This window comes from Ptychodera flava, chromosome 11 (genome assembly GCF_041260155.1).
Source record: "Ptychodera flava strain L36383 chromosome 11, AS_Pfla_20210202, whole genome shotgun sequence".
NCBI classification, from domain to species: Eukaryota; Metazoa; Hemichordata; class Enteropneusta; family Ptychoderidae; genus Ptychodera; species Ptychodera flava.
In genome coordinates, this window is record NC_091938.1 from 3,082,501 (window position 1) to 3,143,268 (window position 60,768).

The window sequence follows — 60,768 nt, forward strand, 5'->3', positions numbered from 1 at the left end:
AATATTATCATGATTATGTCGTTTATTTTTCTCGGCCGTCTTGGAAGACTTTGAGAATAAAAAACATTGACTGCATGTTCATCAACATGGACATATTTGTTTTCAAGTCGAGCATGCAAAATCTCGCAAGGAGAACAACAAACATATGCCTATAAGACACAAAAACCGAAACTAAAGATGTCACAATGGTTAGGCACGGAAAACTTGCCGCAGGCTTGTCCAGGAATTATCCTGGAATACATAAGATTCTAGAGAGACACGGGTTTGAGACTTTTCCTCAAACAATCAACTGATTCCCTACGATATAATTGAAATGGTCTTGCACTCAGTAGAGTCGATGTTGGTGACATGGAATGGAATCGACTCTCACTGCGTTATTTCAACGAATGTTGCACAGTACGTATTTTTTTCAGCGAGAATGTTGACCCCGTTCCTTTTGTGTCTTTTTGGATCGGTGGCTTTGAAGAGCGACGTAAACTGTAATCATCGTGTATTTCTGTCCAAACAATTTCTTGAAAGAAATTCAGCCGATTCCTTCGATTCTCATCAATTATGCAACAGACCTAGAAGAGTTAATATAGTTTGAAATATTTACCTTCGAGGTGAAAAAGTACTTTGTGAAAAGATAACTTTATCACGATTAGACATCAACATATCAAAGTTATGAAGCGACAGAATTCCACTCGTTCCTACCATGCTGAAAAAACTGAGATAATTCATTCAAATGTACACTGCGATAATGTCAACATAGGTAAAATGAAACTCCTGCAATATTTTCTCCACTGCCAACTATGTTTAGGCTTTGATGCCGATGTTACAATTTTTGTTACAAATGTAACTGTGGTGGTTGGTTATTGTATCGTTCAATCCTTGGTGGTGAATTTTACATTACAGGCAGAGTGAATAATCACATAACATATACTTTTATCCAAATTCTTCAGGCGTTCAATTTGCATTTAGTAATAACTGTAGCTCTTGTTTTTCTAAGGTATTAACGGCAATCTGTCTGCGACTGATAGGAGAGGACAATCGGTTTCTAAAAATGACGTCATAGATATACGTGGCATAAACCTTCATTCACGTACAATCGCCAGATTTAAGCGTGTTTCATTTCAGGTGGACATATCACAAATATTTTGGTTGTTGTAAAGAATAAAGAACAGACACTGCGGAACACGAATGTGGGAAATCTCAACGCACAAGCCTTGATGTCATATGCAGTGGGGTTTGTTTACTTCGAGAACACAATGCGTCAAGCATCTGCCCATTTTGACGAGCTTCATAACACCTATGCCATTAAACAGAGTGTTCTTCGAAACTAGCCTTTTACAAAGATTAGTTTTCAGAATAGGGAAATATATCTCACATGCAATGAATAATTTAAACTCTGAAGAAAAGTTTTAAAGTCAAGAGTTCAGATGTGTCACTGGCCAACAGTACTCCCTCAATATATGAGACGCGTCGACTATTCCGTACCGGTAGAGAAGCATTTATGAACATGAAAACATCTTCCTAACGCAGGTAAAAACAAACTGGAACGCTGTTCTTTACGTCCTTTAGAAATATCTCGGGAATGATTTTTCCATCATGATTCTAACGTGTATCGTATAAACACAAGGACGGTCTTTGAATCGCCGACAAAAGCTTTCCAAAGGAAGCATGACTGGATGAAAAGGCCCAACTCAAGGAACATGACAAAAATGACTTGGTCGTAAAGAATATCGACAGCGTAGCACGTTCTACGAGACATTGTTCATATAAAAAAAATGAGCGAAGGGGATTCCTACTCTGTGATATTGTAATCTAAAAGAAATGGGAACGCGTACAGACAAAACTCGGAAAAACTGAAGGAAATCTCGAATACGCACACACTGTTGAAACGTAGGGTAAAAAGTTCTATATACAAAGCTCAGATGTTTATTTAAAAGTTGTACGTATGAATAGAAAATGATTACTTGAAATTCAGTAAAAGCCTTTGTCAGCCAAATTTCTGACTAATTATAACGAAATCATGTTTCAAACAAACAGCTTTTGCATCGTCGTTATCATGATTGCAAACTTCCTTGAACCGATGCATCATGGGAAAATGTCAACATACAACGTCGGACCCATGAAGGTTCACCTCTTCATAGCACATTCCCCCTACAATCATCATCGATTTCAAAAGACGTTTCTATAATCTGGAACACTATTATTAGCGGTCACGGTCAATGGATGCTTTGCAAACTTCATTTCTCACTCTGAAGTCAAATTCTGTGAAGAGCATCGAGTCGCACCTTGGTTTACTCCGCTATGTATTTATACCCACGGAGAAATCTCACTGATGGTTGTCGCAATACCGCTGTAAAACAACTGATCGGATTTGCACAAAACATTTCCGTCTACAGCTCCCTCCATCAATGTTATCCTATCAACATATGGTTTGGTCGCTGTTTTCGTGCGTCGTGGGACAATCTGCGGCCCGCATAGTCTTTACAATATAAACATCTGCGCCATAGTTTTTCGCTCTCGGCTATAGTTTAAAGTATCTCATTTTGAGAGACGGATAACCATGTTTAGTGATTTTATCTTTTCGTGATATCGAAAAACCAAAATTAACAAACATGATCTCATGTGATTTTGATAACATACTAGTATGGTATAATTGTACTGATAAAACCTCTCTATATGACGCAGTAGTTATTGGTCACTTGCATATATTTCTGTAAGAAACAAGACACTAAGTCATCATACTTTTGATATTTTGTTTAGTTTAGTAACGTTGTAAATATTTTTATGTACTAAATTTTATTTCATACAACATGATTTTGTCCGATAAAAATGACTTCTCAAATAAAAATATAATGACAATAATGAGACCCGGAGACATTGGCTTTGTTTCACTAACTTATCATTCTTTGATACCGCCATGTTTGTCAGTATTTTTGTCGGTGTCAAATAGATTTATATGATTATATTTATATAACAAGTCGTAATAAAATGCTTACTTTAAATACATAGGAAGTTATTAATCGGTCCAATGGCGCCAAATGCACACGTTTCGCTGTTTTCAAGCCTTGCCGAAAGTAATCCAGTGAAATTGCTCTACACGTTTCTGTGTAATATTATTTACAAATCGATATTGGTGTCTTGTACCTAATTTTGTGTTGACTTTCATCCCTCGTCTTACAAAACCAACCTATGTTGAAGTGTGCTTTCGACTGCATAGTATGGCTGATATTTTTGAATGAAACTATTGATTCATGTGCGCGCATGCAACTGCACGTTTTGTGAAAGAACGGAATCTTGTTGGAAAAAAAACATTTGTACTTTAATCTCCAACAGATTGCATCCAGCCGTTTGCGGCTCTTTAAAGTTACTTTCATCAGCGCTCTGCTGCTCGTCGAAAAAAAATATGGTGACGTCAGCAGCAAATCCTTGTTGCTAGGTAGCGTTTTGTTCCGATAGATTCATGCGAAATCTGTTGTTTAAAAATATGTCGACAACCAGAAACATGCCTGACGATCTCACAAATCATTGGATTAAAGCTAGAAGACATGGGAGGGCTGATTCTGATCTAAATACAACTATACAACCTTTGAAACTCTGTTTCCTCCCGCAAAATGCATTGCTGTTCAAAATATCAAGTAGCATCACGACTATTAAATACTCCGAGGACATAACTTGTATTATCAAATGTGCTACTTTTGTTTTGCAATTACAATATAAATCTTGAGATCTAATGTTTTCTCGGCTTTCAACTTCATTTCATTAACTTTCATTTTGACCATACCTGCGTGTTCATGTGGCCATACAACAATGGCGAAACGAATGACACAGAAATGTGTAGACTTGTCGATATTCTATGCAAGTAAGTTTTAGCTCCATGAAACAAAAACGTTGTTACCACGAGTTTTCCAAGTAATGCAGTATTGGTCATCAGATATTGGAGTGGAACGATCAACTAATAATATATATTATAGCCCGGACACAGGACTACGTGCCCGAGGGTGGGTGACTATTTGCCCGACGTAAGGGGCAAATGGTCTCCTGCTTCGAGAGTACAGTCCCTTGTTTGGGCTATAATGTTTTTATTACATGCCTCTATTATATTTTTTTCACTCCAAATTTTTGGGTTGACATGCAATTTACAATTATATACTTTATTTCCATGTTAGACACAATCTGTTGAAAATATATAGAATGATTACCATTATCGAACAGCGCATTAATATATTTAAATCACCGTTATGCGGTTCATCGATTTTTTTCCGCATATTTTTGTAAAAGCAGTATTTCCTATGTAAAACATGTAATTTTATCATTCTTAAACCACGAAGTTGTCAAGGTGAAAATAGTTCCGGCTCACTTACAGTCAAATGATGACTATGCGGCCTGCGACGTCCATCAGCGAATTACCATTGAATCGATATACGAGACGTGAAGGAGACTGCATATCTACAAAATCTAATGCCATTGTTCTACCTTGTTGATTTCACGGTGGCACCACTCTCTTTGTTTAACTTGTATAAATCATGTTTCAAGAAATATTGGCATATTACGAAATTTTGACAAACTTGTCAAAACCGTGTGGTATAACCATATACTATTATATTATAACAGTATGATGAAATTCTGGAAAAGGATTTTTCTCTGATTGATAGCTCACTTGCGTAGCTCCCGTCGGGAATGTCACAGGATTATTTTCACGTCTTGTCCAGTAAGATCACTGTATTTCCATTGATAATATGCCGCTATGATATGCTATCTATGGCCGATGTAATAAATTCGCGAGATATGGATTAATTCCAACAGAGTTACAGTGCGTATAATAGGAACGGCAATTTTAACCCAGAGAGATGTTGGCAGATAGATGGTGTTGGAAGCTTTATGCTCGAGCTCGCGAAAAAAATTTCAGAAGCTGTTTGCTTGGCGACAATAATACAATTTTCCCCGAGATTCCTAGACTACAAAGCGCCATACAGAATGGTTAAATAAGAGATAGATGCATCTGAAGTACCTAAAGCTGACTATTAATTGAATCAATTACGGTGCAGGTAAACGCCGGAGGTTACATGTACAGACATTTTACATTTTGAAGATAATATACACACCCACGTGACTCTCGCTTTTCGCCACTGTTTGGTGAGTTGATTCAGAACGCTGACATTTTGTGATGTGGAGTCATTTTTTATGAATTTCAACATTTTCCATCGTGGATCCGCTTTTTTAAAAATTTCTGTTGCCATGACAGCTTGTCTCAACCTACACAAAAACCATTATCGCTCATTACAATGAAGTGCTTATTCTGAATTCGAACACCAGTCCTGCTCACATCAAAGTGTATCATTCTCTATTCACCGTACTTTTTTTATGATGAGAATCGTTAACATTCAGCCAACTGATTCGACCACATTATCCTCCCTCAATCCTTGCGTTAAACCACTCTTTCTTACCTTCTAGTCTTTATTTTTATTTCTTTACAGAGACAGTTCAGTTTATCTGACTCTCTAAATGGAATATTGCCTTTGCATCAGTGAATTCTCTTCTCTAAAACTTTAAACCAGATCGCTTGCCGTCATCTTTTTCAGATCCTACTTTGAAAATTTTGTAGCGATATGAAATTTGAGGGTTAAGAATCTTTCTAGATGTATTGAAAAAGATAACAGCTGTAACAACAACAACAACAACAACAACAACAACAACAACAACAACGTTGTTATATATTATTATTTTCATTATTGTTGTTGTTGTTTTTGTTGTTGTTGTTGTTCCTTAAAACACATTTTCTCCTTCAATTAATACGCTCAAATACAAAGACTTAGACCCGCTTAATTTATAAAGCAACACATTATGTAAATATGCAACGTTATTGTTGGCCAGTGAATTCTGGTTTGGATGAAAATTCAGTTGTCAAAAATAGCATTGTCAGGGCTCGAAATTAACTTTTTTCCCTGGTAGTCCCATTGGGCTACCATTTTCTGAAGTTGGTAGTCCAGTGACAAGGTCTGGTAGCCCATACATGAATGAAGAGGTTTTTTTTTGTAAAAGATATTTTTATTTATATCTAGATATTGAACGATTTATTTGCATGATTCTATCCAGTAAGTGAATTTTCTAGTTTAGATCAATACCTGCCAATAGCCTTAGGAGAACGGTATAGCATGTGCAGTGGACAACGTTGACGCCTCAAAGTTTGACGACCAATTCACACATACGCAGAGCTTATTATTATTATTTATTATTATTATTTCAACTTTATTTCAGACAAGTTAAAAAATAACTGTCCATAGCACAAAGAAAGTTAAAAGGACACTATAAAAACTATACAATTAAATACTGAGAGGAAATAAAGAGAAAATTAACAGAAACCATCAATCAATCAATCCACGATCACTTTAAAATCTGCTATAGAGAAGCTTTTGCCATTTGTCTTGCAGGCCAAAATAAGCGGCGTCAGAGTGTAATAGACTCTTAAGCAGTTCGTTTTCACTATATAGAAGTCTACGAACAAAACTGTACACAGCTTTCCTCCTCAAGATAGGAAAATTGTCAGTTTGGTTTACTACAAATGCAGATGAAATACTAGCATTTCGTGGTAAATCCAACAACCTACGTAAAGCATTATTGTGACACACGTGCAAACTACGGATTGATGACGCCTTGTAATCACACCACAATTGTATACAATAGAAATTATTACAAAATGCATTAAAAAGCCGAGTTTTAACACGGAAGCTACAGTTGCTGAATTTTCTCAAAAGTACATTTGATCTACCACATAACGCCCTTCGCTGAGAAGCAATATCAACATCATCCTTAAGGTCAAATCTAAAGACATGACCAAGATAAGTAAATTGTGTAACAAATTCTAAAGGTTGTCCTCCAAGTGACACTGATGGTACATTCTGAGTTTTGTTTCTTGATACAAAATTCATACATTTTGATTTTGAAACATTATAAACAATGTCGTTCTCAATAGCGTATTGTTCACATACATCAATAAGCTTTCTCAACCCTTTAATAGATGGTGAAAGCAAACACATGTCATCAGCATAAGATAAGTTATTTAACATAGTACCGCCTATTTCACAGCCGACTCCACAACTAGCCAGTGCTCTGTTAAGATCGTCAATATACAAATTAAAAAGAAGGGGGACATAATGCCCCCTTGACGGACTCCATTTGAAACTGTAAAAATTTGAGAAGTAGACTTTCCCCAACGTACGCAAAACTTTTGTGAGCAGTACCAAAAATAAATCAGTCTAATAATGTACAGAGGTACTTGCTTCTCAATTAACTTCTTTAAAAGTGTAAAATGATTTACTTTATCAAACGCTTTTTCTGCATCAAGGAAGCAGACGTAAACTGAGCTTCCATTTTTCTTGTAGTATCTAATCGTTTCTTTTAGAAGAAAAATACACATATCTGTACCATGTTTCTTTTTGAAACCAAATTGATAATCACTAGTTGTCAAATACCTTTCACAGCGGTTTAGTAAGACACTCTCAAGGACTTTAGAAATGACACTGGTTAAGGCAATTGGACGATAGTTATTCTTATTCGACAGATCAGCAGTTTTGTCTTTCACAAGAGGAACGAGGATGACATCTGTTAGATTTTCAGAGACAAACCCATGCAATAACATAGAAGATAAACACAGCGCAAGATGTACAACCAATTTACTACTTGCATAGCGTAAATGCTCTGCCCCAATACCATCAGCGCCTGGGGATGTCCCAACTGTAAGGTTGTCAATAATTTTACGAATCTCATGAACACTAACAGACATCTCTTCAGCGTAAGGCACAGAGATGAGTGTTGTCTGTACAAATCTACTGTGTTTACAATTATTAACAGAATTCATAAGTTTTTTGAAATGATCACCCCACAGGTTTGCGATATTTTGCTCGCCTTTTACCTTGTTTATACATGTTGCTAGCGGAACTTTATTGCTATTCACTTTGGTGACAGCTGCCCAAAAATTCCTATGGTCATTTACAAGTAAAGAATGTGCCATGCTATCAGCACGTTTACTGGCTTCATCTTTCCTACACCTTCTCAGAGAATATTTGAAAGTTGATCTTGTACGACGCATATATTCTGCAATATGGCCAAACCTTGGTTTATTGGCAGATTTCCAAAGGCTATAGGCATGGCGAGCTGCACTATGAGTTTCTTTAACCATTTCGTTCCAGCCTGGTATAGGATGATAACGTGTTGGTCTACGTGAACAGAATGTGTCATCACTTGCCTTTAACAAAGCATTACAAATGGAGTCGTAATACGATGTAATTTGACTTAGATGATTGTTATGACAACAATTACAATTTTTACATTGAATGGCTTCATGTGGAATTTGAACTTTTGATAAGTAAATGTGGACTGATTTGTATATGTACGAATACCCTCCTCATCCACAAGTGACCAATCAACTCCTTTCCAGTTGACTGCGTACAGGTGGTATTAGGATTTCTATCACTACAAAAAGCGGAAAGACTAAATGCAAATTGGCATATCAGTGGCAGGTGGTCAGATGAAAAGAACTCATCAATGATCTGAATATCTAATAATACCTGAGAGGCGGCTTGTGTACAAATACAATGATCAAGCCAAGCAGTTGAACCATGGGTTTCACTTGTGTATGTATAAACATTAGCATTATTACCAAAATGCAAGAGATCAGCAATAACATAGTGATAGTCATTACTAAAAGAAATTAACTCTTGACCAAACTTCTTGGTAGGGTCAGCATTCATGTCACCCATGACAATAGTATATGGTGTACCAGAATCTTGAATAATAGAATGAATTTTACCTAGATAATGGCTGTACTCGTCAAAATTATCATTACAATTCGTCGGTAAATAGACGCAAAGTATAAGGCATTTACCAACGTTTGTCAAAAGCTCAACGCCGACGATTCTCGGGTCATTATAAGATTTAGGTGTTATTAAACTTGACAGCGATTTTTTCCATAATATAGCTGTGCCGCCATATGGACGGCCAATTAAAATATCACTTTGTGTGTCAATAGCTGACACACCAAATGCTTGATAGCCATCATGGATTGATGAAAGCATACATAACTCATCCTTGTAGAGCCAATGCTCTTGCAAAAGGCAGATATCGGATTTTTCACACAGGAGTTTAACATCAGCAATCGAAGATTTGAGTGACCTGCAATTATATGAAGCTATTTTCAACATTATGTAGATATATTATTGGGACGACTACGATAAAATTTTCGCACTAAGACTCCCCGGGGCCATTTCTCAGAGCATACAATATCAGAGTAATTAACACCTTTGACAGATACCCTGAAAGATGAATAAGAACTATGTTTTGTAGTGTAGCTGTTCACAATCGATATCAGAGTAACACTTTATTGTCTTTTTAATATAGTCGATTAACTGTGACTTTGAGGTGTCGGGGTTCAGGCGACTTACAAAAACAGTTGTTACTGGTTCCTTGTTATATGCAACAAAGTCGACATGTCCTTTCTGTGTCCAGCTAGGTTGACTGTATGAGCGTCGGTCATCTCACAGCGATCAACATCATGTCGCCCACTAAGTAATTTCATATCCCAGGCTTTGGTAGTCCGTGTGGGCTACCATTTCATTCGTTTTGGTAGCCCCAGGGAAAAGTTGGTAGTCTGTGGACGCGGGATTGCCGCTAATTTCGAGCCCTGATTGTACATTACTCACGTACAGGCTGCATCAATATGCTGAACGCTGGGCAGTTCGGTTTTTGTTTGGGGAATGATTTCGGACATAATTTTTGGGAGTAGAACTGGAAACTTTGACCTGACCACAGTGCTGGAGCTCATGGTGATTTAAAAAAAAAATCGTTCCAGATGTAAACAATAACAGTGCATTTTACGCGTATAGACAATGTGTTGACATGCTAAATGGTTGGTATTTCAACATGCATTTGGGAGTTGAGCAAGAACTTGTAATTTTCATACAAAACAAAAATAGTTAAAAAAAACTATCAAAGGTTACATCTCCTGCCTAAAAGAATAACAATGCTGGATAAAGATCAAATACAGCTCTGAATTTTTTTTACCTACATTTTAAAGAATCCGAAACGAGCAGATATTTGTTTTCACAAATTCTGGTCGTATGCACACGAACGGCATCACTGACAAACGACAACTTTTACAAAGTGACCGTGAGTTTTCAATGTCACATGATCAAAATGATCCTTTACCTTTAAAACGCCCTTCGGTATTCGAATTATACAGTAGAAGCCACGGCGGCGACTTTTAATGTATCTACAGGTCTCCACTATAATCCCATGTTGGCATGACAACGACGCAGCAAGAAAATAGTGATTACGCACAACCCAGTATGGATAACAGACGTGTAACTCATTTAAAATATAAATCCGTACACGTCCACAGGCGCTTATGGTTTAAAGGCTTATACTTCCATTGAGAAATTTGCATGTCTCTGCCTAAAATTGAGATATCAAGCAATTTCTATCAGGCGTGACCAACTTTTGGTCATCGAACTTCGTGCATTGAAACACGTAATTTGCATACATATCGACCCGTTTTGAGGGAAGAGAAGTTCTTGAACTGCTTTGCGTGTTACTTGTCGGAAACACTGTCCTTCTACATTCACACTCTAATCAGACATATAAGTAAGGATATTTAAGATCAGAAATGATGATGTGAGTGCTGGAAGGTATGATTACAACTTGTAAACGTTATCGCTCTTTTCCATTGATGTATTTCAGTTCTAAGATTCTTATGTACCTAAGATTATTATCTACCTTTTTCTAAAGGTGTACATCGTCCTTGGGTAAATGTATTCATAGCTAACATTTCTTTTTATAGTTTGGTAGCATCGCCTTATTTTAAGGGAGCACTGCATCCAACACAGCGTATTTTGCTCAAAATCATTTTTTGCAAATATTCATTCTATTTTAATTAATTTGTTAACCCAAGATTAAAGTATTGGTTGGGTTTGCCTTTTAGTTTGTCAAGCAGTCGTATAAGTTGCGTGATAAAGAAGTGTTAATTTATGCAAATGTATGCAAATCACCCGATTTCCTGCCTTCTCTTTCTCCCAAATTCAAGATTTCCAAAGAATTTAACTCCACCCTGGCTGGGTCAAATTTTCTGAAATTTTCACCCTATATCCTTTAAATATTATATACCAAAACGACTATTTTGTTTGGCGATAAAAATATTACATTTTGACAAAGAGTTACGTTAATTTTGCTGATCATGTTTTTAATCACTTTTTTGAGTGTCAGTCTTTCAACCCAATGAGGATAGATAATGCAATTTAAAATAGTCGTTTTTTCTACCGATACTCTTGTTTCAAATGAAATGTTACATTTCAGAAAATAGTATCAAGTTTTAGACTTAAATTAATTTCTATCATTAATACCACAATTGAGGTTTTTTACCCTAAATATACACCCCTTCATCTTCCGCGTAAATTATTGCCACCAGACAAAACTTTAGATTCTCTGCATTTTGAAAATATATACTATGACATGTACATGTACATGTATGAGAGGGTTTTCTTGTCATCTTAGATGTAAAAAATTCCTTTGAAAAAAAAACTGTGTTGGAAACATGCAGCTGTGCCTTAAAAATTGACATTTATTCGCTCTTTTATCTTCAATCTTAAATTTATTTGCAGCTTAGTATATTTGAAATCTTAATGAGGCTTTGCAGTGCCTCTACGTTCCGTCACTCTTATTGATACACTTCACCAGCAGGGCCCTGTATAATTAGGTTTATTGACACGGTCTTCGAGAACGTATTTTTGTTCACAGGATTTTGGTCAGTTCATTTATTCACTCAAAAAACTCCAAAAGTCTTGATTACTCATCAATGTATTAACGACTCCCGTTTTAGTTAATTTCAGTTTAGTCAAGACGGCTGTGTGTTATTGACCTCCCATGAATGCCCTTAAATGTGTTGCTACTACGTTGAAATAATCCTTCTGTAACTCGTACGTCGTAGAATCAAGTTTGATTCACTCGATCACGTCCCCAGATTGTCTACTGACTGTGTGTATGGCTTGTTGTGAGGCGATCCTTGTACGATTGCCTACTTCGACTCCGATGTAGTTTTGCTGTTCTCTGCTGATTATTTTCAATAAAGTCTATTTATCAAGACTACGTTTTTCACAGACCATTCACCGTAGCTGTCGGTCCATATGGTGTTTGCAGACGGGATTCCTGCCTTTTATCAGCCCGCAAAGGCAGGAATCCCGTCTGCAAACAACACAGCTCTGGACCCACAGCTACATTCACCGCCACTTCAATCCCCGTCCCTCTTTGTACTAAACATGATAATTGGTAATATTAATGTGTCAAATTCACGATTGTTCAAAGATACTCTCGCATCACTTGTTGGTTTGTTCATCTTTCCAACTTCCGTATGACTTGCGAACGTTAACAGGACAAAGTTGCCATCGGCGGCGCCATCTTCTGAAATTATTTTGGTTATTTAATTTTTCTTGAGAGCAACTGCTCATGTCGTTCTGCTCACTGAAACATGGTGAAATGTCAGTGTCAGATATCTACTCTCCTCTGCTAGTAGATACAGCAATATATCCTTCGATGGCATAATTTATGGTATCGTAAATACCATAAATTATTTCATCAGGTATGTAGATGGCATATGTATATGCAAGATGTAAGTAGATCTCTGAGTGATAATTCAAAATCTTTCAGTAAGCAGGACAATATAAATAACTTCTCTCATAAAACAAAAATAACCAACATATTACGAAAAGATTGTGACTTTGTCCATGTTTAAGCTTTAACTTCTATATTTTTACACTGTTGACAAGGTCAAGCAATGAGCCAATCTTTCAGACACACAGTGGGCTTCTTTTCCATATACTCCTGTGCTATCCGAGAACTAGTGCTTTAGAAGTCATTCATTTCACATTGACGTTGGCTATCAGGCTTATGAAATCAGCATCTGAAACATTTTTTCATGGTATGTCTTAGTCATCGAACGGGTCCTGATATTTGCATCTAATTCAAAGTGTAGTCCAATAATAAACATCATCCCGACACCAGAAAATATTTTTCATAAATTTAATAAAAGGTTATCGACCGTCGGAAACTATTTCACCACACGTATTATGGGATAATCAGCAATTTTTCGCAATATTTACTCCATCAAAATGGTGTTAGAAACATATCGGCTGGTAGCGATAAGTGCACGGTCTGTGCTCCGGAACGTTTGTACCATGATTGGAAAAAGCGCCCTCAGATGTCCAATTGTTTTTTTTTTTTTGTCCAATTGTGTTTGTACCATGACTGTAGAAAGCGCCCTCAGATGTCCAATGTCAGCAGCGATGTCTGATACCGAAGTGATATCCACATATACAGCAGTATTCACACTCCGCATGTACAATCCTTCTCTGATCAAGTTCTCAAAAACCCCAAATGTCTTGATTAATGATTTCCCATCGCTTTAGAGAAGAATCGTTGATGACGGATATGGGTATGGGTATTTAAACATGGACAACTGGTATTCACCTTGGCATGTTTTTTAAAATTAAGCTTAATTTTTAACTAATTAATGTTGTGAGTAAGATTGTAAAAACATACTTCACGTTTGTGTTTCTCTACTTCGTTAAATGACTTTATTCCGGCTTTGTTGCAATTATTAACCCGGAAACATCCAGACAAGCAGGTCTGGTCATCGGCCAACCGTGGTTTCAACTTGTTATTTTAGCTTATATCTTGAATGCAGCAAATGGCTGTATATAATACAACACTATACCACACGTGAATTCTCTGAGCATATTTTATTGCTGTCTCAGGCAATAATATATCTAATGTTTAAATTACCGCATAATGATATTTATTAATGCTGAGTGATTTAATCAGTTTTGTAAACAAGTATTCAATAACATCATCAATTTGTTATGACTTGAAAATGCAATGAACGTATTACAAGATAGCAAATCCATAGACATTATAATATCTTTTTTTACTTTGATGGCAATGTTGAAATCATGGAACTCTTCTGTTCGATGGAAAATTGCACCAATTGACCTTGACCCTGAAGGTTGACCTTACGACACGCAACGAATATATTGATACTTTTGTCGATACAAATATGAACACCAGTTATTACAATCAGACATGGCTGTATTTTATTTTGAGATATCTCAATTATTCAGTTGATTCCAGGACAAAGGATATGTCAGCTTAGCGAGGATAGTCATGAATTGTTACTGTTAAGGACAGCCTCGTACTATTAACGGCAGTTAATAGAAAATATACCTTGGTCGAGACTGTACTGCGTCTTGGATATTTTGATTACGTCGTACAAACGGACCTGGTGTTATCATCAAGGAAGATTCATGACATTCTGTACATCCTACTCTTCCTTCTCCAGGTTACAGTCAGTTCAATTACGTTACAATTTATGAGCTCAACATGAAACATACAAAACTCCATTTAGTCGCCCAGATGTGTACCTTCCTGTTGTACTTTCGGTAGGATTCCCAGTTGCATGAACACCATGGCTGTGTAGGGAATTAATCCAACACCTTAAAGGGTGCGTACTATCTAACATTGACGTTGTAAAAGGCAACGATGCCTGTATTTTGTAGATTGATCTAAAGTTACAACTGAGTACAAAGTTCCCTCATAAAGGACAGAATGTCTAGATGATCACAGTTTGTTCTATAGTCTCATACAGAAGGAAATGATCGATGTATCAAACTGTTCGCGATGGCGGAAATAAATAGGAAATATATTCTCAGGTGCGTGCAAGCGCAAACATACAACACAAGCAGCTGACAAGCACCCGGAAATTTGTTTTTCAGGTTACACTTGTCATAGTTTGACGGATGCAAATATTTGGTTCTTTGGAGTAATGAATGAGATATTATAGCAGACACAATGTGAACAAAGTATGCTAGACGTACAATTTCCTTGAAGGAACAATATCTTTACCTTGATAGGATATCAGGCAATCTGATTGAAGTCAGATTTACAGAGGCTATCGATTATCATTTGATGAGCTCATCAAAGAATAAGCATACGCGGAAACGTTGCCGTAACTACATTTAATTTAATTAGACTGGATTTTACGTTGTTGTTAGGTTCAAACTTTCGCTCATTTGCGACAAATGGCGATCTATGACTTCGAATGCAAACAGTCATGGCAGATATTAATTGGCGCTATTTTGTCAAAAAAACTCGATAACCCCAGTCTTTTAGAGGGCAAACAGTCATGGCAGATATTAATTGGCGCTATTTTGTCAAAAAACTCGTTAACCCCAGTCTTTTAGAGGCTGACTGCAGAGTCGAAGAACATATTTTATTTTGTTTGTAGTCACATGGCGGACCTTAAATCTACTTAACAGACCGAAGGGCCAATAACCTCGGGAAATGGCTTTGCGCCAAAAATTGTCACCAGTTCTTTTTAGCACCCTACCGTTCCTAGTCAACATTTCAGTTTCGTTCACATCATACGTACATTACTGTTACTCACAGTATGCTAATTCACATATGCCAGTTAGACATGCAATGTCTGTCCAATGGATATGACTACTAGCGTGAATAATTACAAATGTATGTAACAATTGAACAACTGCCCTAAACTAGGGTTTGTCAACGCGAACCCTCCCAAAGCCACTGTCATTCATCATTATTTTTGTCAAGCCTTTGTTAATTTTGACAAACAAGGAAGAATTTCAGAAAGACGCAAATTTCCTTAAATTTACAAGACTTATGGAAAAACCGTCTGATCGTCTACTTAAACTCTGAAAATTTGTATATGAAGCTTTCTGTAGGAGGAAAGCAGTTCTATAAGTGTGTTCTCACATAGCTCTTTGTACATTGTGTTTTCTGTTTTGTATATGGGCCGGAGGCCTGTAAATGCAATAAACCTAATCTAGACAAACCAGTCATTTGTGAGGACCGTAAGCTGTGCTGGAAGACTTGTCAACAAAACACGTCTTAAACTTCACAGACAAAACAGCTCAAAAATGATGAACCACTTCTTGGTATGTGGATGAATTAATGGCTCTCACAAACTGCACACCTTGGCTGACAGTCTGGTCAGTGGTTATAAAGGGTATAGCATACACGATCAACGTGATTTGACTTCATGATATATTTAGTAGATATTTCACGACACAGTAACACACTAAAAAAGTACGATCCGTGTAAACCACCGAGGTAGGTGTTTGACTTTGATGTCAAAGAGTTCTGTCCAAGTGACGCCCTCAAGTGGCACACCAATACTTTCCCCTTTTCCATTAAATGGACAAAGTCGGCCATTTTTCATGAATTTTGTTTGATACGAAATACTACTTATATTGTCTGACATGTTGAAAGATACTGAATAGATGGGTGACCATGCTTATATTCGACCCCGGTTTTAGACAAATTAAATGAAACCATCGCGAAAATGAATTAATGGTCATGACCATTGGTCATGACCATTAATTCATTTTCGCGATGGTTTCATGTCCCGTGTTTGTAGATTCGGATTGCGCGATTATCGTCGACCATAGTGTGCGCTACGTTCAGTCGCCACCTTCCACGTCTTTACTGCTGAGATCGACATTTCATTTCACTGTCATTAGTGTTTTATTGTCATTGTACTCATGAAGAGTTACAAATTAAACTTCAAGCAATCAGCACTTGTCAGAGCATAGACGTGTACTTAAATATACGTGTCACTGCCCACACTCAGACATACCTATACATAACAAACATACACATAGTCTTGAATATATTGTTTGCTTTTTATTGCTTTCGAGCAATTGCAGCGGAAAAATTACTTCGTACTTGAAGTAATTTGTGTTAGTATTTATAACGCTCTGCTTGTAGCATCGAACACTGTAATTTCCCACCAAAACAAATATTATCTATCAAATTTTAACACCACCTATAAATAGAATGGTACGTCCCGATCATACATATATAAGAGTGTTGAGCTAGTATTACTTTCACTTCATCTGTCTGATGATTGCAGGATGCATGAAACTTAAGTAACAGATACCATTACTTTGTACTTGAAGTCTTGAAGTAATTTTGTGTTATTATATATATTATATATATTATATATATCGAAGCGTACAGATACATACTTCGATAGACTGTAGACAGCATGAAACTTAAGTGAACTTAAAGCCCCTGTAGCTCTGTAGCTGTAACTCGAGAAATTTGACCTGAAAAAGGTTTTCTATTTTGGTTTTCTTTAAATTTAATTTTACAAATTTAAAGGATATAGTCTTTTACTACTACTGAAAAATTGGACAAGTTAATTTAAATTTTAACCATTATTTTGATTTCCCACCATTTTAAAAATCTGGTAATATTCCAAAAAAGCATATGATATCCAAGTGGAAAACATTTAGCAGTATGCATTATATTGGACTACTCTGTTGTTTCTGTGGAGATTCCAATGCATATATGCACGACGTGTAGTGTTTTTACTATATTTGAATAGGGGCGCCGTTTTACGTTTGGGCAAACGTTTAATATTTATCTTGCTAAAAATTGCACATGCAATCCCTGTGGACAGTTTATTATACTTTTTGTAAACACCCCTCAAGGAGTACATTCCCAAGAACTTGTTTTAGTTTGGAAGAAAAATCACAAAAATAATGCTAAAAGATACAGCTATTGGGCCTTTAAGTTACAGATATTATCACTTTGTACTTGAAGTAATTTATGTTATTATTTATAACGCTCTGCTTTTCGCATCGAGCACTGTAATTTCCCACGAGTCATATGTATACTCATATATATATATATATATATATATATATATATATATATATATATATATATATATATATATATAATTATATATGAGGTGTCTTTACCTACAAAATTGAATGCCTGAAATAACAGATGTTTAAAGACACACGTGTAAAACATTTGTAAAATGTTTCAAATAAAAGGTAAATATGAAGTCAGTTGGGGTCAAGCCATAAATCTGATTAATATATCCTTTGCTTTCCGTAAAAGAACGTTGATGGTGCAGATTAAATTTTCTTTTAGAGTGACATCTTGGGTAATATCGACTTTCACAGACACAATCAACGCGAGGAAAGTCAATTTCTCCGTGGAGAGGGCAAGATTGCAATATGTACGCAATTCCTGTCACTTCTGTGATCATAACGATATGACTGGTGTAAATTGATTTCAAAAGTTTAATCTTTCTTAATCTTTTTTATGACATATATTAGCTTAAGATTGTTTATAATTAAGGAATCGTGATTGATCGGATATTAGTCCATTAGACTCCATGACAGAGCATATCGAAACTCTAGTTACGAATCAAAATTTTTTACCTTCGTTCCCGCCTGACTTCAAGCGTCACGGCGGCGAATTGTCTCGACATGAAGTAGATAACTGCTTTGTAAGTCTTACTGGTTAGCATGGGTGATGTAGATCCTTTCGATTGTATTTTTTCGTAATTTTTCGACGGATTGTCTGTCAAAACCTCTGTTGGTGATAACACTGAAACGTTTGACGAGGGGGCAACAGTTCGCAACTGCCATCACACCCTTCCCTGTTACCATGGAGCTCTCCCAGCATAGAATGATCACATACTCAAGCGGGCAATGAAGTGCCACCTCACAGAGCCCTCTATCGGTGATTCTGATGTCCTCGTCAATGGAGTATTTACCGTACAACCCAAGTTTCCTGAGACTCTGACAATGTTCAGCTATGGCGCAGAGTAATTCGTCGTCCGCGGTCTGTGTTTCAAGTTCTAATTCGATAATATTTTCACACTTCCTGGCTATCGTCAGCAGGTACTCTTTCTGTCTGTATTTGGCCTGGAAATCATTGACTGCGGGCTCGGTGTGTATATTGAGCAGTAGCTTCCGCAATTTACAAGCCCTTGAGTCGTCATTAAATAACTGATAAAGCTTGTTGAGAGATGTGTCATACATACATGCGATTTCAAGTCTCTCCAGATTAGTACAGTGATCAACAACTGCTGCAACGGTCTTGTTTTCTATAGTTTCAGTTTTCTTCCTGTTGAAGTCGGAGCGGAATTTTAACTCTTTCAGTTTCTTTCCAAACGTTGAAAATACTGTCCCTACCGAACTGCTATCGAAAAGTGTCATTGGTGCTTCTAAGGTGTGTAAATTTACTAAAGGTTTGAACACTAACGGCTGGTTTTGCAACACATAGTTTCCGTCAATTGTTAGTTTGCGAAGAGTTGTAGGAAGTTGGTAATACCTGGTATCGAAAGACAGATTGTACGGTTTAGAGTTGAATCTGTCGGCGTTTCTCAAATAAATCTCTTCCAGTTTCCGACAACCATGTGATAAAATCTCAAAACAGTGGCTAATTTTTGGTTCAAATTCATACAAATCAGTCTTGAAGACTTTGATTTGCGGACATCTGGACGCTATCGCTGAGAAACTGTCTTCAGTGATGTGGACATTTCCATAAAGTTCGAGACTCTCCAAGTTGTTTCCAAGAATGCTTGCGATCTCCTTTACATGTTTGTCGTAGATTCCTGACGTACGACTTTGGTACATGTCATGCAGTAAAGCTACTTTCTTGATCCGTTTATGATTTCTCAACAAGCTGATTTCATTCTTGATGATTTTTTTTTCAAGGCTCTCGGAGTCAAACCTGAGAGCAAGGCTTACAGTTTGCAAAGCTGGAGAACTTATTTCCTGTAAGAATTTGCCACTGTCTTTCTTCACGGCGTATTCTAATTGCAAGTGTTCCAGCTTACGCTGGTTACAGATCAGCGCCCTCAACCCTCTTTCAGTGATCTTGGGACAGTGTTCGATGAGAATATACTGGAGTTGGCATCTTGTTGCCGCAATACTTTCCAACACGGTGTCTGTAACTTTCCTGTTGTACGAAAAATGCAGTCGTTTCAGCTGTGAAACGAACAAGCCAGTTTGTACGTAGGGCAAGTTGGGGGTCGTGAACTGGTCATCTTCAAGTCTCTCGAGAATCATTTCTTTAAACCTTGTCGGCAGCCCGTGCCGTACTTCACTGTACAATGTTTTCAAATTTTCTCCTATTGTCCGAAGACACAAGTCTGTGAGAGTAGCGATCATAACTTCCTGCGGAAAGATAAAATAGAATCGTGAATTAGATTTGCTATTATTAAAAGTTGCCAGATTACAGTTACCGACTAAAAGCTAGTACCGCTAAGTATTTTTGACTGTCAGGACAGAACTTTAAAAAAATATATTTTAAAGTATCATATCTGGGCATTGCGTCACGATGTAACAGACTCTGAATACTGACAATGCATGGTAGTCCCCTTCTATCTTTACCTATTGTGCAATTTGCACGTAGGGTTTTCACGCTTGACAGGCGATCTAGAAACCCGACAGCAGGACTTCGACCCCTGATGAAAAGGACACAGTAGACAGCAGAATACTTCCGCGTCTTTGACTGACGGACGGCCTTGACTTTTGTGAGAGTAAATCTTGATCCAGCCACGGTCCCGCTATTACTCTATCGCGATCGCTATCACGTGATGGAGGGACCGTGACACGACTGTGTACACCTTCAAAAGTCTCTATCAACATTTTGTGGATCATTTTTATACAGAAATTGGACGAGCAGTTTCAGAAATCGAAAAGTAACAGTGCTCTGACCCAATTTAAATAGAGTTTTCTTGGCTGCTTGAAGTTTTTGTCTCGCAAAAGGAAAGCAATATTTCACTTAATAGCAAACATTAATCGAGTTTACAGTAATCCAGCCGCCGATCTAAGCTTTACGTCATGGACTGTAGTTTCTTGGCCTCGTTGTCTCCAAAAGGTAAGAAAAGAGATGCGCTCAGAGCGGACTTCAGCCAATAAGTAAAGAAGGAATATGCATGGAAAACCTTTCAGCAAATTCCTCTGACTTTATGCTGGAAAGTTATAGCAACGATCATAAAAAAGAAATGGTACAAATTGTACAATAGTTGCATTGTATAAGTTGCCACTACCATACAGGTGGTTTGCTTCGAACCCTTGCCGACTCAGATAATACAGAAACAACCTTTGGACGAGGAAGTTCACAATGTACATACCCTTTCTTTAAAAAATCACAGCAGGAGCCTACTAATGAGATACAGAGTTTCTGGTTTTTGAGGAAGATCCCTGGCAACTGCAACGCGCTGAACAAATGACGAGTAATGTGGAGCGTTCACGTCGCTTCTTTGTTAGCCATTCAGAACATCCTGCATGGAGACTGTGTTGGTTGTGCACTGTATAAGCTTACTGTCTGCAAAGGGCACTTAACGTACATGGAAATGAAACTCTTCTTCCTGGTTCTCATGAAATGTTCGTTGAGGGCGTTTCCTGGTGCCCTTAGGGTCAGTATCTGGCCAGTACAGAGATATAAAGAATACAGTATACAGAGTCCAGCAACTTTGAGAGTGCCGAACAAAGGTTGATTGATTCTCCTTTAAACTTTACATATTAGAAACACTGTTCTTATATAGTTGGTATCGTCCCGTGTTGCCCAAGTAATCGATAAAGTTTTCCATGGAAGTTGGGATATTCCCAGGTCTTGTAAAAACGCAGCAACTAAGTCTTTCGTGGAATAGCTGTGCAATGACCCGGAAGACGGCATCCGCGAGAAGGGACGGTTGGACGATTTGACGTGTAACTGTGACGCACACAAAGAGAACATATTTGACAACTACACAGTGTTTCTGCTGTTTCTGATTAAGTGTGATTGTAGAAATCAAAACGGAGGCGCTTACAAACGTCGGGAGAAGACTGAATGAATTTTACGGCTGCAGAAAGTCCTATGTATCATCAGAACAATTTCAAAAAATTTTTAGCGACGTGTGACCGCTATATTTAGGATATCGCCAGCCCACGTCTGCAGACCACACATTGTTGTGTTGGCAATTTTCGTGTGTACGTAGATGTGACGGTCGGAATTCAACGATGACACAGACACAAGCGGAATATATATTGTCAACGGAATTCCAGATTGAGTGAGGTTGCTAAACCCTTGCAGGCCCATTTGACCTAGCCGGAACCCCGACATTTTCTATCCAAATCTGACAGTTGAGTCAGAGCGGCTGACCTTGACCCGCTTTTCGTGAGTTTTCGTGATTAATCGGGTGTGTTTTATTTGTGTATATATCGGAAATATTCCTGCTGTGATCGAAATATTTGTTTGTCACCAAGTCTGTCAGGACTTTTCAACTTTAATTACAACAGCGCAGACTCTCCGATTGAGGTAAACGAATGTGTGCGTGTATATATATATATATATATATATATATATATATATATATATATATATATATATATATATATATATATATATATATATATTATATTTATATATATGTATATACATACATACATACATGCATGCATGCATACATACATACATACATCGTTGAGATGCGTTTGCTTATTGCGTCGGGTATGTGTTTAATCATCCGCCAACTATTTTACACGTATGTATGTATGTTTGTATGTATGTATGTATGTATGTATGTATGTATGTATGTATGTATGTATGTATGTATGTATGTATGTATGTATGTATGTATGTATGTATGTATGTATGTATGTATGTATGTATGTATGTATGTATGTATGTATGTATGTATGTATGTTATATTTTCGATGGACAGACAGACAGACAAACAGACAGACAAAAAGACGACAGAAGGACGAACGAACGGACGGACGAACATACCTACCTACCTACCTACCTACCTACCTACCTACCTACCTGCCTACCTGCCTGCCTGCCTGCCTGCCTGCCTGCCTGCCTGCCTGATACATACATACATACATACATACATACATACATACATACATACATACATACATACATACATACATGCATGCATGCATGCATGCATGCATGCATGCATGCATGCATGCATGTATGTATGTATGTATGTATGTATGTGTGTATGTATGTATGTATGTATGTATGTATGTATGTATGTATGTATGTATGTATGTATGTATGTATGTATGTATGTATGTATGTATGTATGTATGTATGTATGTATGTATGTATGTATGTATGTGTGTGTGTGTGTGTGTGTGTGTGTGTGTGTGTGTGTGTATGTATGTATGTATGTATGTATGTATGTATGTATGTATGTATGTATGTATGTATGTAAGTATGTATGCATGCATGCATGCATGCATGCATGCATGCATGCATGCATGCATGTATGTATGTATGTATGTATGTATGTATGTATGTATGTATGTATGTATGTATGTATGTATGTATGTATCAGGCAGGCAGGCAGGCAGGTAGGCAGGTAGGCAGGTAGGCAGGTAGGTAGGTAGGTAGGTAGGTAGGTAGGTAGGTAGGTAGGTAGGTAGGTAGGTATGTTCGTCCGTCCGTTCGTTCGTCCTTCTGTCGTCTTTTTGTCTTTTTGTCTGTCTGTCTGTCTGTCTGTCTGTCTGTCTGTCTGTCTGTCTGTCTGTCTGTCCATCGAAAATATAATTTTTCCAAACTAGTCAACATTTGGATATTGGTGGCTTGTATTAATATCTCGTAACACTATAAAACTAGTCATCTACCCGTCTAGAGATACCATAGTCTTTAAATATGTTGTTATAAATTTATCATTTTTAAGTTTTTAATGTCGCTTTTTTATCTTTGATTGTTGGAACTAAGTAGTATGCGACGATGACATGAATAAATAAAGAAAATAAAATATCACAGGCAACCTCACAAATACTTTGTGTACATTTTTCATTAACAAAAGGAAAGACAAGAACAATGCAAGAGAATAGAAAAACAAAACAATACAAAAAAGAGGGTTTCAAGAAAGTTAAACATGTTGAAAACTTATTACAAAGGATAACTTTGATAAAGGATAAATAGCATGCCATTTGCCGTGTAAAATTCTTTTTCCTTTCCTTGCCTTTTAGCTAGGTCTTTTTCTGTAAAAATTACATTCTGAACTATTTCAATAAAAACAGGAAATAGAATAGAGTAAAAGTGTTTGTTTTGCTTTATATAGTAACTGATCTAAAATAAATAGTAACACATGTTGGGCGTTTCTGTACTTTTTCAAGACTATATCAGCAACAAAAAAGCGAAACTGAAATGTCGATTAAAGTTACAATGAAAGTTTTAAATTTACAGCAATGGGAATAAACCGCTTAGTATCACTCACATCCGTTCACGGACAATGACCCGCGTTACTTGGCAACATTTATGCGATATCCTCTTCAGCGGCGCTAATCGCTCTATTAGATTCTGACTAGTGCTATTTCGCTGACCCTCATCGTCGTAAACCACGCGCCTCTTTACGGCAACAGCTCAGCGCTACCCGTCAAGAGACGGGTATTGATTTTTGCGTAGGTCAGCGGAGCGGAAATTATTGCTCTGGCTCGCGAGAATGCTGACCCTCGTAAAACGCGCTGCAGTAAGGGGACGGTTTCTGTTCGTGTCTGTAACATTTTGATTATTTTATTCAAGCAAGCCGATTCCATTTCTTCCTTTCTACAATTGGTATAATACAACCTTAGCAGAGCTTATTTTTAAGAAAATAGATACTTTTACAGCTCAAGATGTAGCCCCATAAATACTTTGGAATAATAAATTCATAACTGTTGGTGGAAGTACTTTATTTTATAAAAAAAAATGATTGCAACATGGAGTCAAGTAGGTTAGGGATTTATTTGATGGCAATGGAATCTGAGTTCCTTGGTATGCTTTTCAAGAAAAGTTTAATATGAAGGTTGATTATCTAGCATACAATAGTATTCTAATGTCAATACCTAGGGAGTGGAAAAGAATATTTAAAGTCCAAAAATTTACTTATGTATCTTACGAGAATACACAAGATTGTATTCAGCTGAGAAAATTCCGCTAAGAATATGCAAAAATAAATTAACGAATTATTTGAAACCTGTAAATCTATGCCATCAACATCACAAAACGTTTACTAAAAACTAGGATATTCTCAGAAAAATGCGTTTTTGGCTAGCATCCTTTTTTAGCGAATTCAGCTAAGTTTATCAGTTCGCTTATTTAAGATTACGCTAATTTAAAATTTCCTTATATTTATCATGGTTACAATTCAATGTCTTTCTAGCTTGATAAAAGACCTGCTGATTGCATTGAAAATTCAAAAATACTAAAAAGCATCAGCTAATTCAAGTAAGATGTACGAAACAACAACCGAGACGAAACTTAGAATATTTCAGTTCAAAATAATGCACCGTATACTAGCAACGAATGTTTTTTAATGAACAAGAGAATTAAAGAAATTCGTTATATGCCAACACTGTAATCTAGAAGAGACAATAGAACACTTAGTTTTGGAAAGAAACTAAATCATTTTTGAATCTATTCCAAGATTTCCTCCAGCCAAAATCAAACCATACAGTATCATAATCATACAGATATTTGTATGATAATGATAATGATAAGAAATATAATGTTTGATGTTCTACTTGAAAACAAACAAACAGACTTTTAAATCAGTTACTATGGAAACATATCACTTATACTCAATTCTATTTTTCTTGAGGGGCTCATTGTGAAACTCATAGAGTAACTAAATTTTTCACCAGCTTGAAAATCGAAAATGTAGTTTCCCCCAAAGATTTACCAGAAGGATGATGACTATTTTGAATTTCAAGTGTCGCTAATACTGAGTAATTAATTTGTTTCGCTAGTACCAAATTTTGCACAGTGGCGCCTGATTTTTATTCCTGATTTCGGAAGAGAATGGTTTAAAGTTTTCTTACGGAAAATTCGAGCAAAAGTTGAAGTCCTTCAATGTCAAGGCTAAACTACCGTGACCAGTACGGTACCTCCTACGAGCCCATTTTACAGACAGTTTCATGACAGATACTGAGGAGACTTTGAAATACTAAAATTAAAAATGTGACAACACTACAACTTACTGGCCTACATGAGGTGGCAGTGTTCGAAAAGTGCATGGTGTGAATAAAGCACACAGATTATTAATAAAGCACAGATGTATTGCGTGAATAAAACACAGATGTATTGCGTAATTACAGCACTTGAAAGTCATACATTTTGTGAATTAGAACACTTCTTAAAATGCATTTCATACATACAACTTTGATTTAATGCGTCAAAGTTACTTACATCTCAGAGGTAACTGCGTATCTCCAAAAAAATACCAATAACTGTTCTTGAATGGTGAAGTTATGTCCATCCCGAAGGTATTTACAATGTCGTACAAGTTTGGACAAAACTCGACAAAACTTTAACCTTTTTCCTGCCAAGTTCATATTTCTCCATCAAGTCAAGTTTGTTAAAACTAGTCCAAGCACAACATGTCCTATTTGGTGCATTTTAAAATCAGAAATCACAGATAACGCAAACATGATGTTTATGGACTAAAGCTGTTGAAACAGACCAAGCCAAATGGGTGAAAGTACGTATGGTTTTGGTTCAATACTGCTTTTCACTGAGTTGGCTGATGGGGAAGTGATACTGTCTGGCAGGTAAAGGGTTAATCGAGTATTCGTATCTATAATCGTTATTTCGGTTTATTTCGGTTGTCAACTTTAAGTCCCCTTATTTGTAATTTTAGATTGATTTTCCGTCTTTTTCGAAATGTGAAATTGCACTAGTCAGAATCTAATAGAGCGATTAGCGCCGCTGAAGAGGATATCGCATAAATGTTGCCAAGTAACACGGGTCATTGTCCGTGAACGGATGTGAGTGATACTAAGCGGTTTATTCCCATTGCTGTAAATTTAAAACTTTCATTGCAACTTTAATTGACAGTTCAGTTTCGGTTTTTATCGTTGCTGGGAAATAAAGCCTTGAAAACAGTAAATAAACGTCCAACATGTGTGTCGATAGCTTTTAATATTAGAAGAATTTTCCGTCTTTTTCGTTTTTATTTTAATTCATGTTTCTTTTTCTACTCGCACTTTTCCAAAGACATTCACTGTATTTCAACAAGCATGCAGTATAGTAGAGAAAGAAACTGAACTGGCTTGCTCTCGCAAATGAATAAAAATTTTGTCCATGTTAGAGAACCGTTACCTGATAACTGTGCGTTTTGCCAATAGAGTGACCTGATATTGGCATCAAGTGAAGCGATGTTGATCACCGCGGGTAACATAAGCGACCGCTAATGTTACCAAACATTCCGGGTCATTGTCCTTTGAACGGATATGACTGATACAAAATGGTTTGTCTCCAATGTATATTTGTCGCTAAGCTTGGGTTTCCCCGAAATATATATCTGCCCATCGCTAGAAAAATATTTCCAATGAGTTCAAATTCTGATTTTGGTTTAAGTTATGTTACCGACCACGGAAGACATTTGTTTCCCTAGTAACTGTTTCAGCCTAAGTTCATAAGCTTCATTGTGTGCGATTATTCCTGATTAGTTTTTTTTCGGCAGTACAAATGTCTAAACTTTACTTGTAATCTTCCGGGTTTCCTTACCCCTCAAGTTAAGGTAATTGTTATTGCATGATTTCTTCACCAAGGACAATGATAATCCCGGGCGGGTTGTGGGGTAGGGTGGTGTCATCATAGAGCCGTTTCCTCATACACGTATTCCAACTTCCGGGTTTACTTACCCTCAAGTTCCCTATGCGCAGGTATTCGTTATTGCATGCATGGTTTCTTCACCGAGGACAATAATAATCCGGGGTGTTTTTTTTTTGGGGGGGGGGGGGGATCGAAGTCCCGTTTCCTCTTACATGTATTCCGTTTCTGTTTAATTTTGACTTCCAGTTAGCCATGAAAAAAACATCTGATGTACGAACATATAGGTAATGACCACGGCAGTAAAAACGCATACGATATCGCTACAGGTGCTGATATTGGTAAATGCAGGGAGTTTTGCCGTCAATCGAAAAGAAATACTGTCATGATGTTTCCTTAATTTTTATTTCTCATTATGTTTGTAAATTTCTCTCATATAATTGGACTTACGAGTGCGTGTGTGTCATGTTTGCCATATCAACTTTTGACTTTGTCATTGTTCTCGTGGCACGGACAGGTGTACAAACTTTCCCGGAAGGAGGGCAGTGAATTGTCTGATCACGCGATGTTCCGGCTTACATCGGTTAAACACATTATTGATACAGTTTTCGGACGGTCCTAGTGTTAGGACAAAATATGGCATAGCCATCGATTATACGCTTTTCTCCAACAATACAGCTATTTAGAAGCCTGGAGACTGCGTGTGAAGTGAAGTCACTGTGATACTAATGGCTGAATTGTCGTCTTTACACATCAATGAATAATTATATCGAGTGATCGCGGAAGCAAAGTTCGTAATTTTGTAACAAAAATTGTATTTTTTCTTTAAATTGCGAAAGCAATTGAATTTTTCTTTAACATACCAAACTTTGCATGATTTAACACAAATTTACACAGTTTTGACAGAAATTCTATCCCTTTGTAACGAAAATAACGAGTAACATGTGTATATTGCTGAGCATTAGTTTTCGCAACAACTGTTGTTCTGTATGTTGACCACTAGAGGAAATGTTACACTAACGAACGCAACAGTATTAACGGGCACGTTCCACACAAAGTTTGACAGTATAAAACGAGGAAAAGGTTGAAAGACACAGAAGATTCCTATTAGAGCGTGAAATCGCTGTCTGCTACTTTCAGATCCAAAATTATCACAAATGTCTAAAATGTCCAGGTCGCAACTTCACCTTCCGAATAAATCCGTTGTCCGATCACAGCACCCTGGACATAGGTTAAAAAATTAGGCCCCGTCTTGGTGCGACAGGTCTCTGTAATTTTGCTCTTTACTTATTGGCAATGGTGAAATTTCGCGTGGTTGTCCGAAAACCGTATCAGTGACTTTAGAACACGTCAATGCAGCAAGATAGCGAAGCTTTCTGAAAATTCTGATTGACGAGGAGATGACTCTGTCAATCGCTGCACAGTTATAGCGAACCAGCGATTAATGTTGAAACACACTACTCGTATACTGTTGCATTTCTCTAACGATTTCAAAAGAAGTGATCGCAGGACTGAAATATCGAATAAACTAAAATGCTTAGGCCTGTAAGCCAAAATTCAACACTCAAAGGGACTCCGTTCTCTTCCGAGGAGCTTGTTCAATGGAGTAAGTAGTAAGTCTTACATATAGTTGAAGGGGGGGGGGGGGTCGTAATTGACAGGCCCGGGAGACAGCATCACAGAATTAGAAATTGACTCGATTTTCTATATACACTGTTCCGATATTTTCAATTTCCGTCTGTCGTCAAGATGGTTTTTCCAAAACACTCGACACAGGTCTTTGATAATTATCATAAACGATATGTTGTTTCCTGTGGCATCCCCGCTGGAAGGCCGCCTGTGCGCTACGTAGCATATTGTCGTTTTGAGATTAACCTTGGTTTTTGTTTATCGATTTTTCAGGACCTGTGACCTCTGACCGCTATCAGTACAAACGAAATGCATCAACATGCAAACTCTTGAAGACGGCAGTTGGTGGTTCTACACGCATTTCTTAGGGAGCCGCCATTAATTACGGTCTGGGGGTCAGAGGAATCTGAGGGGGGTCACTCCAAAACTTGAAGGCTACAAGGGGGGTTGCTCAAAATGTGGAGAGAAAGAAGGGGGATTAGTCAGCTTTTGGTGCAAAATGAATGATACTTCTCAGGTTACACCATTTCACACATCAATTTCTCAAAATTTTCGACGAGAGAAGGGGCATGCTCTTTCCCTGGTGGTGTTCTAATAGGTTTGCTTAATAAAATACAAATTGAAAACACCTCTCAGATGATTGCACCAGACTGCACCAATGCATTCATCAATTTCTCAAAATTTTCCACGCAAGAGAGGGGACAACCCCCTCTGACACTTTCCCCCTCAGCCTCGCATGTTCTCCCCCTGTACTTTCAAATTCTGTCATGTCAGATGTCTTAGTGAAAACCCTGTCATGATACCCATCCAAAGTAAACAATACTATATGATTGTATACTGGTTATATATCTATATCTTGTATATCTATATCTTATATATCTCTATTTTGTTGTGACTTTGAATTTCATTTTATTGATGTCACCTTTTTCAACCGTCATGAGATAACCGATGATAATCTAGCAGGGTACAACAGGGTGTGAAAAGTCTTTACCATTCCTGTAATTTTGTATATTTTATAGCTACATGTATTGATATTTAACTTTTCTAAGTGGGGGAGTCAGTCAAAATGTCTGTGTTAGAGAGAGGGGTTACTCAAATTGAACATAGTTTGAGGGGGGGGGGTACTCGAAATTTCAGAGCTTCCGATCATGAAATTCCTCCGAATGCCCCAAGGCCGGAAATAATGACGGCTCCCTTAGAATATTATGAAGCGCCAGTGCAAAGGCCTTGTCTGCATACAGTGCATAGTAAATCCCTCTTGGTGAGAAAACTGGCCTAACTTATAACTCTTTCAACTTTATTGCCTCGAAGAAAAAAAAGCATATCGCATGTTTATTGTGTATGTTGCAATAAGCAATTCAGTGACTGCTGGGTTTCAAATGGCAACTATGAACTTACAGATAAAGAAAAAAGAACTTGTCAAAAGTACGACACAACCATGTAGTGCAGTTACTCTCGTCAAGGTCTAAACTTCGGACGAACAGCATCCGTAATTGTCGAAAGCCGCTGTCGTTATTCGAGGTACTAGCATTAGTTCATGTAATTAATTTGAAATCGACTGCTCACTGTGCGCTAGTCTTCTGTTTTCCTTTGAAAGTTTCAGACTTGTTTTAAGAAACCGATCAACAACCAACAACATGCGGCTTCAAGACATCATATGCGGTGATGGCTTTAGAGAAAATGGTGGTGCATGATTACGATGATATATGTTTCCGATAACCCGACTAATCCTATTTAAAACTCCTGAAACTCTCCGATCCTGACATTTTTCACATGTTCAAAAAATTAAGCATGATTTTGCCAGAATTTGCTTGGACTTTTATTGGTCACACCCAAATTAAAGAAAAAAGTTTCCAATGTACCCTATTTGCTGAGGGCATGTACATGGAAGACACAATATGTAAATGACCCCAAATAGTACCTGTAGAATGATAGAACCCGCACCGTGTACCGTAGACGTGATGACTACACAGCCTTCATTGGTGTAGTCTTTGTTAAGGTCAAATGCGCCCCGGGGACAGATATTCGGACTCTCAAATTTTTCCAATACGTTTCTGGTCTACCGCTTGTGTGTGTGTGTGTGTGTGTGTGTGTGTGTGTGTGCGTGTGTGTGTGTGCGCGCGCGCGCGCGCGTGTGTGTGTGTGAGGGGGGGGGGGCTCATTTTAAAGCTCTTGGAGTAAACAAAATTTCACCATCTTTGTTTTTTGAAAATGGAAAAAATTATTTTCCCCATAGAGATAACACAGGGATGGCGGCCATTTTAAATTTCAGATATCGGTACACCTTGGGTAATTTGTTTCTCTAGCAGCAAAATTTTATACGGTGAGCCTTGTTTTTATTCTTGATTTAGTAAGAGAATGATTGAAATTTTCATTGTGGAGAGTTTGAGCAAAAGCTTAAATATTTTACTTTCGAAGCGTACACCACTTTAAATGCGAATGAACTTCACTTTCTTCAACTTCACTAATTCGTTCAAGTACTTACAAAGCAACTGGAGTTATTGCCGATTAATTAATAGAAACAACTATGATTTCATCAACCTTTAAAATGTCTAGTCCTTCCTAGCAAAATTCAGTTTATCAGCAGTAATTTCCGAATTGGAAGTAATGATATTGGAGAATATTGTTTCCATGGTGAACATATCGGACTTGATAAACGGATAAGGGGAGGTTTTTTCAAAACAAATCACGTGTTGAAAATTTAAAACATATTGCATTTCCTTTTATTTGATAAAAAGTACTAATTCTAATAGTCACTCAGGCAGAAATGGGTTCCAGTCGCCGAGCGAAACTTCGAGCTTTGCAATGTGAGTTTTCTTTCGCGTCTACAGCATCGGAACACCGTGATATTTATGCTAAGGCCAAAGTAATTAAATTCTTTGTTTTGCGTCCCTACCCGCGTAGGTTTTTAAGGTTTTCATGAAAAACACACACAATGTATTTGAATATGAAATTTTAGGACATGACCGCTTAGCTTTTCTGAACTAAAATTTTGTTACAATTTTTTATTTGCTGCAATCAAATTACATTGTGTTAATGTTTTCTTATGTGTGTTTTTCAGCCGCTTAGACGCGTACCTTTTCCCATTTAGAGTGGACGCAAAACAAAGAATTTAATTACTTTGGCCTAATTAATATTTGTGAAAATGGGTCCTCATCATCAGCACATGTGCCCTATGTATTTTCTCTCTATTGTTACAGATATGTCAGTTGACAGTTTTCAGATCTAAACCACTTACAATGTTATCGATATTTTCCCTAGAGACCTCTGGAGCGACAGTGTCTCGGATCTGGCAACGATCCCACCACAGCATCTATATCGCACACACAGTCATGCTAATGTGGAACATACACCTGAGGAGATAGTAAGCTTACTTGAATTAAAAATCTCAGTACAGCTATGGATTTCATTCAATCGTATGCTTGGTGGACTTTGATCTGCAAGATGTCGTTCGAGTCAGGCTCTATGCCGTAAGTGATAGCAGCACAAAAACTTCACGATTAGGCCTATCACTTACGGCATAGAGCCTGACTCGAACGACATCTCCTTGCAGCTCGACAAGTAGCAGCACAAAAACTTCACGATTAGGCCTATCACTTACGGCATAGAGCCTGACTCGAACGACATCTTAGTCAATTGAACGAAATATAAAATAGTGCCTAAAAAGAAAGAAAGAAAGAAAGAAAGAAAGAAAAAGAAAAAGAGTTGACGTGGCGTTAAAGTTACGCATCGCCCTGGTATTTGTCACAGTCGTAGAATGTTAGCATTGCCTTCAAGTTCACAATCTAGTCACTATCCACACGTCATTCAATCTTACTCTCTGAGCCCTGTTCACATCTGGCGATGTGATGAGTAAAGGCCATGCGCATACCAGGTGATTATAGCTCTATCTATGATGTCATTTTTATTTTAAAGTTATTTACAATATAGTTCGATATCGCTCCGCGACCATGGAGATTTTAGTTACCCAAAAGGCAATCGATGTAACTATTGCGATATTCTCTCAGTGTTTTTTCGATAAGACAATTTTCTTCAAACAATAAAGTCCCCTCTTCCATTAATTTACTGACTATTCAGTTTTCTATTTTTATAAGTGCAGCGGATGAATATCAGGGGAGAGTGGTGAGGTCGATGACAACAACATCGGAAAATTGCGAAACGTGAGAGTCGAACAATACTGACTTGACTACCTTTGTTGCCGTGGAAACTGGTATCCCCCTAAATTAGGGGTGCCCCCTTGACCTGTGTTAGTTGGAATTCACGTCTCATACTGACATCATGTCCGAAAACTTTGCATTGGCAGTGCGATGTGACGGCGAAACCAATGTTTATCAGCTGACGTATGATATAACATGGGAAAACTTTGAGGCAATGGTAAGGTTCAAAACCTGCTTTGCAATGGATTTTGTTGCGAACTTCAAGGATTTTTCAGCCCATGTTGTATGTCATGACCTTATGCATCTCTTGTTTTAATTGCAGCTGAAGTGCGTGGTCGAAAAAGAACGAATTTCGATAAAATACGTTGACGAAGAGAATGACGAGGTATGTATACACAGCGGCCGCCATTTTGAATCCTTGCTGACTTTTTGTACGCCTAGTGTGACGCGCAGTTGTTTAAACTTCACAAATCTACTATTTATATATTGTAACCATTTTCTGTTTTCTGTTTTATCCGTAGGTCTGCTTGAGTAGTGAAGGTTAGTAAAATCGGAATTTTCATATTTTATGGTGATTTCGTGAGAGCCTGGAAGTGTAATAGTGTCTGTATTTTGGGAAGTTGCATCAACTATCAGTGCCCCTCCGGTAAAAGTGTTTCTAAGCTGAATGTGTCACATGATGAAGTTGCGCAGTTTATTTTCACAACAGTACATTCATTATACGGTGTGATGCTTCAGCTAAGCTTTGGAAATGTGATGTTGGTGAAATTTTGAAAATAATACGTAGTGTCTTCGGTGTCAAGTGTCACAGCTGAAAAAAGTGAATCGGGCCCCTACCACTTTGAGTGCAGATATAGGGTCCCTGTCCTCGGTCTACATAAACATGGAGGTAGGAAGAGATGGTCCTACATAACTGTACTGTGGACCACTTTCTTGTGCTTTCGAAGAAAAATAAGGTTTACTCGTTACGAGACTTCTGGTTTGCATATTGTTATTAAACTTTCAAGTTAAGATACTGGATCTTGGTGAATCAGTCCTTCCTACAAAATTTAATATCTGTAACATCAATAAATTCTATGCGTAGGTAGCTTGGTGAGAGGATCTGAAAAGGGTGTTTGTTTATACTGCACTGATTGTAAACATTTTATAAACAATCAACCTTAACTGAAGCAGATGATATTGTTGGGTATTTTCAAAGATAAGTATGTTGTTTGTTGATGGTAAGAAATGTTGTACAAGTGCTTCTAACGAATCAGACCCTCAATGCTGTTGAGAACCATTAAATTAAATTGATTTTGACAATGAATCCCATCGATATGAAAAAAATTAATTCCAAGGATTATAATGATGTGAAATTTATCATTCACTGGTGAAAAAAGGGCCAGTGCAGTGAGAATAACAGGCTGATGAATCATGTGATGTTTTTGTACCAAAGTGTTGATGCAACAGATTATGTATAACATTCAAATTTCAATATAATGCTGGATAGCCAAGTCTTTTTCATGCTAATAATAGTCCCTTAGAGTGTAAACGTCCCTGATGGACTTTTATCCATAGTGAACTTGTGTTATCCATTGTGAACTTGTGCTGTCCAAATAATCTGATAGGATCTCATTTCTGTACAGTGTAAACATAGGTTTGCTCACTCTAGTTGAGAAGGTCAAAGTGATCTAGAACACATGAGCGTAATTATCTGTTGTTGTTATTGATAGTCACAGTTATGTTGTTGGATAGAAGGCGGCCATCTTTGTTGGTGTTTATCCAATGACAGTGATTTGTGAGGTATTGGCAGACGGTGTGTTTTCAGTCACAATGACTGAATATAGATACAGGCAGCCATCTTTGCTGATGCTCATGTTACAATTACAATTTACATGTATGTTGTAAAGTAGGCAGCCGTCATGATGATTTTGTAGAATAGGGTGGCCGCCATCTTTGTTTACATTTGTGAGTCACAATTATTTTGAAAGATAGGTAGCCAATCATGGTGTTAATGCTGGTCATCATGACCTTTGTTGACGTTTGTGGGCAGCATGATTGTAATAAAATGTAGGCAGCCATTTTGTATCATGTAACCATTTCAATTATTATAACTACCAGGCTAAGATGTGAGGATAATTTATCAGGCATAGGCTGATTTTCTGAGAAGTTTGAAATTTCTTGTTTGAATGATAGTGATGAGTTGATCAGCTGAACCATTCTTATAATGAATATTTGACAAATACTCCCTGACAGAATTCTACTAATTCAATCCACAAATATTGTCATATTAATCTGAAAATACATGAAATTAAATTAAGTCAATGTTAAAGGTCTCATCTACTGCTGATAGCTTAAAAAAACTGAACCCTTGATGCACTTGCTCTGCTTTCATTCCTAAATTGTTCGCTATGATTTATTGTATCACAAATGTGAGTTATTTTCAGCTGAGAATTTTATCCTACCATATTTGGCTTTTAACAGAGATCAATTACATGTCTAATATGGTACATGAGAATTCCAGTGTAGAAATTCAATCCGAGCTTCACAAGACCTCAAGCTTTGTGATTAAATATTACCAATTTATGCGTGAACTTTGACGTTCTTGATAATGTTTCATTGACAGTGTGTAGAGCTATCAGACTTATACAACTAGTACAAGTTTTGCTGGATTTAATCTTCTGTAGATGTGTATTAAACCTTAATAAGAAATGCATCAGGGCTAGCCAACACAATGTCAGACAGTTGAAATAGTATGTAAGGGTGAAATAAAATGGAGATACTGAGATTTTTAGAAAGAAAAGTGATGTAAATTGTAGTTATCATTTTCTTTAACATTTTTGATTATTTGGCAAATTCTCATGGTAACAATGAGGGAGAATTATAGCGGAGAGTTCTGTATGTATCCATTTTGTTGTAGGTAATGTTACTCTGATTACAAAGTGTGCATACAGGTAGCCAGCAATTTAGATAAAAAGCCAGCATAACTTTGTATACTGTAGAAACATAATTGAAAAAAAAATCATAGTATTGTTGTGACGGTAAATCCTCTCACTCAATTATGACAATTATATGGTCTGTACTGTAGTTGATATTCTATGCAGTGAATGTAGTATGACATCTAAACTAGTCAGCTAGGAGTGGCTTTGTGAACTTTCATCATATTCAAAACTTGTTAGCATAGTATTTGAGGAGATAATGCCTCTGTACTCATTAGTCGTGAGGAATGTACATGTACCAGGGTTGAAATGAAGGGTAACAATAGGGAGCTGATTCACCAATCATATCGCTTGAAATCTGCTGAGGTGTACAATCTGTGTGAGCTTTTGTTTGTGGATGAGTCAGAAACCGATATAGAAAGGATGGGTTTTCTGTCACTACGAACAGAATGTCACATGGTTCTGTGTCTCAGTATTGCAGTTAAAAATTGCTGAGAGTACTGTATTTCTGAAGGTTCTGGGGTAGATTTCAACTGTGCAATATTCCTTTGCTACCAAATGTCTGCGTGAAATGCTACTGTGGCCTAGTGCATGTGGACGTACAGCCATCAGATATATTTTTGAAAACAATATTACATTCACGGTTCACCTCGAGTGATACACTGAACAAAATTCATACAGCACTGGATTCAGAAACAGACAATTTATGTCACTGGTAGGATTGAACTTTTTAGCTAGACTGTCATTGCGATTTTTTAGTGTGTTTTGTCAGCATTGTATTCAGATAAACTGAGTCTCAACCTTTTACCACCACAGTTTAGCCCAGACTCATTGTTATCAATGGTGATTGTGGACCTTTTTATTGGCTATTGGGGGGTGAACAGGTTAATAAGTAAAGGAGTCATTGATTTCCATAGCGTATTGAACATATGTGAAATGATTCCTTTGATTCAAAACTTGGAAAACTTGAATTTTACAGCGGAGCTTAGAGTAGCCAAAGATGTGGCAAGAAAAAGTGAGAACACCATGAACATAACAGTGGAGGAGTGTGCTGTGGAAACCATGGAGGCAACACAAGGCATCAGTGAGCCATCAACACCAGCTGATGCAGCCACTGCAGGTGATAATGCAATGGCTGTTGATGATGACAATGATGACCCTGTCGTGTTGGAGGATGTAGTCGACAAAGATGGCCCTCTTCAGGTAGACTATGTCATTTAAATGTGTTCTACAATTCTTGCTGTTGTCTTTTCTTCAGATTTTAGATTTTTACCCTGAGGTTAATCTAGTTTGAAAACAGAACAGTACACTGATGTTGTCATCTATTGTGTACCATGTTCCATGTATCTGTTTGCATCCGTTCATATTCTTAAAGGCCTGTGTTGGCACCAGATTGTCTAATCAGAAAATTTACCCACCAGATTACAATTTCAATGGAAAATGAAAGGCTATCACACCTCCATAATCCTCTTACAGACTAGAACAAAGGCAATCAAAGGGATCGCAAACAGTGCCTTTAAACAGTGTTCAAGTTTGTCACCGTGTACACAATTTATTCTTAGGAGTTCAATATACAGATTTGTAATAATAATGTTGTGAAGTAATTATTGTGTTTGCTGTGCTAGAAAAAACAACATAGATGTTTGGATGAAATAATATTTCTTAAAATATGGTGAAGTATTTCATATTGTGATGTTTGTTATCTTGTACAGGAGTCATCCAATCCCAAGAGTCAGGAACGTCTGAATCGCTTTGCTCAAAGAAAACTGAAACACAAACGTAAGCACTATTACGCTGTCCTTGCCGAGGAAGTTGGCAAGTCAAGAGCCAAGGCTGAAGAAGAGAGAGGCAAACGTCCTAATGCTCACTGCAGCAAACATCAAAGTGATGGTTCTGAAGACAATGAACCACCACCAAAGTGGTTCAAGCAGGAATGGAGAAAGGTAAGCAGTTATGGTATCGTGGCACTTCTCTCTCTGTGATTGAGATTGGGTGAATCTATGTGTATACGTAGTGCTTCAAGCCATCTGGTCCAGGCTGACTTCAAAAACACTTTGAACTCTCACTTTTAAGTTACAATGATGGCCTGGTTGCTTCTGTCATGTTCACCTTTCTGTGATGTTTACAGGGTGACTGAAACATGAACAAATTCTTACTCTTGTGAAACTGCTGTTGCAAGATGTAGGAAATCATAATGTATGGTTTTCTGAGCAGTATATATTCATTATGATTTTCTCTGCATACCTGATCAGTAGTGAGAGCTAACAGAGTTTGGTGGGCCAGTAATTCAGAAAGTTACTTTTTGTAAGATGTCAGCACTGATTATCATAACGCATGGTGGAATTAAACTCTATGAACAGCCTTTGAGTTGTTCTTTAACGCAAGCTCAATAGTCATTCAGTCACATACCCAGGTCAATAACATTGAAAATAGATCTGTTAATATGGCTATTGTATCAAGGCAAACATGGGCACATGGCATATCTTATATTTGCACTATAAATTTTCCATTTTGATTGCAACTTCCTCTTTAAATTATATCAAGAAGAATTGAAAGACACAAAATACTTTTTTCAAAGACACATATCCGACTACTACTGATTTTGTTCTTTCTTTCCACCCATGCCTACCAATGCATGACCTGTTTCACCATGTAGTTAGTCCAGGCCGTATCATCCATGTGTTATGGCTGGAGTTGTGATAAAGCCCACCTACAAGTATGTCTGTACTGTCCTTACAATGGGGTCTCTCTATGTCATGCTCGCAGTATAGCCATTTACTTGCAATATTTTGGTCTTTCCCCACACCTATTTATGCATAGTTTTACTGTTCCGCTGGCAAACCCTGGTGCTAATAACTTTGCTTTCACAAGTTCCAACATTGTCTGTGCAATCTTACTTTTCTATGGCAGTGCTGTAAAACATGAAACGTTGTTTTACATTTGTAGATTTAATCATAAAATGGTACAGTCTCTCATTTTCTATGCCTTTGGCAAATCAGTTCAATGTAAAAAGAGAAATATTGGTGTCGGTCTTCTGCTGTGATCTAGTTTGTACATGTTGTAAATTTCTTTTGAAATGTGTAAACACCTTTGTTGCATGTGTCCATGCATGCAAATATGGCTGTATTTATGAAATGTAAATGCAATGTATTACTCTGAAAGGTCCCATAAAATAAATGTGTACAATAATTTTGCGTTCAATGTTTACCTTTGTACAGAATATTTGGGAAAAAATGGATTCTCAAAACGAATCGTATTATTTCAAACTTTCAAACAGTGTCTATTGTGATAGAAGAGCTCTCTTACATATTATCAACATAAAGTGAAATTTCTAAATTCCATAGACAACCCTACTTTCAATTTAACCCTTTCCTGCCAGACAGTAATAACTGTATCACTTCCCCATCAGCCAAGTCAGTAAAAAGCGGTATTGAGCCAAAACATGACGTATTTTCACCCACTTGGCTTGGTATGTTATAGCATCTTTTGTCCAAAAAAAATCAACTTTACAGTATTATGTTTTCAACAGCCTTCAAATGTACAGTATTATGTTAAAATACATCATATTGAATATGTTGTGTTTCATTAATTGTAACCATCTTGACCTGGTGGTAAAATATGGACTTGGCAGGAAAAGGGTTAATGAAGCTTGCTTGCTTTTGTCATTAGCCCTTTAAAATGTTTTTAAGGTCCTGGAGATTTCTTTTCTATAATACTTCCTTGTCACTGCCATTTTTGTTTCCAGAAGTGGTTTCGGAATTTTACTTTGATTCACTTTGAAATCTTGCCATTAAATATAATGTGAAGGGTTTCTCTTCCATTAGGCAAGATTCTGTGGAAAAGAAATGGCAGTTTCATAATTCCTGTGCTGAAGTAATGACTCGACATTCATCAAACCTTCGATGTGTATAGTAGTATATTTTGTACAAACCTCACCATTGTGAAGAATTAGCTTTTGCCAAAGCATGGCAAAGTTTGGGCTCTTTCATCATTTCTTGTTCAACCCAGGTCTTGTCTAAGATCGTACTGTACAGCTGTATGTTAACAGTGTTCTTTTCAATGGACAAGCTGTACTGCTATATAGCAAAATGGAAATGATGCAATGTAAAGCATGAAAGTGAATGTACCTCCAGTCCACAGTGAACGGTACCGGTAATTTGAATTTTCACTGATCATGATGTATCAATCATTATACAGATGGTTCCGCAGATTGTCCAGGGAGTTCTGAGGGGACTGAATGGAGCTGTCATTGATTCGGTATATGGATCAAGAGGTTTACCATTCCATGTCCCTCCTCCACCACCTCCACCACCACTCCTCCACCACCACCCCCAACCATTCCTGTCCCTACACCAACAACAAGTGCAGATGGTGCCACTGATAAATCAAGTAGAAGTGAGTGTTTTGTTTTTTTTATAGTGAAGTCACATATTTTACCGAGTCAAAGTTACAAAAAAGCAGACATATTTTTTGTCATGTTTTTGCATATACATCTAGTTACAAGTGTTCAAATGACTGAGATGTATTTAAATATCTCTAAAGATGTTTATGAAGTGTAACCAGTAATGCAGGATACCTACTTTTAATATACCATCAATTCCTCAGTAACTTCTGCCATAAACTGAGCAACAGAAAATATAAGGTGTTACTCTCAAGTAACTTACAATCTTCATGGTCTCCTTTCAGCACTGTACTGCCATGTGGGTATCATCTGTGATAACTGTGACAGAACGATAGTGGGAGTTCGCTACAAGTGTGGGTGAGTAGAATATACCGCTACATACATCGTAAGTCATTTCTGTAGACATCTGTGATTGAAAGTAACTTCTACGTAGACACCAAGACTGATTGCTGATATTGTAATCATGATGTAGATAAGGAAGGAGACATAATTCTGTCAAACATGGAAAAGTGTTGAAAGAAGTGGGTCATTGTTGAACAATCTGTCTTTCTGCCCATAGAAAGCATTCATGATTAAGCAATTTCAGTAGTTTTAAGTTCAGTACCATCTGTAACTTCACATTCTGTTGATCAAGTAAAGAAGTATAAACTGCAATTATACTACAAATAGTAAACACTGGTTGACAAAATTTAAGTAGTAATGTGTCCTCGTCATCGTGGCAATGAGTATGTCATTGGCATGCACTTTGTAACGTGAATGGCATAGCTCATTGATCTGTGTGCACTAACACACCTAACCAATGATATTTCAACTTTCCTGTTACCTATATGCTCTATTTCTGATGAATATAAAGAAAAAGTTGGCATTTGTGATGATCATGTGTGTAAGAAATGTTGAGTCTCACGTTATGGTCAACTTGTGCTCTGATCGGTAGTTATATATGAATGGATGGACATGTTTTATTCTATAATGATCATTTACATTCTATGAATTTCAGAAACTGTGCTGATTATGACCTTTGTGAGGAATGTGAAGCACTGGAAAATGTACATGATGAAAACCATGTCTTTGTGAAGCTGAGACGTCCTGCCATTGGTGCTGGTAGAGAATCTGATGGTGAATTGAAACCTATGTTGAGTAATATTGTCTACAATGAAAGCCATGGAGTACCAATGTACGGAGCACCAGTGTGAGTACAGTGTTCTGGTTATTCATCAAAACCTTCAAATGTTTGAAAAAAGTTCTTTAGTCATAAACTGTTTACCATTTAATCTTTCATCACAGTTTTCCTGTATGTAGTTCCTGGTATGCCATCTACACCGTGGAATCTTACCAAAGCTTTCATATGGTCAGAGTTTCAACTTTATACTGAGTGACACGATGCCCAAAGCAGACTGTGACAAAATGAAATGCTAGATGTGCTCTAACTTAAAGCATTTATGGAGAATGCAAAAAATTGATAAAGCAAAATTGAATTTATCCTCAAAAATAAAGTGAATCGAATTATCAAATTCTAACTGTACTGTAACCATCTACTGTTGTCAAACTTTACTTTGACGTACTGGTTTATTTCCCGTAGCTACGATGAGTTCTTAGCAGTCTATGCAAAGGAACATGCAGTTTATCAATAAAGAATTAATATATCTCATGATCGATAAAAGGATGTCTCCAATCCTTGTCTGGGCAGGGCAACTATACATGTTATCCATCTAGACTTCCATCTTAACATCAAAAGACATAGCCAGTATTTTGTCTTTTTGTTTTCATCTGTGATGATAACATTTAACCCTTTCACCCCCAGTTCCCTGTATACAGGTCCAACTTTACCATAGAAAACAATGGATTTGGGGCAAACCATGGTGGTGAAAGGGTTAAAAGGAGGGGGTCTTTGAGGGAAACTCTGTTCAATGGTTGCGGAACCCTGTGCAGTTCTGATGACCCCTTCCCTTTTATGTTGTGAAAAATTGCAACATATGGGTAAGTTAAAGTTTACCTTGTGGAAAGATTCCCAATGTAGAGTTCTAAAAAGTCTTTGCCGTCCAACATTGCAGCAATTGGTGGCACAGGAGAGTAATGAAAGCTGAAAAGAAAGCTGAGAAGAAAGAAAAGAAGGTTGAAAAAATCAAGGAGAAGATGAAGAAACGAGAAGAGACACTGAGAGAGAAGTGTGAGAGAAAGATGGAAAAGATGATGGAAAAAATGGAAAAACGAGAAGAGAAGATGAAGAGACGTCTTGAAGGGAGGGAAGGAGCAATGCCAAGTAAGAAAGAGAAGACAGAGATTACAATTGAAGAAGGTGCTGACGAAGAGGTTGTACCACTGCTGGCATGTTCATATTCCAAACTCAGAGAGTAAGTTGTACCTGAATGTGGAATAAACTTAGTATCTTTATTGCCAGTGGAAAGATGAGGATGATTGAATGAAATAACAGACGCTTGATTAATATATGCTTTAATACTTTGTCCTTAGGTCATTGATATGTAATGCTACTATTTTCATACCACTTAGATCATTTACATGTATTTTACATTTTAAAGTGTAAGGTGTTACAGTTCTAACTCAAAATCTTGACATTCAGGTATGAATAATGATAGGAGATATGGACTGATGATGTCTTTTCGAAAATATGAAAATTAAAAAATGTGAGTTCAAATATCATACACTAACAGTAGTGCTTCTCTACGTCTATGATTGCCATGTGTTCAGTGACCAAAACTTTTCACAAATGTTCATTGTTTCTTGCCATTTCCATGAATATGGGTCGACAGGAGCATCACTGCATTTATATTTGTATTGGACAATAGTGACCTGAGTTTTTGTGCATTAAAATCTATAGTAAAATGGATGCTGGATTTGTGAGAGATGGCAACATGCCAGATGACACCCATGTGCAGCCAAGTACCAAGTTTATCAAACACTGGGTGTTGAAAAATGAAGGCAGTCTACCCTGGAATACACAAACCAAGGTAAATAACTTTATCATAGTATCTTGCTGTGATAATTATGTATTCAGTATTTTTGCTAAGGTATCGTGCACATAGGTGAATCATTTGCGACCCTTGTACCATTTCTTTGTATTCTGATTTGATTACATTGATACAGCAAAGGGAACCAGGATAACATGACTTAGGAAAAGGGGTAAAATATACCAGGGACAGCAATCTGAACAAAAGCAATGAGATTTTGGCAAATACAGATTTTAGATTGTCTAAAGAAAAAAATCAGTAAAGGTAACTTATGTTGTTGAAAAAGCCTGCTTCCATCGCAAAATTCACTAAACCATCAAGTTGTTCACATATAGCTATAGTTTTATGAAATGGTTTGAATGTAAATATAATACAAGGTGATCACAGGCAGAACAAATCAAAGCAAACAAATGATCAGTGTTGTATTTGTTCATCATGGACAAATTGATGTAAATGCTATATGCACTGATGAGAACAACTATACCTGAGTCTGACTTTGAGCACTGACCTTGGTTTATGTGCTTTGGAAAAGTACTGGAATTTTTAACCACTCATTGAATGTCCTTGAAAATCTGGAAACAAAATGAAGGTCATACCAGGAAAATCCTGGAAATGTTAGTCATGTACCTGTAATCTGTCCTTGATAATGACACTATTAACCCGGAATATTCTCCGAAAACCGCAGGGGAAACTCCTGGAAAGTCCTTGAATTTGTGAAATGTGAGAATGTGATTCCTATGACAGTTGTATTAGGACTGGTGTAGAATTACAGCCCATGGATACAGATATGTATATGAAAGGTATGTGTGATGTTTATGTTATAGCTGAAATTACTGTGGGGAAGCATCGATATTCTGTGTGGACCAGAGGTTGCTGTTCCACCGGTGCCACCAGGCCAAGAGGGCACGGTCAGTGTGGAGTTTGAAGCTCCAAAGAGACCCGGTCAGTATCAGAGTCATTGGAGAATGTGCCAAGGAGATGAAGAGTTTGGACACCGTGTCTGGTGTTCCATCATTGTGGATGAAGCAGAGATTCTGGAACCTCAGCATGACTCTGAAGTGGAGGAAGTGTTGGTTGAAGAGAGGGAGGAGAAACAACAGACGGAACAGCCAGAAGACAATGTGGAGGTAATGTCGATACTCAAAGATACAGAGTTGACCACCGATTGCGACTTTTTTGACAATGCATACTCGGTTACGTGATTTGCCTTATTGATTGGTTTAAAAATCATAAAAAAGATGGAAAAATGAAAATATTCACACTGCAAAATTTTACATGATTGTTATGTAAAAAAATGTTAAGTTGCTGTTTTTGTCAGTAATGTAAATACACAAGTTTAATTAAGGAGAGGCCTTTTGTATTTAATTATATTGATGTGTGCTTCCAATCAAGCAAATGGTCTTTCTATGAAAAACTTCATGTATTAAAACTAATAAACAGAACATTGCCATGTGTTTATAAGGGTGACAGAGAACTAAGAGAACATGCTAAACCCAGAAAACATTTAAGTTTCTAGAGAGAAAGCTGTTCTGGTGGTAAAAGCATTTGCAAGTGCATTCTCTTTCATTAATAAAAACTACTCTGTGCAGGGCTTTTCACAATTATTGCTCAAATCAACAGAAATCAGTTTTGATATCTTGAAGTGTATAGCATTTCAAGGCAGGCTTAATACTGACTGGACCCATCAACAGCTGCTCTTTTGTTATTTAAATAATATGCAAAGTTTGAAAACCTAATGTCTGCATACTGGTTGAAAGGTCATAAGGCTAGATTTACATATCACAATAATATAGTGAAAGCGTGTGTGATGGTGCCTTTGTTCAGGAAAATCTGGATGCAAAATTATTATCCCTAAAATGTGTGTTTTAAGAGATTTTGTGATTGGGGTTGGAGAGAAATTAGAAGAATTTGGAAAATCGATCGCAGAAGTGAGTATTAGATCCATCTTGAGTGTTTGAGACAAAGCATACAAAAGATAGTGTTCATTTAAAGGCTTTACACTAAGCATGTGGACAAAGGAGCATATCTTTGTTGTGCTGAGAGCGTGTTAAAGTACTGTTGAACTTGTATGTAACTCATTTGGAAAATAACTAGACTCCAATCTCCAGGAAATATAAAAATAATGTTGAATGATTCTAGTAAACATCATAATTTTAGATAAGATATTTTGAAATGAGAGGTTAGGTTATCATGGCTTTTTGTTTCCTGATATGTTTGTTCTATTGTTGTAGTAAGACTTTTCCTGATTTAAGGGAATACCATCGTGAACCGATACAGTGCGTAATTTTTTGATGAATCAGTCAGATAGCAGTCAAGTATGTGAAAATCAAGATGGGATAATTCAGGAAAAAAATTATGAATACCTATGGGATGTTTGGTGATCACAAAATATGAAAAAACAATTGTTGCTATATTTAAAGTGTGCGTGGTTCTGTATGCTTTACGCAACTTAACAATTTAGTTTCGAAAAATTTGCCAGAGTATCTCTTTAAGGCTTTCAGGAAATTGAATAACAAAAGCATTATTGAAAGGAACGTGTCCGTTAAGTGATGTTAAGTACAAGGGTGGTGTATATTTTATTCAGCACACCACAATGGTTTTCAAACACTTGTGTAATTGTACACTTCCAACTGAAAATAGGAAACGATCAATAGAAAAATACCATGGGTGTCAGGACGCATTGAAACTTATCCCTATAAGTGTTTATATGCAGACTGTATCACTATGACTTCCCCATTCAGAAACTTACAAAAGTCCCTGTATACAGAAAGTTTAATCCTCTTTCTCCCAAGTTGTATTTATTTTTATGGTTTGTCTATGGAGCCTGGTAGAAAGAGAATTAACATGTACGATAAGAGTCCTCGCCAGTTGGAATGATATGATGTTCACAAAAATGTGAGGAGAATGTACAAGCACAATAAGTATAAAGCTGTGCACCCCATAGTTCCATGTACAGATCCATCCACCCTATTCAAAACAATAGCAATTTATCGCTATCTGGAGATGAAAAGGAGTGATATCAGATGTTAATGTTGATTGTGTTTTGTTACACTAGAGAGAAAACTCCTTCAAAAATATACAAAATCTTAACCCTTTGAGTGCCAAAGTCAATATTTGCCGCCAAAATGAAATAAACCAAAGTAATTTTTTTTCAGATTTTTGCCAAAATTTTGAAAAAAGAATTGAAACCAATGTCCATTTGGTCCAAAATTATTGACAAATTACAAAAAAATCATAAAAATTGGTAAAATGATGCACTAATTTTTTTGCGCGAAAAAGGTCAGCAGGGTTAAACATCTTGAAGTAATAACCAATAAATTTGAGTGACCGATATGCTATGCTGGGCACCTGACAAAATCCAAGATGAGTTGAAATTGTGGAAAAGATAAAATTTCCTGTGCTTGGTTGTGTGTTTGTCAGGATTTTCATCAAGGCATTTTATGTCGTTCAAATTTAGAGAAACAGTTTTATTGAATGAGGAGACTCCTTGTTGAAGCATGTGACAAAATATTCAGTTAAACTGATTTTGAAAAGTCATAGGGAGAAAAGAAATTAAAGAGATTTCTTTTTCATTGTTGCAGGTAATAGAAGAGCTTAGCCAGAAAATTGGCACCAGTGATAATAATCCAAGTGATGAAGAAACATGTGTTAAAGAATGTGCCGACCAAATATCAGCCCAGGATATGCTTGCATTTGAATTGCTTGATATAAAGGAATCTACCACACCAAACAATACTCCGATAGGTGAGTTTGGATTATCATGGCGCCCTCTAGAGTCCACAGAGGGAATTTCTCAAGTATGGTGATTGTATCAACTGACGATGATTTAATCTTAAGGGAGTGTTTTATGTTTTGCATTCAAATATGAAAACACTTGACATTGTTCTTCCATTATGCTATTGTTGGTTAAATTTCAAAGTTAAACTAAATAAAAAATGTGGCAAATCATTAGTGAAAATCCCCAGGAAGTAAGTATCCTTCAGTTGGGTTCTGTTTGTTATCACGTGAATGTTTGCTTGGTAAATCTTGCAGACGATGACCTTACAATTGTTGACCAACAAGTCTAGTGTGGCAATTAATGGACAGTTTGGCTTTGATATGCAAATCAGTCTTCAGTGATAGGTTTGTTGTTGCCTGGTATGCAAATTAGACTAAGTATGTGAGAGTCTCAGCATAGAAGGTCACACTTTGCATATTATTATTGTCTGGTCGGAGTGATATGTAAAGTAGTCTACGTCATCTATTAGATAAGTGTAGCCTTAAAGGCCTGTGTTGGCACCAGATTGTCTCATCAGAAAATTACTTACTAGATTGCAATTTCCATGGAAAACAAAAGGCTATCACTCCTCCATAATCCTCTTAAATTCTAGAACAAAGGTGATCCCAGGGATCGCCAAAAGTGCCTTTAAGATTCGTTCAAGAAATTGAATAACAATTTCATTCTGTTATTATTGATTGCTCTAGTTCTGACGTGATGATTTATTTGTTTTCCACTGTTACTTAAACAACGTATAACGTTAAATATGAGAAATAAGTACAGGAGAAGATAAAGGTATTAAAGTGAGTTTGAATGCTGCGTGACTTATCTGACTTGTAGTGTCATCAAATACTTCAAATTGTTGTTGTCAGAATTGGAAATATTGTCATGATATGTCAAATATTGAAAGAAACTACATTTGTATCTTCCAAGGGCTTTTCCAAGGTGAGATCATGATGTGGTCAGAGTTGTAATCGTGTAATTCCATGTCCTTGATGGAGGCAAAAGTGTGTTTGTGTCGGAGTGTTGTAGAATTACATGTCAAGAGACCATCCAGTAGCTTAAGATCTGTTTGTGCTTTAATGGTGACAGCAACCGTCGAAGTTGAAGGCCCTTAAGTTTGAGCCTTGTACTCCTTGTGGGCATTCACACTTTTATTTTAATGAAAATTGGTGGTTCTCTTAAATCAGGAATGAAGTCATTTTGGTAACTGATGATCTGTTCTTCAATTCAGACATGACACCCAGAATATCACCGTTACCGGTGCTGGATGAAAACCTGCTACAGCAGCAAATTTCCAAGTGCAGTGCTGCCAACGGAAGTAGCAGCAGTGTGGAGATTATCGACACACCTGAAGACGAAGTCAAAGAGAAACTTACAGAATTCAAAACAGATGAAGAGTTGTCTGTGACTGATGGCATGGAAAATTTAGAAATCATATCGGGTATGGATGCTTTACCATATGTTTGTTTCAGTGTACCTTCCAAGCTAAATTTACATGCCAGCGAATCAAAATTTCATGTGATGCATGAAAACCACACAAACAACATGTACTGGTATAGGACTGATACAAAGAACATACCAGAAATTTGTAAAGCAGTTTAAAGTGTAATTGACTTCGAGAGCACATTAGTTGATGTAAGACTTCGAGAGCTCATGAGTTCATGTAGAACTCCAGTTTTCCTAATATGTTAATATCTGTTTGTGACCAACAAGATTAGTGTGACTCAAGGCATTTGTAACTCTCTAATGTATGGAATACATTTGGGAACTGTAAGAGTTCAGCTTACATAATTGCTGTGATACTATAGAAGAACCTGGTATATTGATATCGAAACCATGGTAACATTTACCAACAACAGCACTGATGTTTCACTTAACACTTACAACAGCACTGATGTTTCTCTTAACACTTTTGTAACATTTTTCAAACTTTCAGCTCTGAATGTGAAAAAAAAGATGAACCTCAAGCTAAGACTGAAAGATCCATCATGCAGGCGCTCTCTAGAGAGCGCCCTCGAGTGATGGATCTTTCAGTCTACCCCATGCTGTACCTTAGAATTCTCAGTACTTTGAATACAGAAAGATTGACCCCTTAGCTGTACTGTAAATAAAGGAAGATTGACCCCCTAGCTATACCTTAGAATTCTTGGTACCTTACGCAATCTACCAGGATTCATAAACATACTTTCTTATGTTGTTTTCACAGAAACTGATGGTGTAGTAGATGAAGACACGGCCAGTGAGTTCAGTCAGTTGTCTGAAGATACTTTGGAAGATTTCTGCATTGTTCCCCTCCCAGAGTGTTTTGACAGAACTCTACCACTCACCAAATCACAAATTGAAGCCAGTGAAACTGAGGTATGTGCCATCATTGGATGTGATCAACTTGTCATTCAAAACTTGTCATTTCTACAGTGTGAAAGAATAGGTCGTATTCATTGTGTGTATTGTCTAGAGAGTTTTAATCAGTGTGATATTTTGAACGTTTGTCCTTTCATGCCATAGTTTTATGTCATAATTAGAGGTGATTGGTGGTACACAACAGCAACAAATTATTAACCCTTTCATGATCATGGTATGGCCCAATCCCTATTATTATCAGTGCTGAGAGTGGACTAGTTCACAAGCATGGGGGTGAACAGGTCAACCATAATGTTACATATCTTCCTTTACTTGGGCAAAATGTAAACAAAATTGTTTATTACAATGTTCTTTCATGTGGGGTATGAGTATGTGTATGTCCATACATGTATCTATGTAGTAGGTAGGTAGGTAGGCAGGTAAGTAAGTAGGTAGGTAGGTAAGCAGGTAAGTAGGAAGGTAAGCTGGCAGGTAGGTAGGTAGGTAAGTAGGTAGATAGGGAGATAGGTAGGTAGGTAGGGAAGTAAGTAGGTAGGTAAGTAGGTGAGTGGGTGGGTGGATGAGTGTAATTGTGCGATCAATTAATCTAGCTTTCATATGGCTTCCCGAATCCCAGGGGGATATGGTATGTTTGAAGGATCATTGAAAGTAGTACAACAATAAAATGACATCACATCAAGAATATTAGTGTGTGACTTGTATAATTCCAGTACCTTGCATTATGCGATGTAATTTTGCTGTTTTTCAGAGTACAACCAGGGACAGTGGTGTTGAGGCATCCAGTGAGGCTGAAGTTGAACAGAAATCAGTGGATGATATGATGTCAAGGTCTCAGCCTAACATTCAACAAGAGCCACTCCTACCCGTAACACTGACCAGCAATGCAGTCCCAATAGTAGTGCCGGCCACCATTGTTGATATCAGCCCATGCCACACCATTGACTACACGTCAGTAACAAATCCACTGGTACAGGATGCTGATGAAGAGAGCGAGAGGAATGGCAGTGATGGAGATGATGAAGAGAGAGAGAGGGATGGCAGTGATGGAGACGATGTAGACAAGGAAGTGATGGAAGATGAGAGCAGTGATGAGAATAATGGGGAGGAAAAAGACAGGGATGATGGTGAAGATAATGAAACTCCTAGTGATGCTGAGGAGGATGACACACAGCATGAGGCATCTGGTGACTCACAGGGTGACAGACGACATGATGCATCTGGCGACACACAGGGTGACAGAAAGGAGGAGATGAGAACTAATGATGATGAGAACAGAGATGATGAGGAAGAGGTACGGGGAGCAACAGGTGGTGAAGAGAGAAATGATGACTGGAGAGAAGAACCTGCGTAAGTTTTATTTTTCAAGATGATGACAGTTTCTTAATAATCCCATTGCAACTGCTTGTTAATTAACATTGCCGTTTTCATGAAACATAGGATGACAATATGATGTGACAACAGAAAAAGAATGTGATTTAGTAGTCTTTAAATTTGTCATCATTGCTGCAAACCCTTGATGTAGAATAATCGTCCTCAGCAATTCATATAAAAACTATATGTCAATCATTTAACATATGGTGATATCAGAGGTTCAACATGCATTCAGTTGCTAAGGGAGACAGTTTTCTCTCATCATATCACTCTTGCATACTGTAGACCAGTCGTTATAGAGTACTACTGTGTTGACTGATTTGGCTGTAGTGAACAGAGCCAAGCACAAAATAAGGTGTTATGTATAGCATAAACCCTTTATCACACTCACAGCAAAACAGTACTTGGTACAGGTCCATGGTTGTCAATTCATATGTTATGTATCCTCAAATAAGGATTAATGGGTTGTGTTCTTGTACCATGGTAGGAATTTACTTTTCTGGAAGATCAGCTCTCAGAGGAAAAATTGGGTGAAAACTATGGAAAATATTTTAACACTATCAAGCAGTGTACATACACGTATTGACAAGTGTTGGAAAATGATAGTCAATTGGATGAAATAGCAGTGTATATGAAAGTCATGACATTGAAGTCAATAATTGAATTCATGTTGTTAAAGTGACAGGGGTGACTTTATCCAACCAAGTACTGACCGTTCATGTTTTTGTTCATTTTCAGTTTTGATCCAGTAAAAGCAATGGAGTATGCTGGTGGATTGGCTGTGCAGGCGTTAAGTGCCGCAGCCAGAACCAGCAGTAATGTGGTCAGTGCAATACTAAACCCGGTAAGATGCGATGCATATCTTATTTGTTCTGTTCTATCACTTTAAATTCTTTTCTATCACCTGAGATTATTTTATTCAAATCTTAACATATTTGCATTGATACGAGATTGATTCTAACATTACTCTTTATGGCTCTAGATTGCTCTTTGAGTCAGATTTTTAGAACAAATGAAGAGTAAAAGAAATTTTGAATGTCAAACTGATACAGCTTCAATTAGTAAACTCCCCAAATGGCAATTTTCATTACGAGCTGTGTGTCGTACTCTCTGAAAAACTTTTCAGTGTATTTTCAATGTGAATAAACATCACACTGGTTAAAGTAAATTTACAGCTTATTTCACTGAGATGGTACAAACTCCAGTGTTTATGAAACTTGCTGTGCTTGCTTGCTGTTTTGAGAAAGAGTGTCCAAATTATACACATTGGCACAGAATTTACTTCATACTTAAGGTGCCTGTTTGAATATAACACATTTTGAGCTTTCGCATGACAACCTTATCATTGTAAACATATCTTGTATTTATGTGAATATGGTTAGATGTAATGACATCACAAATGAAAGATGTGTACCGGTATATCACAAATGAAAGATGTGTACCGGTATATCTTAGCTGTTGTAACTGTGATTGCTTTGAAATATTTTGCTCTTACAAAATATTACGAAGTTTTGATTTGTTGAACCAACAAAGGACACACCATGTTGTAGAATATAGATAGACGAGATGTTGTTGTTTGTCATCAAAGTGAAACATCTGTATATAGCGTTGATCACAATTTCAGGTTTGTTACTAAATATAGCTGCATTTGCGCAATATCGGACAATGCTGCCTAAAATTCGGACAGATTTTGTTGTTGCATGCGTGGCTGTTGTTGCAGCTTGTAGTCTGAGCTTTAAATTCATATCAATTAGTAGCCATTGTAACAATTGCAGGTTTAATTTTAGTTGTTTATGTGGAAAATCCTGACAAATATTATTTATGCATATTAAAGAGAGGAAAAATGACATCATTTGCGATCAGTGCCATTCACGTATACTTTATTTTCCCTTGAAATTCAGAAACCACCACCAGCCAGACCAGAATGGCCACCTGCGAAGAAGCAACCATCGAGTCCCATGGATCAGCTGATCGACATGGGATTCTGCAATCGAGAACTCAACAACAAACTACTGCTTAAACACAACAATAACGTGGAAAGAGTTGTTCAAGATCTTCTGTCTGAATCTGAAAATGACTGGCATACAAACAGGCATTAAATTGTGCCATGGATTTCTGTCATCTTTTAGAAGATACTTTTATTACACATTGCCTGATATTGTAACTTGCCTCGTGCATACAGTATCAAAGACAGCATGTAGTGAAAATTCTATTTCACTGTCTATGTCTATGAAAATCACTGAACCCCTATGACCGTCAACATCTGTTGTTGTATTATGATATTATATCCATTGAGAATGTCATATATTGTTTAATGTGGATAGATTCAAATTTCTGATTAAGCAGAGATAATTTACAATCGTTGGACCTATCATCTGGCATGTTAGTGAAGTGGAAGACAAACTACATTTTACCTTTATTTTGAAAATAGTTCGCCGAAGGTCAAGAAACTTCTTTTTTCGTAGTATGGATATTTTCGCATCTATGAGTATTAGTCTGTATGTTTGGAGAGCAGTTTGTCTTTGTGAATTTATGAATATTGTTACCCTATTTAGATTATTTATATATCATCGCGTTATCAATACCTTAGTTCCCCTCTTCAAAGTGACCAAGTTTTCAGTCCATATTTGAAAGCACCATAATCTGGAGTTAAGGCTGGCAAGGTTTTGATGTTGGGCAATATCATAGATGAACAAGTGATTCAGTATGTCAGTCAGTGTCAACATGCACTTGGTGAAGAGTGCAAATTTTTTGTATGCCGGGATAATGTATAAATTTGTTTGTGATCACCTGGCAAGACGTAAACTATCTGTTACATTTCCTGTTCACTACATCCCAGTATGCATGGGTCAAAGGTTACTGTCTAAAACAATGATTACTGGTGCTTTAGGTGGGTAAGCTTAGTTGAATTTAACCCTTTGAGCGCCAAAGTCAATTCTATAAAATATACTCCAGTCAATTTTTTTCAGATTTCTGCGAAAATTTTGACAAAAAACTGTAGCCAACAAAACATGATCTCCATTTGGTCCAAAATTATCAAACATTACAGAAAAATTCATAATAATTGGTAAAATGTCGCATTTAAATTTTGGTGGGAAAAATTACAGCATTCAAAAAGTTACATACTGCTGTTTGCATGTCTTTGGTATGTCCATTTGGTCCAAAATTATCAAAACAATTACTGAAAAATTCATAATAATTGGTAAAATGTCGCATTTAAATTTTGGTGGGAAAAATTACAGCATTCAAAAAGTTAACATACTGCTGTTTTGCATGTCTTTGGTAGGTTATGATTTTCATCATCAGCCACAACTTTATAAAGTCATGCATGGTATTAAAACACGGGCTCATATTCTTTAACTGATGCTTACGTGAAGTTTGTGTGTAGAAATACTTTATTTGATTGCAGTCAACAACATCTGAAATTTAGACCATATTTGTCACAACAAAGCAGTTGATATGTTAGTATGTGATAACATTATCATGAAATACCACAGCTGTGTGTAAATGGGATAGCTATGATTTATGCCAACAATAATACATTTAGCACTGTCAGTGTTATTTCATCGTTTACTATAGTTCCATCTATTTTATTCATGGAATTATAAAATTATAAAGGGATATAGTATAGCTGCTATCCAAAATAGGTAAGGTGAGGGATTTGAGCAGAAAAAAATTGTTTGACCAAAATTACCACCAATACTTTCAAAAATTGTGTACACAGCTTATATCTTTGTGAAGATAGTGTATATGAAGGTATACATTTCATTGTAGAAACATGTTTACAAAGGACTAGACACGAAAATCTGGGATTAATTTTTGTTAACATTTTGTTTTGTTTGCTTATAATGGTATATTTATATGTATGAATTATTATTTCTTTCCTTTTTTTTGCAATCACGTGTCTTGGTTTTCAGTTTTCTCCTAATTAATCATGTCAATTTATTGAATATTAATAGCATTTACAGAGTGTGAGGGTTTGTGTTTTGCTGTGTGTGAAAGCTGGTCCATGTAAGTCATGGTTGATAGTTTTTGTGTGTTATCAATCTGTGAGAGTTGCTATGAATAGCAAAAGTGTTGCAGTGAATGTGAGTGGGTATCTTCAAGAATGGGTGTAAGATCAAAGGCTATGTAACAGATCAAAGGGAATGTAACTTATGGAATGGCATGTAGCAAATAAATTTCATTTAATGCTCAGAAGCGTGTGAAGAACTATTTTTTCGACCCCATGTGGAGTGAGTTTTATATATAGTCTGAGAAATTAAAGCCCAAATAGCTGCGAATGTTTAATAACCCATCTCAAAATATCCTGAGTTTTCTTTGAATGAGACACATTAAAGGCTGAAAAATTGTATAACGCTACCATGAGTGTTGAAAGTGGCATGTAAATTCAAACATTTTAACATCATTTTAGATTTCCAGCCATTTTCAAAAACTAATCATATGACAGAGAAAATGTTGGTCATTGTGTGTTGTGCATTCAAGTAGATGGCACAATGCTTGTTTCTGGTATGATAACGATGTGTATGTGCTGGAAATACTTTTTTTGTATTTTTCTGTGGGGGCGCCATTTTATGAGTGCGGCACCCGTTCATTATAAAGCCTGTTAAAACGTGTAGGTATGACCCAAATCAGTGAGCAGTGATACTTCAATACACGTCCTTCAGTTAGCACATTTACAAAATCTGCACACACTATGCATAAAAATTAAACTGGAGCACCACTGCACATATCACCTTAGTACACATATTTTGTGTGAAGTATGTCAGGGGCTGAAGACGGGACTTCTTCAAAATGATCGTATGAATCCCTAAATATGCAAATTAGTGTGGAAAATGTCAAATATGGTGAGAATAAAACTTTAGAACTGCTTGTCCAATTGCTTTCATATTTGGTTGTGTACTCCAACGAATACTCTAGTTTGCATTGTTGAACTATTATTCATCTCACTGCTACTGAAGCCACTAGTCTTACAGCCACTATTCTTACAGCCACTGAACTTACTCCATGAGTTCCTTGGGAATTTGGGTTTTAGTCAGCTAAAAATAACGATAAAATTTTGTATGCATGATGTTTTTTGACTATTTCTGTTTGCTATTTGGTCAAGTCATTTTCGTCTGTGTTAGTGGTCATCTGGTAGCTTCTAAATATTAATTTATGTGCCAGTCCCAGTGATTTAAAAATGGTAACATATGTCAAGTGTTTTGTGAAATTTGCTTATCTTGGCTTAAAGGGGATACAGTCGTCGGAACTGCACTCAAAGATCGTATGGACCCATACGATCAATGTTAACACTGTATCCAAGGTACGATGGTTATTGATGTCCTCCGAGTCTAAATTTGCAGTAACGTTGTTCTTTTACCACCTCTCCGTGAATTTGAACTGCTTGTAAAACTTGGCAACCAGTCTCTGTGTGTGTCACCATTGAAACTGATAGCTGCTGTAAAGATATAAACATACTACATAGTAAATTAGTTTACAGACATCTTGCTGCGTCACCTGCTGTTTTAGTCTGTCTGATGTTGGCGCAAAGTTGTAAAAGTTGACCACTAAAAGGGTAAATTGTTGAGCAAACTGACAAACCTAATTAGGTAGTGTATCAATATCCAGCTGTATCTCATCGTCAAAATCATTGGTGCTGTAACTGTAAAACATGTCTGTCATAATCTACATCGTATAATTTAAATGTTGCAGCTATGATGATGAGGTGCATCAAGATATCGTGCATGAAATACACTTTTTGAAAACAAGAAACTCGCAGAGGCGTAGTTCCGAGGAATGTTTCCCTTTGAACAGTTTAAAGCAATTTTTCTCCGAAAGTACCCATCCAATAGCTTAACTTTGTTATTTGTGGGTTCCACTGGATGTCCAATAGCAGTGGCAATCCTGTAAAGCTGAGCCAGTGAGTATGGAAACGTTCTCATTGGAAATGTCATTATGTACGCTGGGGGTCAGCTAAAAAATAATGAATTTAAGGTTTTGTCCTCTAAAATTATAAACATTGGTTACATAAAAGATTTCATGTGTAATGAATGTTCAACGTATCACTTATTTTGTTAGTTTCTGCATCGTGAGGGAGAGACCCCCACCCTCACCTATTACTTATTAACTGCTTCACAGCTGCATGGCCATCGAAAAAACAGCTTTAATAACGTAATGACTACAAACACTTGAGTCCACAAATCAAGTTTATGTATTTATATTTCCCGGGTTAAGAAGGAACGATTCGGCCGTGTGGGGTCGCTCTTGCGCTCCATCGCGTTAACGGCAGTCTCAGACCGATGGCCGAAGAGCACTCGCACACGGCAGGGTCTTTGAGTCTTCTCCTGGGAAAAAAAGCAACATGCGTTAACTCGTCACCTCAATCCAAACTTCCATTGGAGCATATTACATTGTTCTCTTCACAAATCTTTCACATCTTAAGCTCTCGCTACACAAGTATTGCTGCAGATCGGAAAAATCGAAGTGAAGTACCACTTTCCTAATTGACTATCTTCCTGGATTCTGGCTAAACGCTTAGATCCACATGGCATTGAATACATCTCTAGAAAGGTTCCGACCACATTTGAAAAAAGGAAGCAAAAACAAATAAAACCAGTTATTTGAACATACTAGACTTCAACTTTTGTTCAAGCTTTCCTCAAGGAATATTTCAATCACACTCTATCAAAATCTAAACTAATGTTTATAAGTTCTTTATACTAGAGAAAACCATGTATAGGGAACCTCCTACGGTAAGCTATACCGGATAACTACGTATAGGGTACCTCCACTGTTCAAACACTCCGACATGCTATACCTGCAAACCACGTACAGTTTTTTAGTCTTAGGCTGCGTTCACAAATAACGATTGGGGGGGGGGGGGGGGCTGGAGGAATCGCGATTGAAATCTTATTTTTTTCAGATCCCCTGAAAAAATTTTCAAATGCCCCCCTCTATATGGTCAAAATTTTTCAAGTCCCCCCAACTATCACAGGCCCGCATATTTGTAAAGGATGTGAGCGCAGAAAAAATAAATACGTATTGCGCCATTCCGCTCACAGGTGTTCAACACTACTTTTTATAGTCATATTCCAAAGACAAGTAAATGCATTAGTGAATTTTTTAGATTTATTGGTCTAAAAGCCAACTTGAGTTAATCAAACTCTGGCCAGGTCAATTGCTCCTGCCGAAGGGCACACAAAATGACAACCATGAGAGAGTAGGCAAATTGTGAATTCTGGCTAATTGCCATATTGTAAAAAACTGAGCACAATGACATACCAAAAATTTGTTTCAAAAGTAGAAGACATGTATGAATCAGATGCTACTCAAAATTGACAATACTGGAAGGTTAAAACATTCCATCAAATAAATGTTTTAATCTCTGAAATGTTGGGTGTAATAATTGCAAATTTGGTTACAAAATAAATAATTCCGTTTGTTCACATATTTTTTCATGTAGTCTTTACTGTTCAAAGTTTTATTTTTGTATTATTTAATGACAAGAATGTGAAAATTTAGAAAATTTAGAATGGTGACCCCATCTTTTTTCTTTAATATTTGATTATCTTCATATGCCAGAAATCAAAAATTTCCATGTGTTCTTCCATGTGTTGCTCTCTGGCCTGATCTTGTTTACAAGTACCGGTATGTTTCACTGTCATGAGCGTCATTTGACCCAAACTCTTCATCAACTACCATGTACATCAGAGTCAGAGCTGTCTCTGTCACTGTTCAGGTATGCAGTGACAGTGACACTGCAGTAGCAGGCAGTAAATGATAGTGACACTACCTGTAGGCAGTAGCTGTATTAACTTTGATAAATTTGACAATATTTTTTGTTCAGTTTATACAACTGCGTTCTTGTTCTACTCCCTGAAGCATGATATTCAGCTCACTATCACAGCCTATGTATGTGTACCATGCATTTGTATCACTGACAACTGACTCTGATCAGTCTGGACTCCTATTAAATCATCACCTAATACATATTTATATATACAGGCTTTGTCAACAAACTAAATACTGTGTGTTTGAGCATGCTGTAGGGAGATAGCAAGAAACTGTAGTTGTTATATTGCATAGAAATATTGCAGAAATCATTAACAGTTGCAGCTTCTGCCCTGTTACTAGGCTCAAGTTTGTTTTTTTACGACAAATCACACATGTTTAGATTTTCAAGATAAAAGCCATGAAATAAACACAAAAATGGTTCCAGATTTTGTTAATTACTAACAACATTCGGATGACATAAAAATGGTATTCAATTTTCATCGAATTACCTACAAGAACTTGGAATTGGAAAATGTAAAACATAAAAGGCTACCAAAAAATTTTCAAGTCCCCACCCTACAGGTAGAGCAAAATTTTCAAGTCCCGCCTCTACTACCCCCAAAATTTTCGAATCCCCCCTGAATTCCTCCAGCCCCCCTAACCGTTTTTTGTGAACGCAGCCTTAGGGATGTGTAAATTCAGCTGAGGAGATGGCTTCAGAAAATGCTGTCCCGTCGAGGAAGCAGAGTCGAGTACTCGGCCGTGTGGGGGCGTTTTGATCGAAGTGAAGTACCTGACTATTAAAGCGGTCCACATTGCATTGATACATCTCTAGAAAGATTTCACCCACATTTGAAAAAAGGAAGCAAAAACAAATAAAACCACTTATTTGAACATATTAGACTTCAACTTTTGTTCAAGCTTTCCTCAAGGAATATTTCAATCACACTCTATCAAAATCTAAACTAAAAATTGGGGGTCACCCTGGAAATGTTTCAGCTAGAGAAAACCACGTACTGTATAGGGAACCTCCGATGTTAAAACACAAAGGTACCCTATACCTGATAACCAGTATAGGATACCTCCATTGTTTAAACACTCCAACATGCTGTACCTGCAAACTACGTACAGTTTTTTAGTCTTAGGGATGTGTAAATTCAGCTGAGGAGATAGCTTCAGAAAATACTGTCCCGTCGAGGAAGCAGAGTCGAGTACCCGGCCGTGTGGAGGCGTTTTCGGGGACACGGTCCAAACTAGCCCTGCGTACAGGTCCGTGTGTTCCCGGCGTGATACGGCCTCCACCACTGTGGTGGAGGCCGTATCACGCCGGGAACACACAGACCTGTACGCAGGGCTAGGTCCAAACAGAAAGGTCCGCCGCCGGAGCGGTCAAAGCTGCTAAAATCGGCCGAATTTTCCCGTTTTGTTCTCATGAAATTGAAAGAAATAAACTAGCAGATCAATAATTGGGTAAAACGCCTCCGGGGGCAGATAAACTTTAGAGAACTTCCATTGGAACCTCCCATAAGAATGTGTAAATTCTGGTGACGAGATCGCTTCAGAAAATGCTGTGCCCCGAAGGAAGCAGAGTCGAATACTCAGCCGTGTGAGGGCGTTTTGGGGCAAACCGGCCAAAAAACAAGGTCCGGCAGAGAAGTCGAAGTTGCTAAAATCGGCCTTATTTTTCCGTTTTTTTTTCTCTTGAAAACGACTCCGACACGCTATACCTGCAAACTACGTACAGTTTTTTAGTCTTAGGGATGTGTAAATTCAGGTGACGAGATGGCTTCAGAATATGCTGTCCCCTGAAGGAAGCAGAGTCGAGTACTCGGCCGTGTGAGGGCGCTATTGACAAAGGTTGAGACGACCCAACTAGCCAAAATTAGCCAAACCACCATAAACCACCATAAACGACCCATATCATCAAGTAAACGACCTAAAATAAGCACAGGGATGAAATATGTCTCAGATTTCTGGAGAAACCGCCCCAAAAACGGCGAAAACCAGCCGGCATTTTCGATCATTGCAAATTCCTATACATGCCATC

General features: G+C 37.2%; 2 protein-coding genes across 2 annotated transcripts; one reads left to right on the forward strand and one right to left on the reverse strand.

The window, feature by feature from the left end:
* Positions 1-18,175: 18,175 nt before the first annotated feature.
* On the reverse strand, positions 18,176-21,221 carry LOC139143276 (uncharacterized). The gene is made up of 2 exons (XM_070713473.1): positions 20,999-21,221; positions 18,176-20,036 (listed from the first exon to the last, which is right to left on the reverse strand). The coding sequence occupies exon 2, from the start codon at positions 20,028-20,030 to the stop codon at positions 18,366-18,368; it is 1,665 nt and encodes a 554-aa protein (XP_070569574.1). The 5' UTR covers positions 20,031-20,036; positions 20,999-21,221; the 3' UTR covers positions 18,176-18,365.
* An 11,948-nt stretch (positions 21,222-33,169) lies between these two features.
* Positions 33,170-54,111, forward strand: LOC139143273 (next to BRCA1 gene 1 protein-like). Its single transcript, XM_070713470.1, is given in 18 exon segments — positions 33,170-33,405; positions 33,511-33,573; positions 33,710-33,728; positions 37,086-37,309; positions 37,819-38,049; positions 40,304-40,411; positions 40,414-40,501; positions 40,793-40,865; positions 41,506-41,697; positions 42,560-42,859; positions 43,345-43,474; positions 44,299-44,601; positions 47,056-47,218; positions 48,466-48,675; positions 49,441-49,592; positions 50,344-50,942; positions 51,705-51,810; positions 52,868-54,111. Coding segments are annotated over 18 exon segments (3,255 nt in total). The 5' UTR covers positions 33,170-33,309; the 3' UTR covers positions 53,066-54,111.
* Positions 54,112-60,768: the final 6,657 nt, after the last annotated feature.

Bases quoted from the DNA above. Each gene is read 5' to 3' on its own strand.
- LOC139143276 (XM_070713473.1), bottom strand. From the start codon at position 20,030: ATGATCGCTACTCTCACAGACTTGTGTCTTCGGACAATAGGAGAAAAT.